Source organism: Glycine max, chromosome 6 (genome assembly GCF_000004515.6).
Source record: "Glycine max cultivar Williams 82 chromosome 6, Glycine_max_v4.0, whole genome shotgun sequence".
NCBI lineage: Eukaryota > Viridiplantae > Streptophyta > Magnoliopsida > Fabales > Fabaceae > Glycine > Glycine max.
Window position 1 is genome coordinate 45,669,338 of NC_038242.2, and position 72,089 is coordinate 45,741,426.

The 72,089-nt window shown below is 31.9% G+C and overlaps 7 protein-coding genes across 7 annotated transcripts in view; 2 read left to right on the forward strand and 5 right to left on the reverse strand.

Annotated features, from left to right (window-relative positions):
* The first annotated feature begins 1,357 nt into the window (after positions 1-1,357).
* On the forward strand, positions 1,358-2,221 carry LOC121175019 (formin-like protein 16). The gene has a single exon (XM_041016179.1). It carries the CDS (start codon positions 1,358-1,360, stop codon positions 2,219-2,221), a length of 864 nt encoding a protein of 287 aa, XP_040872113.1.
* Positions 2,222-3,782: 1,561 nt separating this feature from the next.
* Positions 3,783-5,516, forward strand: LOC106799113 (F-box protein PP2-B10). The gene is made up of 3 exons (XM_026128767.2): positions 3,783-4,046; positions 4,610-4,737; positions 5,186-5,516. Exons 1-3 carry the CDS (start codon positions 3,783-3,785, stop codon positions 5,514-5,516), a joined length of 723 nt encoding a protein of 240 aa, XP_025984552.1.
* Positions 5,517-14,812: 9,296 nt separating this feature from the next.
* Positions 14,813-18,380, reverse strand: LOC102663698 (uncharacterized). The gene is made up of 6 exons (XM_041016180.1): positions 18,292-18,380; positions 18,152-18,212; positions 17,961-18,038; positions 16,431-16,640; positions 15,132-15,536; positions 14,813-15,050 (listed from the first exon to the last, which is right to left on the reverse strand). Exons 1-6 carry the CDS (start codon positions 18,378-18,380, stop codon positions 14,820-14,822), a joined length of 1,074 nt encoding a protein of 357 aa, XP_040872114.1. The 3' UTR covers positions 14,813-14,819.
* A 1,631-nt stretch (positions 18,381-20,011) lies between these two features.
* On the reverse strand, positions 20,012-31,092 carry LOC100796761 (cyclic nucleotide-gated ion channel 4). Its single transcript, XM_003526153.5, has 7 exons — positions 30,264-31,092; positions 25,958-26,173; positions 23,357-23,673; positions 22,353-22,461; positions 21,955-22,191; positions 21,111-21,197; positions 20,012-20,593 (listed from the first exon to the last, which is right to left on the reverse strand). The coding sequence occupies exons 1-7, from the start codon at positions 30,855-30,857 to the stop codon at positions 20,078-20,080; spliced, it is 2,076 nt and encodes a 691-aa protein (XP_003526201.1). The 5' UTR covers positions 30,858-31,092; the 3' UTR covers positions 20,012-20,077.
* Positions 31,093-53,941: 22,849 nt separating this feature from the next.
* On the reverse strand, positions 53,942-57,610 carry LOC100797287 (uncharacterized). The gene is made up of 6 exons (XM_006582194.3): positions 57,333-57,610; positions 56,897-56,961; positions 56,760-56,792; positions 55,467-56,667; positions 54,886-55,161; positions 53,942-54,268 (listed from the first exon to the last, which is right to left on the reverse strand). Exons 1-6 carry the CDS (start codon positions 57,393-57,395, stop codon positions 54,200-54,202), a joined length of 1,707 nt encoding a protein of 568 aa, XP_006582257.1. The 5' UTR covers positions 57,396-57,610; the 3' UTR covers positions 53,942-54,199.
* A 2,620-nt stretch (positions 57,611-60,230) lies between these two features.
* Positions 60,231-65,687, reverse strand: LOC100795543 (probable serine/threonine-protein kinase abkC). Its single transcript, XM_003527277.5, has 5 exons — positions 65,451-65,687; positions 62,939-64,244; positions 62,268-62,528; positions 61,008-61,163; positions 60,231-60,645 (listed from the first exon to the last, which is right to left on the reverse strand). The coding sequence occupies exons 1-5, from the start codon at positions 65,456-65,458 to the stop codon at positions 60,526-60,528; spliced, it is 1,851 nt and encodes a 616-aa protein (XP_003527325.2). The 5' UTR covers positions 65,459-65,687; the 3' UTR covers positions 60,231-60,525.
* Positions 65,688-67,317: 1,630 nt separating this feature from the next.
* The window catches only part of LOC100797835 (sodium transporter HKT1), a 5,824-nt gene continuing 1,052 nt past the window's right edge, over positions 67,318-72,089 (reverse strand). The window contains exons 1-3 of the mRNA XM_006582195.3: positions 71,793-72,089; positions 68,332-68,541; positions 67,318-67,842 (exon numbers count right to left, since the gene is read on the reverse strand). The exon at positions 71,793-72,089 is cut by the window's right edge and continues 1,052 nt beyond it. Of these exons, the coding sequence (XP_006582258.1) occupies positions 67,644-67,842; positions 68,332-68,541; positions 71,793-72,089 (706 nt within the window). The 3' untranslated portion in view covers positions 67,318-67,643. The remainder of the gene's footprint in view (positions 67,843-68,331; positions 68,542-71,792) is intronic.

Below are 72,089 nucleotides of genomic sequence, written 5' to 3' on the forward strand. Positions count from 1 at the left end.
CCTCTTGTTTACTCTCTCCAAATTCAAATGCAAATGATATGTTGTCTTTTGTGGAGGGTGGTTTCCTTATGAATTGTACATTGTCCTGCCACTCTTGATTATGAAAAAATTTCAAAGACCGTGGCTTTCATAAATTAGATTTCATAAAGGACTTACAAAACAAGATTTGTAAAAGTTGGTCCATTAAAACTTTAAAACTTTAAACTTTAAATATTTTTAATGTATGTTTAAACTTTAAAACTTTTTCAAATATTTTTAATGTATGTTTAAACTTTAAAACTTTAAAACAAGATTTCTCAAATATTTTTAATGTATGTTTAAACTTTAAAACTTTTTCAAAGATCATGGCTTTCATAAATTAGATTTCACAAAGGACTTACAAAATAAGATTTGAAAAAGTTCCTCCATTTAATCAATCAGATTTCACAAATAGTTTTAATCAAGACCTTCGGCATCCAAGATGTATTTAAAATGAACACAAGAAAAAACAAGTTAAAGCTATAAAAATTTGTCCATTAAACCTTATTTTATACTAATTTATTTAATATATCCTTGAGTTAAGTCTGGTTCTTCTTCAAAGACTTTGAATAAGTCTGGTAATCAAACTAATTACAAAATAAGTATTCTATCTGTTACTTTTTATACAATACATTTTATACAATTATTCTATTGTCACTTCTAGCACACTGTTGATCTCTCCCCTGAGAGATTGATATAATAAACTTCAAGTACTTTTTAGTCACATAGTCATTCCTTGCTTTTTATACTAACAACTTGAATAAATACCAAAATTCAACTCTCAAAGAGATGATATAAAATGGATAACTTATCACAAGAAAAATTTGCTAGGGAAATAATAGCTCTCTAAACACAAGTGTATTGATCGTCTATGAATTGAGCAGAGTTTCAGAGGAATTTCAGGTAGCTTTGTTGAGTGTAGTGCCTTGATGTTTGATAGGAATAGTAAGATGGGTCTGCAGGAAGTAAGCACCAAAGGCCCAAGAGGAAGGAACATACAGCATGGCTGGCATCATGCATACATGCACCGTACGTAGGAAAAGCGCAAACCCGTGTGATAGCATCGTGTCTTCTAGAAGATGCGTAGGTAGTGGAATAAAGGCATATTTACTGTTAGGATATTTCGGATTGCTTTTATCTTTTCCGTTTTTGCTTGTCGGGACTTGTCCCCTCTATAACAGCTATATATATGTAAAGAAATGGTGCTGGAAGGATATCAGAAAAATAGAAGAAAATGTTCCTCCCTAGTTCTCTCTCTCTCACTCTCTTCTTCTCTCTTAGGAGGCTGCTTGGTCCTCGAACTCCAAGCCCGTAACATTGGTGCTTTCACTGAGAGCCCATGGCTGCCTTCCATGGCTGCCATACCCATCTCCACACACCTTCATTGCCGCACACCCTTCATCCCTTTGTACACCCAGCTCAATCCCTTGGGATTGATTTTGAGAGTACCCGCCAACGGTTGCTGAGCTTGTTCGATCCCGAGAGAACCCCTCCTTCATTTCAGCAACCACCATTCCAAGCTTCCATGGCTGCCGTCCATGGCTACTACTCGCCGTACGGAGCTCCCACGACCGCCTTCAATTGCTGCCACTCACCATACGCCACTTCCATGGCTGCCTACCACTACCCACACTCATCGTCCGCCACTGAGGACCGCCTTGAGGCGGCATTGACCAAACTTGAGGCCGTTACGCGTCGCCTCGACGCCCAACTGGATGCCCTTCTCCTCCGACTGCCTCGACGACTCGGACCTCTGCTGCGAACTTCGCTTCGACCTCTGCCATTGTCGACGCCACCGCCGTTAACTCCACTGACCCCTCCGCCGTTGCCACCGCCACCTCCACCAGCAACAACGCCTCCGCCGTCGCCACCTCCGCTAGCCACGACGCCTCCGCCGCCACCTCCACCAGCCACGACGCCTCCGCCACCACCTTTCGCACCCATACAGCTCCAACCCATAATCCCGCCACGACCCACAATCTTCCTGGCTCCTCACGCCAAGCAGGAAGAACATCGAGCCATCACGTTGTTTGGACTGAGATTTGGACTCTTTGGGTCTATCATGGTCTCACGCAAGTGCAGCCCAGCTGTCTTGGCACTACGGACAGGTGTTGAGCTGAGTGAGTTTTGCCGCCACAGACCCTGGGACCCTGGTATTACCTTGGTAGTCTTGGTTGAGCGTATCACCTTGAGGGCAAGGTGAATTTCCAAGGGCTGTGGAATGATAGGAATAGTATGATGGGTCTGCAGGAAGTAAGCACCAAAGGTCCAAGAGGAAGGAATGTACAACATGGCTAGCATCATGCATCATGCATACATGCACCGTACGTAGGAAAAGCGCAAACCCGTGTGATAGCATCGTGTCTTCTAGAAGATGCGTAGGTAGTAGAATAAAGGCATATTTGCTGTTAGGATATTTCGGATTGCTTTTATCTTTTCCGTTTTTGCTTGTCGGGACTTGTCCCCTCTATAATAGCTATATATATGTAAAGAAATGGTGCTGGAAGGATATCAGAAAAATAACAGAAAACGTTCCTCCCTAGTTCTCTCTCTCCCACTCTTTTCTTCTCTCTTAGGAGACTGCTTGGTCCTCAAACTCCAAGCCCATAACAATGTTCATTTATAGACTTTGAAAAATATCCATTGTGGGATAATAGCCTCCTCGAAAAGTGTTTCTTATCAAATAGTTGTCAACTTGGGAATGAGAGAGAAAGGGGACAATATATATATAGTATCTGTGTAGCGAAATTTCCTATCTTCGTTATCATATTTTTTACCCCCAACTTTATATAAGTAAAATTATACTATCTCAAGTCTTGGTCAATATAGATTCTTCTTTCAATAAAATAAATAAATTCCTATCTTTCTAACTTACCAAGAAGTAAGATAAAAGTCTTTCCAAAATAATTTGTCTTTTTTCCAAAATATCACCAAGGTCTAATCGAAATAAATTTTCTTCTAACAAAAAAATCTACTAATATTCTTTCCAAAAAACTTATTATTATAAAAGTAAATTATTTTCTTTTCTTTCTCAAAAAGAAAATAAATTCATTTACTTTTATTTTATTTAATATGCAAAAAATAATTCTTTTTAGTTATTAAATATTACACAATCAACTTTAAGGTGACTAATTTGAAGGAACACATTATGGGGTTGTGGAATTTAGTTTTCTTCCTCGCCATAAATTGATCACACACATGCTTATCTTATTTTCATAGATCAAATTTGTTCTTCTTATTTTCTTTTTACAAAGATCAATTTTTTGCTAAAATACCTTTTTAAACATTTTCTCAAAATTCTATTTTCAAAATAACTTTTAGACATTTTTCACCAATCCAACACGATCTCGGTCGTGAAAATATATTAAATAAAAAAACTCTATGAAAATTATAAAGTAAAAAAAAGGTAATCAAACAATGATAATTTATTTTATTATTAATTAATTCTTACTTTTTTCAATATTTTAGATATTGTTTCTAACTTCCTTATCATTCTTTGTAATTTTCTTTATTTGTTTATCTTTTTTATCACATTTTTTAATTAGGAAGTTAATTACGTGTGTTTTTTTTCTTCTTTTCTATGGATTCTCTAATAATGTTTCATATTTTGCATAATTCATCTTTAATTAATTGTCTTTCTACCAATTTCCTATTTGAAAATTTGTATATTTTTCAAACCTCTATTTAAAGGGGGCTTAGTGTCCAAAATTTTTAAGGAACAATACTTATAGTGTCAGTCCTGATATAGAGAATAACAAAGAAAAATGGATATCACAAAGGTTCTTCCCGAAGAGTGTATCTCAATGATTGTTTCCTTCACATCTCCTGAGGATGCATGCAGATTATCTCTTGTGTCCCCATTCTTTAAAGAAATTGCAGATTCAGATGCTGTGTGGGAGAACTTTCTTCCATCTGATTACAAAGATATCATAGATCAGTCTTCAACACCATCCCTTAATTTATTCTCCAAAAAACAAATTTACTCACACCTCAGTGTCCATCATGTTCTTTTGGTCAATGGGAATATGGTAAGACTATCACTCAAGTCTATGGTGATTTTAATTTCTCACATGATTGATTTGTATTTTATAGATTATGAAATTACGCCTTAGCCATATCGATTGATGATCATATTACAAGTTTTTTTTTTATATTAATGTTAACTAGCAATATATGGCACACTTATATTACTAAATATTTGTTAGCAACCAAAAAGTTAATCTAATTGATAACTCATTCCAAAAGAACGTGAGTTCAATTCTTATTATTGAGGTAAAATTCCTATTTGTTGGTAAGTATTTTTATAATCGTTTATTAACGACAAAGTATTTTGCGTCGGCTGCAAATTGTTTTTCTAATTTATTATACCAATAAATAGTTTGCTCCCAATGTATCTTTGTTTAGTTGAAAATAATGAGTGGATCATCCTGAATTTTTCTCAGTTTTGTGTCATGATCTTGATATTGCTTATTCTCTTTTTAATCATTGTTTAACAATTTGGGGGGATAATCCTACTAAATCTCACATCATCAAATTCCCTATTTATTTTCATTTAACTTGTAAAATGATAAAATTGATTTGGATTGAACAGAGTTTATATCTAGAGAAAGCTACCGGCAAAAAGTGCTGCATGGTGAGTGCATCGGGAATCGAATTCCGTATCCGGTCGAGTGGTTCTGAATGCTATTTCTCGTCCGAGGAATCTGTACCACAGTCGAGGTTTGCTTTCTTTTCTCTTCCAATGTTTTTGCAATTGTATAATAATAATAATAAAAAAAGATTATTTGCAATCTAATTCAATCATAGATATTAATAACAATATATAATATTACTTAGATTGTGGTCAATTGTCAATTTGTCATCACTATACACTCCTAAGTCCTAACTAAACATTATGTTCATCAATTATTATAGGTTGGTTTTTGAAAAGGAAACTTCTATTGTTTCGGTCTTGAAGTGTAAATGTATAAAGATTGTCTAAAAAATTTAACTGCTAGTAAGAAATTTATCCTTTCAAGTTTACAACTTTTAAACAAATTTAATTATCCTTAAAGAACTAATTTGCATAAAAGCTTTTAGTAAAAAGTTGTCACATTCTGAGCCCCAATATTTATTTATCAATTCTTATATGTTTTCATATATTCAGTGATAAGTGTTACCCGTGCAGATTTTACCAACTAGTACAGATCAAATTCGACTACAAACTGCGTGTTACGGGAAGTAATTTAGACACAAAAGTTTTGTCGCCAAATACAAATTATGGTGTTTACTTCATCTTTCATTTGGTAGACCAAGATTTTCAACCTAGGAACCTACAATGGATGCTGGAGAGAGCTCAGAGGAGAGAAGATGGATGGATGGAGGTTGAGATCACAGACTTTTTTAGCGGAGACGGATATAACTTAGTGGATTTTCATTATAAGTTGAAGAATAATGATTTGAGGTCTTATTGTTGCCTTATTGTTGAAGGAGTTGAGTTCAGGCCCAAAAATTTGTGAATGGAAAGGAAATCTTTCTATGTGTGTTTGAATTAGAGTTTGCAGACTTTATTTTGAAATAATTTAATTTAATAAAATTGATCTTTGATTAAAAGTGAAATTTAGAGTGATAGGATTTATCATTCGATTTTTAATAATTAGACTTTATATAATATTTATATTGTAGTAAAATACTAAATTAAAAGGAATTTTTGTTATTACATGTACAAATGGGATTTTACTCGTTGCAAAAATAACTAAATGGGATGTTTGAGTTCGGGAAGGGGGATTTTGGCATAATGCTTGTAGAGAGAGAAAAATGGGTGAAGCTAGGGATCAAGGATTTAAGGGCTTTTAACCGAGTTTAATTAGGAAAATGGTTGTGGGAAATGATGACTACTAACACAAGTTTATGTTATCAATTTTTTGTAGGTCGTTATGTATTCAGAGATGGAAAGCTAAACTTTAGGGAGAATAAGGACTTAAGGTGATGGAGGGACATCTACTCCTTATAAAAATTGAATGTATGATTTAAGGAGAATTGGTTCTCACATTCCATATTGAAAAAGGTATAATGGGGAGCCACTTTTCCTTTTTTGGCATGATCATTGGATGGAGGAAGATATTAAAAGATAGATTTAACAAGTTATATTCTCAATGTCAACAAACATAATCCTTAGTTTCCCTAGGTGTTTGTGGGGGAGAATTTTGATATTGGATTGGTGTTGTAGGAAATCTCTTTTAATTTTACTTTCTCATTTTATTCCAAATTAATTAAATTTTTCATAGCCAAATTTAAATGTTGATTCATTTTATCCCAAATTATTCCTTGAACACACAAAAAATTATTATTAACTCATTGCCCCATTTTATTTCCAATTTACCCCTTAACACCAAGGCTAGGGCTTTCTTGTCTAATGCTGAAGTATGCTAAAAAAATTCTTATTAATTACTACTCCAAAATTTTAACCCCCATCTCACAAACATGCTCATTTCACTCATTTTAAATCTCTCTAAAAAGTTATAAACTAAAAAAACAACTCTTCATTCTCTCTAGGTTTCCACAGAGGCGCACACAAATACAGTTTCTCACTTTTTTCCCTTCTACCCAAGGCTCACACACACCTCAACTCTCACTCACGTGTTCTTAACAGTTTCAGTATCCATTCTCTTTGTTCTTTTGGTCGTATAGAACAAGGGGAAGGAGAACCTCAAGGAGGCACCTACAACCACTAATCAAATGGTGAGAGATGATGGTTTCTTTCACAAAGTAACTTAAGTATTCGATTGATCCACCAAGCCACGATTTCTCATCGTAACCCTTTTATTTTTATTTTAAAAATTCTCTGTTGATTTGCTTAGAATAGCCCAAGAGTAGTTCAAGCTTTGGCTTGAATTTTCATATTTTTATTTCCTTTTTTATTTTCAAAACACCAAAGGGTTGTATTCCTTAACCCTTTCCCCCAATATTTTTTTTGGCGCATGTCAAATTTATGAATTGATCTTTATTTCTATTTGATGGTTGTGTGATTGGTGTTGGTTCATGACTGAAAATCAGTTTGCATGTTAGGATCCTTGTGTCTTGAGACCATGCATGTCATTTTGGAGGTGATTTATGGACCCAATGAGTCTAAATTTGGCTTGGAGTCAAGTTGATTCTTGGTGCTTGGTAAAAATATGGTTGATATGTGATTTTGAATGCTTGACCTTTTCAGTTTTGAATTTGGCATGCTTGAAGCAATTTGTGAAATTTCTATTCTCTACCTCTCTCTCGGAACCCATGGATTTGACTAAGTGTTAGGCATAGGCAAATTTCCCAGACTAGGGTTCATTTAGAAATTATTTCCCAGACTAGGGCTCTTTTTAAACAAATACCAGAGGGGTGCTATTTTTTACGTAGCAGCATTGGAATTATTCATGCAAATCGCTAGCATGAACAGCGCCACACTCAGGCACGCGACACGTGGCTGTGTCGCCTCTGCCACTGGCGACAGCAGTGATGTCGCCACCTGCAATGGCGCTTTGGCCATGCAGGGTAGAGTCGCTGGTCAAACCAGCGCTTCCCTACGCGTAGCAGGTGCAGCTTTTGCAGGTCTAGTGAAGGTGCAGTGCAGCAGGGAAAACGCCAGGGCCTTTGGCGATTTAGGGTGAAAACGCCAGCTGCCTTGGCGATTTAGGGTCTTCAAATATTTCGTTTTGTGCTTATTCCTGCAACTGCTTCATTTCATTTTTCTTGCAAACTACTTCATTTTCATTTTCTTGCAACTGCCAGAGGTTTCATTTTAAAGCTATTATCCGTGTTTTGTGCTTATTCTTGCAACTGCTTCATTTCATTTTTCTTGCAAACTGCTTCATTTTCCTTTTCTTGCAACTGCCAAGGTTTCAATTTAAAGCTATTAGCCGTGCCTTTGAGATTGTTTCTGTTTTGTTTTGGTGGATTTAGCTGTTCAAAAAACTGTGTGGTATGAAAATTTTTTTAAGTTATTTTGTTAGGTTGTAACTTAATTTTTGTATATAGTATTTATTTATTTTAAAATTAAATTAACGTTTATATTTGATATGCTTGTTTAAATGTGTGTTTAAATGTCAAAAATAAAAGAAAAATTGTGTAACAATATTAATTTGAAGATAATTTTTTGAGTGAAAATAAAAATATTTTGAATATGAAATTTGTAATAATTTTTTAATTAGATTAGGTTGGTGTTGATAATTTGTACAGAAATCGCGTTTAATTGCTTCTATTTTTTCCTTCCGTGAACAATTTTCGTGAAATAAATTTATTTACATCTTTGTTAATAAATTTATTTGGTTATAACTTTTTTTTCCAAAATAATCATAGATGCTGATTAAACGTGTACATGAATTATTTGATCCATAACTAAATTCTTGCATCGTCCCATCGGATATGTCATATAAATGTGTTCTAGATTCAAAATTTGTTAGTATGTTAAAAATTGATGAATGTTTGAACTTTGAATAAAAAAAATTTGTAGATTATATTTATTTAAAGTAAATATTTTGAGTATGAATTTTTTTTAAGATGAAGTTGTAGTATTTTTTTAATTAGATTAAGTTGGTTTTTGGTGTGTTAAAAATTTATAAGCGTTCAACTTGAAAGTGTTAAATATTTTATTATATTTTTAGCAATTTTGTAATTAGCTTTTTCCATGTTAAAGCTATTAATGTTAAGATTAATTATTTATAATACTAACTTCGTTCATGAATTATTTAATTTTGTGTTAAAAATGACTATCTTGAAATTGTTCATTTTTTTAAGTGTGTCTCATGAAAGTAATTTGAAGTTAATTAAAAAATTTTAAAAGAGAAATTGAATGTAAAGTTCCAATAAAGAGATATTTTGGGATTACACTTTAAAAGAGAAATCTAGTGTTTTCGTGTTAAAAATGACTATCTTGTAATTTATTTGACGTGTTAAAATATTTTTTTTGTAGGTACAGGATGAATTCGGTTATAACAGTGTTGTATTTCAATGGAAGGGTATATGAAGATAATGATGGTGTAATATTTGAAGGAAGTAAAAAAGCGATTCAGATTAAACGTGGAATTAGTTTCAATGCCTTGAAGAAAAAAATTGGAGATAAGGTAAAGTTACAAAATAATGAAATTATTTCAGCTATCAGCTGTAGATTTTTAGTGTCAGGAAAATATATTATCTTGCAAATTTGTGATGACGAAGACGTTGAAACGATGTTAGAAAGTTTTAAACAACAAGACCAAATGTCAGTTTTGGAATTGTACATAGAAAAGGATGTTGCTGGTGGTTCAATGTTTCATTCCGCAAATTCGCTTACATCATGTGGAAATTATTTATCTAATGATGAGACACAACCGGCAACAAATATGAGCAATTTACATATTGACGAAGACGATGATGATGATGATGATGATGATGATGATTATCTTGTGTCTAACTCATACGTTGAAGAGTCTGTAGACGAAGATGACAGTGTTGACGGTATATCTGAAACAGACGATGAAGTCACCGACATTCCTCAACCAGTAAGAATTGTTCACCCAGCAGAAGGTATAATTTGCTGTATAAAAAAATTTGACAATACATTTATTATTTGATGACAATTGTATTTAATGGTAAATAAGTATGATTTGATTTTTTATTTTGAACTGTTAGGTGCACAACGAATTGAAAATTCATTTTGGAATGATGCTTTTCATTATAACAATATCAACTGGAGTTATCCTGATGAGGAGGACATTTGCGGTTTGGAGATGTCGTCGACCTTTAATGTTGGCCAAGAATTATATGTTGGCATGGAATTTGATAGTAAAGATGCGGTCAAAAATGCAGTCAAACAATATGTTATGAAGGTGCATCAAAGTTTCAAAGTTGTTGAAAGCAAATCGAACAAGTATGTGGTTTGTTGCTTGAATAAGAATGCAGAGTGTCCTTGCCCTTTCTATATGAGGGCAATTTTATCTAAAAAAACAGATACGTGGAAAGTCACACAATGGGGTGGACCACACACATGTCTGAATATGAGCATGACACAAGATCACGAGAAACTTGATTCAGATTTAATTGCCACTTGTGTAGTAGGTACGTATTTTATGTTCATATTATGTTCATTTATTGTTAATTGTCATTTAAATTTTGTAATGTTATTCACAGGCATGATCAGAGAAGACCCATCAATAAAAATTTCTTTGATTCAAGAGAGGATTAACAGTGAATTTGCGTACAAGGTGTCGTACAAAAAAGCGTGGTTGGCGAAACAGAAAGCCATTGCAATTGAATATGGCGATTGGGATGAGTCATATGCGAAACTTTCGTCGTGGCTAAGACACATGCAAAATCATTCTCCTGGATCATATTTTCAAGTACTACATGATGATTTTATCGTTGGGAATACGGTTAGTCGCGAACACCGTCAGTTTCATAGAGTTTTTTGGACTTTTGGGCAATGTAAAGAAGCTTTCAAGTACTGTAAGCCAATCATACAAGTTGACGGCACACATTTGTACGGCAAATACCGTGGGATCCTCTTAATGGCCACATCACAAGATGGAAATGGTGGTGTCCTTCCTCTAGCATTCGCGGTGGTTGAAGGTGAGACGTTGACAGCGTGGTCATGGTTTTTGGCACACTTGCGTGAACACGTCACAGATCAAAATGGTATTTGTTTGATATCTGATCGACACGCGAGTATAAAGTCCGCTGTCGCTAACGAAGCCCTTGGTTGGCAACCTCCCCACGGTTATCATGTCTACTGCGTGCGACACATAGCAAGCAACTTCAATCGGAAATTCAATAATGCCAAACAAAAAGAAATGTTGAAAAAATTGGGTAAGATTTCCTATTTGATGGTGACGTTTATTTAAGTTTCCTATATACTTAAAATTGTTATTCATAACTATTTTTATGCAGCCTACACTCCTTGCAAGCACATTTTTTATCAGAATTTACAAAAATTTCGTGAACTGAGTCCAGCCATAGCCACATGGGTTGATCGAATTTCAAAGGAAAAATGGACGATGGCTTATGATAGAGAAGGACGTCGATATGGCCACATGACAACCAACCTTTCAGAATGTATCAATAAGGTTTTGAAGGATTGTCGAAACATTCCCATAACAGCATTGGTCAAATCAACGTACAGTAGGTGTCGAAAGTACTTTGTTGAGCGTGGCCGCCAAGCGCAAAGACAGTTAAATGAAGGCCAAGTATATTGTTCAAAGCTTGTTAAAGAACTAAGGAAAAATCAAGAACAAGCTTGTACGCACATCGTTCGCGTGTATGATATCCACTCCACACGATTTGAAGTAGAGGAGAGCTTCAACCCTATAACGCAACGTGGCGGACAAAAGTGGGCAGTAAACTTGAATGGCCGTCATTGTCAATGCGGAAGGTATTCTGCGCTTCACTATCCATGTTCACACATTATTGCAGCTTGTGGTTACGTGAGCATGAACCAATATATAGATGTTGTTTATACAAACGAGCACATCTTAAAAGCTTACTCCGCACAATGGTGGCCTCTTGGGAATGAAGCGGCTATTCCTCCTTCTGATGACGCATGGACACTTATCCCTGACCCAACTACAGTTCGTGCGAAAGGTCGGCCAAAATCAACAAGGATAAGAAATGAGATGGATTGGGTCGAACCATCTGAGCACCGAACAAAATGCAGTAGATGTGGAGCCGAAGGCCATAACAGGCGTCGCTGTCCAATGCAATCTGAGCATGGGAGTTGTTCAAATCATTGATTTATGTATGTTAGTCGAGTGACTTGTATTTGTTTACGTTATGTTCAATGTATTGAATTTCTGGGGTTCAATGAATTCGGTACTTTAAGCCACTAACCCATAACACTAACCCTAACCCATAACACTAACCCTAACTCATAACACTCACCCATAATCAGTAACCCTAACTAATAAACCCTAAATATAACTCATAACCCTAACCCTAACCCATAACCCTAACCCTAACTCATAACATTAACCCATAACCCCTAACCCTAACTAATAAACCCTAAATTTAACTCATAACCCTAACCCTAACTCATAACACTAACCCATAACCCCTAACCCTAACTAATAAACCCTAAAATTAACCCATAACACTAACCCTAACCCTTAACACTAACCCTAACTCATAACACTAACCCATAACCCCTAACCCTAACTAATAAACACTAAATTTAACCCATAACACTAACCCTAACCCATAACACTAACCCTAACTCATAACACTAACCCTTAACCCCTAACCCTAACTAATAAACCCTAAATTTAACCCATAACACTAACCCTAACCCTTAACACTAACCCTAACTCATAACGCTAACCGTAACTCATAACACTAACCCATAACCCCTAACCCTAACTAATAAACCCTAAATTTAACTCATAACCCTAACCCTAACTCATAACACTAACCCATAACCCCTAACCCTAACTAATAAACCCTAAAAATAACCCATAACACTAACCCTAACTCATAACACTAACCCATAACCCCTAACCCTAACTAATAAACCCTAAAAATAACCCATAACACTAACCCTAACTCATAACACTAACCCATAACCCCTAACCCTAACTAATAAACCCTAAAATTAACCCATAACACTAACCCTAACTCATAACACTAACCGTAACTCATAACACTAACCCATAACCCTTAACCCTAACTAATAAACCCTAAATTTAACCCATAACACTAACCCTAACCCATAACACTAACCCTAACCCATAACACTAACCCTAACTCATAACACTAACCCTTAACCCCTAACCCTAACTAATAAACCCTAAATTTAACCCATAACACTAACCCTAACTCATAACACTAACCGTAACTCATAACACTAACCCATAACCCCTAACCCTAACTAATAAACCCTAAATGTAACTCATAACCCTAACCCTAACTCATAACACTAACCCATAACCCCTAACCCTAACTAATAAACCCTAAAAATAACCCACAACACTAACCCTAACCCATAACACTAACCCTAACCCTAACTCATAACACTAACCCATAACCCCTAACCCTAACTAATAAACCCTAAAAATAACCCATAACACTAACCCTAACCCATAACACTAACCCTAACTCATAACACTCACCCTAACTCATAACACTACCCTAACTCATAACACTAACCCATAACCCCTAACCCTAACTAATAAACCCTAAATTTAACTCATAACACTAACCCTAACTCATAACACTAACCCCTAACCCCTAACCCTAACTAATAAACCCTAAATTTAACCCATAACACTAACCCTAACTCATAACACTCACCCTAACTCATAACACTAACCCATAACCCCTACCCCTAACTAATAAACCCTAAAATTAACCCATAACACTAACCCTAACTCATAAGACTAACCCTAACTCATAACCCCTAACCCTAACTAATAAACCCTAAATTTAACCCATAACACTAACCCTAACTCATAACACTAACCCTTAAACCCCTAAGCCCTAACCCAAAACCCTAACCCACCCCAAATCAATAACCCCTACTCCAAAACAGTAACCCTTCAACCCCTAAGGCTTAGCCCCAACCCTAACCCCTAATCCAAACAATAGACCAAAAACCCTAACTCCATCCCTAACCCCTAATCCAATCCTAAGTCTTAACCCTACCCCAAAACCCAAAACACTAACCCTAAACCCTAACAACTAACCCTAACACTAACACTAACCCATAATCAAAAATTGATGTTTCTTATCCCTAAAAAAAATGATTCTAAAATCATTCGAGGTTAAAATGAAAGTGTACTTCAATATTATTTGTTTTGTATCATGTAATCAAAATCTTAACACTCTTGTTAAAAATTAGTTTACCCTCAACCCCAAATCCAAACATTTCATAACACACCCTTTTTAGTTGAGTATATTTAAGAATAAAATGATATACAAAAATAATCTGATTGCATTTACATTTTTTTGTTTTAATTATTTACAAATCTAAGTCAATTCATATATAGTTAAATTTGAGTGCATTCAATTCTACTTTAGTTTAAGGATTGATATTTTTGTCCTAACTGGTTAAAAACCCTTTCACCCTTAACCATAACACCTAATGAAAACCCCTAAGTCCTTACCCTAACCCTACCCCAAAACCCTAATCCAAAACAGTAACCCTTAAACCGTAACCCCTAATCCAATCCCCTAAGCCCTATACATTAGTAAAACTACTTATTTTTTCGTTTGTGTACTTTACTTTTATTTTTATACTTTGTTTATTATTATACTTTTATGCGCCACATAAACTCTATACATTAGTAAGGCATAATAAATGACATGCGATTGATTAATTGTCAAAATCAAATGTCTTACAAACAACAAAAAATTTACACAGAGACATAAAAATCAGTCATTATGGTGTCCGCGATGTCGTGAGGATGTGCCACATGGTCGATCCCATCTTCGTGCTTGACGATCAGGATTTCTTCTGTCGCGTTGTCTCCCCGCTTCTGCTTGCTCAGGCTCAGCAGAAAACTCCTGACGCAAATCAACACCTAATAAGTCGCCCATATCAGGTATTGCTCCGGGTACATTCCATTGCGGAGCAAATGGGGCGTTAGGTGTTGCCATGGGGGCATCGTGCTGTTGCGAAGGAGTCATAGTGGGCCATGAAAAATGAGCTTGTGTTTCCGCAACACCACCGAACGAATGTTCGCTCGCAGAAGTATCAGGTGATGACCTTCAAAGGGATACTGATACATCTGTGAAGGATATTCGGAAAATGTTGTTGGCGTGTAATACATTCCATGACCACGCTCCATCATTTGTTGCGAATATTGCTCCGCTTCAACAGGCTACCTTCGTCTGCCTAACCCCCGAGTTTCAACACTTGACTGAAGAATGTGAAACTCTGGTGCTGGGAATTCACGCTCTGATGCTGGACCATGTGACACTGGCTCAGTGACTCTCTCTTGCTCTTCTGATATAATCGCCAACTTATCCACGTAAGGCACGAGATCATCAACTATCCATGTGTTCCTCCCTTGTGGTGACACCATATACTGTAAAGTCTCCACAACTTCACCCTACAATTATTAGCGTCAACAAATTAATGCTCACGCTTAAGAAAATTATTAGAAGTTAAACATTGAAAAACAAATAAATACCAATGCAGCTGTGTTTGCATTGTTTGGGTCGACAAACATCTTTGTTTTACGCCTATACCACACCATATAGTCCGAGTTAAAACCTAGTAGGCCCTGCTGTCGAGGATAAACGTCGACCCTAAACTGCGCTGCATTGTTCCACTGACTAATGATTGGGGCCAACAGGTGGAACCAATTCTCATCTTGTTTGCCTTTGAGCGTTATGCCATGGAGATTCTGCGGTTGCGAAGGACACCCGGGAATAGGTTGTTGCAATCCATATTGTCGTAAAACCCTATCAGGTTGGTGCCACTCAACAACATGAAAACAAATCAGTGGCACCACCGCGAACCAGGCTACACTTCCAACCACACAAATTTGAGGCAGCGCTGCCATCACAGTTGGTGTGTATGGCTCCCAGACAAACTGCATATAACAACAAACTTGTCAATTTTCAGTCAAACATAACATATTAAAATATAATTTAACCATTACATTACAATCTTCTTACCTCATGTCGTTTCATCAGATCCAATTTGCGACGGAAAACTCTAAGATCATCATTGCCGATATGCTGATTTCCACGTCGCAGCCACCTACAATAAAAATGAAATCATCATTATCAACATGTTCCATCATTAAATATTTTCAATTCAAATGTAATTTTTTTAACGACAAACCTGTGTTCAAGTGGTTTATTTTCTATGACGGGAGGTGTCCTCTTTGGAGCTAAAGTGGTGCATCGTTCCCATGCCCACATTTGGATTAAGATGCACATACCTCCGATTGATTTAACTTTGTAATCGGTGGCGCTGCACATCTCTCTATATAAATACGCAAGCACGGCAGGTCCCCACGCATACGTGCTGCACTGTTCAAAGTCACGTAAAAATTGTAGGTACCTTAAGGAAACTCTGCTACTACTTTTGTTAACAAAGAGGACACCTCCTATGAATCGAAGAATCCACGCACGGGTAAACCTTTGTAATTGTTCAACGTTACCCTCATCAATATTTATGTGAGAAAAATGGTGAGCCAGCCAACTTAATTTGACCACACTGCCTTCAATTTCGCCTTCCTGTGGTCTGACTCCTAATAATTCTTCACACAAATTGGCCCAATCAAGATTTGTCGAACCAATTAATGGTGCCCCTTCAGTACGCAGACCTAATAAAATTGACACATCTTGGAGAGTAATGGTAGCCTCTCCGCATCTCAGGTGAAACGTGTGGGTTTCGGGCCTCCATCTTTCAATGAACGCACTAATTAAGGCCGCATTTATCTTTAGGTATCCCATCTTCATGATCCAATAAAACCCACATTGCCGAAGTAGAGGAACAATTTCCTCTGGTATTTGTTCTTCACCTTGATATGTCGGCACTGCTCGTCTAATGTGTAATTTTCTATCTGGTTCCCCATTCCAAACATGTTCTGAAACATGCTTGGGTTGCATCCACAAGACGTCACCATCAACTGGACCAAACCTAGTTTGTATGCTCGATGAGCATGACGACGAAGATGCCATTGATCCTACAAAATAAAATATAAAACAATTCATTAACGATAAAATTTATACATTAATTATACATACACAAATTAAGTATATTTACAAAAAAACTTAATTAAAATAAGGGAAATTTAAATGTATTATACAATCACGGAAATTTAAATGTATTATACAATCACGAAAATTTAAATGTATTATACAAAATAAATTAAATTACATCCAAAGACAATTTTACATAATTAATAAATTATATTTTTTTAATTTCAATAACAAAATATATTATACAAATAACCTAATTCATATATATTCTATAAATAAATTAAATTACTTACAAATATAAATTTCAATATATAATATAATATTTATATTTTCGACTAAAAATTAAAATAATATATATATACAAAATTAATAATTAAATTTTCGACTATTAACTAACGTAATATAAAAAACTAAAAATTAATAACTAAAACTAACGTAATATAAAAAATTAAATTCTAACCTAATTTAAAATTAATAATTTATACTACATAAAATTATTCTTAATCTATGAATAATTTACCATATACAAAATTAATGACTTTAAATAATTACGAGTAATATAATTTAATATACAAAATCAATAATTTTAAATACGTAAAACTATTATAATTTAAACATAACATATTTTGTCTAATAATTACTAAAACTAACGTAATATAAAATATTTCATTCTAACCTAATTTAAAATTAATAATTTCCCGTACATACAATTTTTATTAATCTATGATATTAAATATTTAAATTAAATGTAATCTACCATATACAACATTTAAACTAAAGCTAATCTATAATTATTTCTAATCTATTTTAAGGAAAATTTCAACTAAACTTAATCTATCATATCAAAATTAAAAATATTCCTAATCTACCATATCAAAATTAAAAATATTCCTAATCTACCATATCAAAATTAAAAATATTCCTAATCTACCATATAAAATTAATAACTTAGAGTATGTAAAAGTATTCCTAATTTATCATATAAACCTAAATCTAATCTACCATATAACATTAACAATTCAAACTATAATCTTATACTACCTAAAACTATTTATTTATCAAAATATAATATAGCATATATAACATTAACAATACAAAGAGCCCTATACAAAATTATTATCTTATACTACCTAAAATTATTCATTTATCAAAATATAAACATGTACATAAATAAAACATATAAAATATATTGACTTATACTACCTAAAATTATTCATTTATCAAAATATAAACATGTACATAAATAAAACATATAAAATATATTGAATATATAACTTACAAGCTTTTATAAAATGGAAGAAGACAAACTGATCAGCACCACTCTCAACACACAAGCAACCACCAGCTACCTCTCTCTCAACAGCAACCACCTTCTTTTTCACCTTCAACACACAAATTTTACAAGCAACCGTGAACTGGAGCCTCCCTTTCAACCACCTTCTTTTAAATCCCACTGAAGCTGAAAACGCCAACATCACTGGCGCCTCCCTCTCACCCAAATCGCCACCTCGAGTGGCGCCTTCCAGCTACGACCGCAGAGCTGCAGGTGCTGCAGCCTACGTTTGCAGAAGTGCAGGTGCTGAAGTCGCTAGTCAAACCAGCGCTTCCATGCACCTCTGGATGCGCCAATAGGACCTGCGATATGCAGTCCTTTGTCGCCAGTCACAGTGGCGACATGCCACGTGGCTCGTCCCTGTCGAAGGCGCCATCTCCACTGGCGCCATGCACTGCTGCTACGTAAAAAACAGCACCCCTCTGGTATTTGTTTAAAAAGAGCCCTAGTCTGGGAAATAATTTCTAAATGAACCCTAGTCTGGGAAATTTGCCCTTGGCATAACATATAAGTTACTCAAAAAATTAAATTAGAAAAATCTTAGCATGTAAAAGGAAATAAAAATCCCAGCTATGCTCATTGATTTAGGTGAGTTAGGCACTGTTCATGATTTATTGTGCTTTTTCTGTATGATATGTTTGTGTTCTAAATAAATTGATATGATTTGGAGATCCTAAGGATGCCACCATAAAAGTTTGGTTGAAAAACTATGCATGTTTTCTATTTTTAAGAATTTGTTGATGTTCTAATGTTTTTATGTGACTTGTTGATTTAGAACCCTCTTGCTTTTTAATATATTGAGAATGTTTTAAGTTGAATTTAGGAAAAATAAAAAGATGTGAATGTGTGCTTATCTCGTGTTTCTAACACAACAAGAAAGAATGAATTTCATGAAGAGGGCGAGAGTTAAAATTATGGAACTAAAAATGATCCGAAAATAGAAAGGTTTGTTCCGTTGATGTCCATATATAAGTTCTTGCATTTTTCTTAAAAGTTTGGCTTTGATCCAAGATTTTTGTTTGTTTCTAGTTTAAAGGTGTTATATATAAAGGGTCTGAAAGGGGATTTTTAGTTAAGTAAATAATGGGTTTTTAGCTGAAAATAACTTAACGAAATGAAATGCTAAACTATTAGTGGGTTGTTTGTGATTTTCATCTAAAATCCCATTGGTTATCTCTCTTACACTTTAACACAATGATTATCCCTATTTTATTTTTAAAAAATTCAGCTGATTTTCATTTATTAAGGACAAAATCTATGATTGTTCAAATTCAAAGTTTACTAGTTCTAAAATAAAAAGGAATTAAACACTAGTGAATATGTATAGGCGTACATGTGTAGCTTAAGAAAAACAAGAGATGAAATGTTTTATTACAAAGCTTATAGTATTTTTGAAAGTTTGGTCTTAAATTATTAAGTTCTCCAATAATCCTTTTATAAATCGAAGTCATTTAATAGAATTAAATCATACTTTCTACAAAATGAAACTACGTGAATTCATTACCTTACTTCAAATAGGCCAGGCATAACATATCCATTTCATATAAATCAAACGAACTATTTTCCTTCATTGAAAGAACCTACGCATGAATCATTACCACTTCCTATAAGAGAACTGTATTAAACTAAAAATGGCCAGGAATGTTATAAAGCCTATTATGAATGAAATTGCTGAAATCATTCACTCATGCATGCATGGTGACTTGTGATTTGGACAATTTAATATAAATGATATTGAATAATCTAAAAGGTTGAATCTTATGAAAGCACAAAATACCGCCACCTATAGTGGTTGAGTTATGAAAAGGCAAATGACCATATTATGACGAAAGCATGCAAGAGATTTTATATGAATGTGCAACTTAATTATTTCATAAATGCAGTGTTTTGTGAACTTCTTTTGTTATATGGTGGTCAATCAATCCATGCACATGTAGAACTGAACATGTGTGTAAGTCACCACAAAGTCTCTACCCACAAAGCCCATTCAGCGAAACCAACACAATCATAAACATGCACACATTTTTCTTTATTTTTCTACCATTAAGATCAATCAAACAATAATATTCTGCATCCATGTATATATTTTCAAAAGTCAAAATCATCCTGATTAGGCTTTGGGGAGGTTAACAAAGCCGTGTAGAGGCGAAGCCTGTCCTCTCCCATGGAAGAGGACCTTGACAAAGGCCTCCTAGGCCTTATAAAGGACAATGAAGTCAAAGTCAACCTATGCTTGTACCTCCTCCATGCCAATTGAATGGCCACAGCAGCCCAAGTTCTCCACCCTGGTGAGTAATACCTTGCACTTCTCTTCACCTTCTCCTTAACAAATGTGTACCTAAAATGTTGTGTCACATACTTCACATCCTCGGCTTCAAGGCCAAAAGCCTCGGTGGTTTCCAACGTGATGAGTGTGGATGAAGATGGTGGAAGGCGTTCTATGAAGGGTCTCCTTAAACACCATGAGAGGAGTTCGTCCCCACTGAAGTTTCCTGGACCTAACATGCAACAACTCTTCACACCATCCCTTAGGACTTGGCTGCTTTGAAGGTGACCCCTTACTACAAATAGCATTCTCTGAACTGGGTCTCCTTCTCTAGCTATCTACATCATATTATTAAGCATATGCATGTTAGGGTTAATAAAGCTCAGTATATATAAAGTTGATTAGATGATTATAAAACAAACCAAAAGTGAAAAAGTCACCTATTTTATTTCCTTTGTGTAAAAAAATTAATAATATTAATAATTAATATTTATCATCGATAATTTTTTTAATAAAGCTTAATCATTTTAATTTCAAAAAAATATATTAATCTCTACTTTTTAAATTGAGAAGTAATAGTTAGCTAGTAATATATATCCTTTTTAACACACTACTGTTACATTTTTTAATTTATTAATGGTCAAAGTTTATTAAAAACTGTAAAATAATGAATAAAACTTATTAAATTAGAAGTGGAATGAGACTCGCCGAATTTTATAATTTCTTATAAATTTTAGTCCATTGTAAAGTCTGTGTTTAAAAGAGTGTACGTTAGTATCATTTCACATTTAAAGTTATTTAACTTTGTCCCAATGCATTATGCAAAATGTGATATTAGTGGAAATTATAACGTACTGTTTCTCCCTTTGTGAATATCAGAGACTTCACACGGTCACAGATGTTCTCTAGAACCAGATCGTCCATGTGTTGAAATAGAGGCACCTAAAATATAAAGCGGTTAGTCTTTAAAGAAGAAAGAACAAAAAAAAACATAATTGGTTTTCTAACAACAAGCTAAACAAAACATATCTCTTCATTATTTTTAGTGCAATTAAGCTAAACGTGTAGGTAATACTTATATTTAAGTTCTTTTAGCGCAGTATGATTTGGTCTAGTAGATTTTTTATCATGGGAGGTTAATTATCACATAGAAACTTGGCAAATGAAAGACGATAAAGGGAAAATAATGTTATCAGAAGGCTTTCTTTATTGGTATCAACTAAATTAACAAGATAAACAACAAAACAATGTAATCCCCAAATTGATTGTGTGTGTGTGTGTGTAAATGAAAAAAATGAGACGATTTTTCCTCCAAATACTGTACTGCTTAATTTCGTTTTATCGGTTAAAAATTCAATAAAAAGGGAGAAAGAAAAAAAAGAAAAAGATTTGAGACAGGATGGACCCAATAATAAAATAACTAAAATTTATACTTTAGACTTACAAAAAAAAATATTTACTATTAATTTTTATAAAATAAAAAAAACTACATTGACAAAAATATTACATATATTAAAAAAAATGTTTAATATATAATTCTTTTTTTTAAGTAAAAAATTTTATCCTTAAATTTGTTTTAGACATCTCTCACCGTTAGAGCAGTCCTGATTTGAGGAAAATCATGGGCAACATTCATTTCCTATTTCATACTTATGGTGAAAAAAACTCTTTTGATATTATTCTTAAGCAATTTCATTACCTGTCTCACCAAGTCTAGACAAAGATGGTATTTAATGTCTCTTCTTAATCCCTCAGGAAGATTTTTAGTCATCTCAAATTCATCAACCCCACGCATGGCAGCCCAACGTTGCCTCTCATAGTTACGCACGCGCTGCCTAAACCCTAGCGGCAAGCGTCGTTTCCTCATCCACCATTCAATATTCCTCATCTTCAATTGCATTGCTTGCTTTTTTGACGTTGTTGCATGCAAAAATACCTGCCGCCATGTATATATATACATACACATATGGTATGTGCCCAAAATGTCAAAACAATTCCATAGCAAATATTTCCAAATTAACTAATGCACTAAAATGAATGTGATTGATGATTATTGCTTTGGATTTGCAATTATTTAGCCTGGCTAATTGTGTTTACCTTGATGTTTCCAATCAACATAGTGACAAGAAGAAGGCCACTGGTCAGCACAATGATGTTGAAAACTACTTCCAGCCATTCGGTTGTACTCTCTAGGTTTCCAAAAGTGCTTATCACATCAACAAAAATAGATTTAGACTTTAGAGTAAGCATGAAGAATGAATATAATATATATATATATATATATATATATATATATATATATATATAAATCATGATATAAGAACCTTATAAATCTTTACATGGTCCAATGTGGACTGTTAGAGATTATAACAGATTGGGATAAAAAGGCCAAGATTTAATTTGGTCGTATTTTAATTTGATGTCTAATTTGAACTCATGAAGGTTGTAGCCTGTAGGTTTTTTGGACTGGCCCAACATTTTTATAATGTTTGTTGATTCTTTACTTCTTCCCAAAAATTCAAAGCTAAAAAACACTATGCTATTATTATATTTAAAAAATTGAAAAATCATACAATGAAAATTATTGCAATTGTTTTAATATGAAACATACTTATACTTTTTGAAGATTTACAATTTTTTTCCTCTTTTGCTTCTATCTTTTGTTTTGGCAGATACATAGGCGTTTCTTCTTCTTAAGTTGTAATTTTCCGTCTTCTACTTTTTATTTCTCAATCATAAAAAAATGGTTATAATAAATATTTAGTTATCAAGTAAGTCCGTGAAAGACATAAAACATTTTTTACTATATTAATTTTCTAAAATTCTTAATATTAAATTCTTTTGTAAAATATATAAAAAAAATTATAATGTTACCAATACAATGAGACTAAATTCAAATTATATATTTTAGTATACTGAATCCAAATTTGGTTACATAATTTTTCCATCAAGCTTAATTATGGAAACAATAACAGTGATCACTATACATAGAAACGGCCCACAAAATGGTTAATTAATAATATGAACACGACAAATGAAAAACACCATCAAAAGAATACAAGACTTAGCATATGTAAAATCAAGAAAACAAAGGTACCTACCTGAGAGTCATTAGGCCCCAGAAGATAGGGAAAAGTATCTTCTCCAATCGATTATCGTTTGTGACAAGCTGAACAGACCATCTATAAGCTCCATAGTTGTAGTTGTCAGGACCATTTAGGCATGTGTGTCTCACTTCCCTGTTCTCTGCCCAAGCCAACCTTGCCCTATCCCTAACTAGAAAACTGTTGCTTCCGTAATATATGGGTGTTTGACAAGACAAGATTTTCATGCCACAACCACTTGTTTTCTCACACTGCACTTTGAGACACTTGGCTGCCCTTTGTATCCCTAGCAAGTACCAACATGCCCCTGCTGCCTGTTTGTGCAAAAACAAGAGGCATGGTTAAGTAGTAGTTTAATTTCTCAAAGAAATTAAAGAAACACTACAACAAAAATTACTCTAGACAACAACGGAAAGCTGTGGCATGATATTTCATTTGACTTAATTGAAAATACACGTACGTTAAGGTTATGGGGGAAAGGAATTAGATTTGATTCTCACGTGGTACATATTTGAGGAAGAACAAGAGCTGAGATGTTTTTAGTTTGACTAGATTCTGAATTAAAATTAATTTCAGAGTAGGTTAAATAAAAAGAAGTTAATTTATAGAGTCTCAAAGTCTTAGAGTAAAAAATTCTAATTATATGACATTTTAAAAAATATATGTAGAAATAACTGACCACAATACGGTTTAGAACTATGAAAATGATACTAACTTCTTTAGTGTTGACCCTAAGCCAAACCCAATGCCTCATTTATTTTCCAAGTTAAATGATTTAGTACTTGTTTGTTTCAATTTATTTATAAATAATAAATATTGTTCACTTGTTTTTATCAATTATTTGGAGAAAAAAAAGAATATTTTGTCAGTTTGCTTTTTTTCAATATATATATATATATATATATATATATATATATATATATATATATATATATATATATATATGCGCGCTTAAATTAAATAAACAACAATTGTTAATTCGCCAAAATCTAACCCTGTTATTAAGCCCGTGGATACTTAGAAATTCATTTGATTAATTGTAATAAACTAAGTTATCAATAAACTTTATGCTAGCAAGTCAACATTTGGAAACACGTACAGTTATACAAATAGCAGAATTGATTTAAAACCTCGAATATATTAATTAACAAGTCTCGCAACTTTAACTTTATTTATTTATTTTTTATCATAAGCATTCGTAATTGTATCTTGTTTGGTTTGTTATAATCGTGTTCATTCGCGAATTACTTTGTTGATACTTTTTTAAAACAACAAAAATAAGTAAAATTGTCTTCGTGGTGATATCTTGAACATGTGTACTTAATAAAAAAGATTTGTGTACATTCAAAAACTTATGTGACACCAAAAGAGAAAGAAGAAGAAAAAACGGAGAGAGAAAAAAATTATATATATGGTTTGTTAATGAAATGTTTGGAAAAATGTAGTATCCAAAAACCATTCCTCTATAGTTAAACATATATGGTTTGTTTCACTATTCATCTCATGGCCGGGAAATCAAACAAGGGGAAAAAAACAAGACTATGTAAATTTTTCCACCACCACAAGCATTACGAATGTACTTCTTTGTCTCTTACCACTTTTTTTGGCTTTTGCTCGTCAGAAACAAGTCTCTTTATCCCTTAGATAAGCTTTACTCTCATAATCTCATTATTAACCGAGACTTCTTTTTGTCATCTTTCATCTATTTAAATTAAAATCAATATGCTGCGTTACACATATAAGACAAATTAACTTTATTAAGTTAAATAATTTATTTCTTAAAATTTGCTTAAACCAAAAAGTAAGACGATCTTTGTGACAATATTTTAACATATACGTTGAAAAGTATTAGCCTCATGATTAGGAAATCAAAAAAGAGAAAAATCTAAGTACTTTCCACAACCGCGTGGAGTACTTTTTTATTTATGTCTTATACGTAAATCTCTTGGGCGCAGTTTGTTGGGGAACTTTCCCCAATAACAACTATATTTTGCAAAGCAACAAAGAATCATTGTAAACCTTTAGAACGTGTATTGTTTTGATAGGTTGTTTTCAACACTCAACATTTTAGCCTAGGTTAAAACGTAATCCAACAATATATCTTACCCATATACCTTTCTTACATCAATAAGCCTCCTTTGATTTAATTATTTATATATGCTTCTTAATGCAGTTTTCACCATAATCATAGAATTTTTTTTATATTAATCCAAATTTTTGGAAATGATATAAAAATAATATAAGGGAAGAAGTTGAGTTGATCATGTATGACTTTAAAGGAACTTTTAAACTGCATTAAATTTTATTTTAATTTGTAATCATATTATATAAATATAAAATATATATTAATTTTATCCGTAACTAATCTATTAAATAACTTAAATAGTCTTATATTTAACAAAATTTTATCTCTCAACTATATTATTTTTATTTGTAAGATTTGAACATGATAGATTAATTTAAGACTATGTAAGAGTACAAAGATTAATTTATTTTAAAATATTATGCATGGTTGGTTTTAAAAGGTTTAGTGATATTAAAATCAGTGTCCTCAAAGCTATATATGAATGGGAGGCAAGAAATTAAGGTGGGACTTACATGGGAAGCAACAAAATACGCGATCATGTTAAGGGCGATTCCCCACCAAACTGTTCCAAAAATGTAGCCAGAGAGGTTTTGCGTGCGTCGCAAATGGCAAACCGAATGAAAAATTTTGGGAAGGTATTGGAAGAGAAAGATAATTAAGAACACTGTCATCACCAATGTCACTGAACCTTTCTCCAACAAGGAGGGGATTGCCACCCATAGTACAATCTGAAACCATATAAATAAATGTTAAAATTTTCAACATCAATATGACCGTAAGTATCACATATTTCTAATTTATTAAAATATATTTTCTATCCTTAAAAATATAGAAATGTTTAAAATTTATTTACATAAAATTTTTTATTTTCACAAAATTAAAATGTGAGATTCTTGATGAGAACATAATTTGAACCTATGATATATATATATAATAATACATGTAAGTTAGGATGTCCAAACTTTGATCTAGACAAAAGAAATAAAACATTTCAATTTTTTATAAATGAAAACATATCAAAAATTTTACAAAAACAAATTTCAAAAGATTTTTATATTTATAAGGACACAAAATATCATTTAATTTAGTTTTCTTGGTTTATTTCTTCTATATATTTAAGTACATACGATCATTTGTAAACAAAAAAAAAGTGCATATGATCATAGCTAGTAACTAATTACAAGCACATGGGACATCACTCATTTTCTTGATAAGAAATTATTACGTGTACTGCGTGTACTTTTTAAAATGTGTTTCACTTCAGAAAATTATAATGCAAATATCATATTTTTAATCAAACCCAAAGCCTTTTATTATAAACCTATAAAATATTATCAATGTACTCCTTTATGGCATTTAAGGCCATATATATATATATATATATATATATATATATATATATATATATATATATATATATATATATATATATATATATATATATATATATATATACTTGGTTGTGTTGGAGCATAATTTAAACTTAATTCCTCTATAAAAAAAAAAAATTTACTTTATGATACACACTCAAATGAACAAATAACTAGTCTATCTAATAAAGAACACCGAATAGCATGTACACACTTCACACATAAGTTCAAAATTGACGGTTTCGTTGGTTGTCTTCAGTCATCATTATGTTTACTAATAGCAAAATTTGATTTTTATAATTTGCTTGTGCTAATTATTGTTGCAAAAGGGCATTCTTATTAATTTATAAAAAGCATTAATGATGAAGTTCAAGATACCGATTTATAAGGGCAATCAACCTATGGTCATACCTCAAAAAAACAATTAGCTCTCTTTGATTTGTTTTATGTTAAGTACCCTCTTATTTTTTTTTCTGTTTTTATAGTGTATATAGCCATTTTAAGTTAGTGTACCTCCCCTTCCTGCATGTGAAGATACTATTTAAAAAAATTAAAATCAAACTTTCAATAATGAACAAATGCCAGACGACATATATACGTACCATATTGTCACTGAGTTGTAATTATTCATGACCACGAATGTATTTTTATGATCAGATGTCCACGAATATGAATTGCACCAAACAAAAACATGTAATAATCATGTATAGATATTTTAGGGGACCACGCTATGCATATACCATAAGAAATTCTAATCAGACAAAGAATCAGTTTGGCTGCATCTAAATTTGTGGCTCCCATTTTGAATTGATGTAACATACTGTAACATATTTTGGTCTTCCTGTTATATATATATATATATTGTTAAACAACAAGCAACGCATGTTATGCAGATCAGCACATCATACAAGTGCCGTACGTGTTTTACCTTCCAAGAATAATGTCAAATAACATTGACATTTTTTGGGGTGGTTTCTGCAGGAAGCACGTGCTTAGGCTCATGTAGTGTTCCTTGTTAGGTAGGTTGATCAAATGTTATTTTATTTTTATTTATTTTTTGTTGAGTTTGTTAGGAATACCATCATATATTTACAATGCGACTAAGAGGACTTGGAATCGATCGAAATTCCCCTTCAATATAAAGAGGAAGAAGGCAAGGGTATAGGGGCTGCATGCAAAAGTTATTAAATTAAGAGACAATGAATCATGAAAATCATAATCAATAAGGACTCCTAACTTTTCAAAATAAAAACAAGCATATATAGATAATGATTATGTTTCAATATGAATAAATAATTTTAAAAATTTGAGTAAAAAATTATAAATAAAAAAATAAATCAGATATAGACAATTTAGCAGGAAAGGGCCGGGTTTTCAAGAGTGCAGTTCAAGTTTTTCTGATTTTGTTATTTTTCTAAAAGATAATGTTTTGGATGTACTCTCAATTAGCCTTTATCTGAAAATGTAATATAGCTCCAAGATATGCATGCTGAATTTAGTTCTCCAAAGAAGAATTTGGAAGAACTTACCTTAAACTTATATGCAAACAATTGCGTAAAAAACACTTTAAGCCATCTTCAGAATATACTTATATAACACATATGCCAAATTATCACAAAGTTTTGATAGACAAATGAGAAACATCACATGCAGAATTTTGTTGGCTATCACCAAAGTCTCCGTGCAAATTTATAGAGTCACAATATCGCATACACCTGTCGCCATCGTCTCCAATTCATCACTACTCACTACCCACTAATATATTAATACCAAACAACGAACCTTCTCTCGAATCAATGTTTTACACAACCAAAAACGCTTTTCGCCAAAATACCACTCATAACATGACAAAACTCATAATTAATGAGATGACATAATCAATTATGATTTTTAACATTTACTACCTTTTACACCTCTATGTACATCTTTTGGGAAAGACTATTGTCCTTTCAATGTTAAACGATAAGAGTCGTACAAAAACAAACATAATTTTTATTAATGTTAGTGAACTTTCATTATAGTCGTGATAGATTTTTATTTTATAAAAGTCATGCTTTTCTCTCTTTGACATAATCACATCTTGTAATTTAACAATAGAAAAACATTCCAAGTCTTTTACCTCTATCTAGGCGAATACTATAAAGATGAATATTTTTGTAATATAATTTTAAAAACTGAAAATAATAACAATTAAAAGAGTTATTTTGTTTATATATCATTCTCTTATTACAGTTTTTTTTCTTTATTTCTAAATACCAAATCATTCATTTCAAAATAAATAACATATACTTAGAAAGTGATCTAATCACAAATTATCATAAATTTAATTTATTAATTATTACAGTTTTTTTTCTTTATTTCTAAATACCAAATCATTCATTTCAAAATAAATAACATATACTTAGAAAGTGATCTAATCACAAATTATCATAAATTTAATTTATTAATTTTTATGATAATTATTTTAAAAGTTATAATATAAAAAAACATTGAGATTACTTATTTATTAAACTCTTCATTTTTTTACATCATTCGCTTTTATTTTTCTATTTTATTTATTATTGTCAAAAAAATTATAATCTTATTACACAAATAGTAATGATTCTCTCACCGTTCAAACAGTAGCTCTCCCAGTTACACATTTTTTTTTTTTTTTGGTTTCTAATCACACTATATTAATAATTTACCTTTTTTTTCTCCTTGTGATCTCTCTCGATCTATCCAAATCTAAGTCTACAATTTTTCTGATTTTGTAGAATCCCGATTGGGTAATCTGAATCATATATCTTGTACTGAAGTGTTCTTGGCTACTTTTATTTAGCCATAGTAAAAGATGTCTTGTAATGAGGTAAAGGTTTGTATTGGTTTTATAACTTAACTTTGCAGTCTTCAGAACTTGGTACATCTTGTACCCATTCTGTCTTGCTTTCTTTCAATAATATATTTACTGACAAAAAAAATCTAAGACTGCACCCAATGCTATTATTAGTTTAAGAAAAATAATATTAAGTACGAAATATTATTCTACGAATCCTATGTTCTATTAACCTATTAGAGGTAGTTTTTATTTTCTCTCCTTGAATGTTTAGGCAATAACTTGACTGATCAGTTTTGAATTGGTGTGAATTTATGTGAGTATTTTTACTTCTAATTAGCATCACCATAAATTAAATTCATCAATCAATAAGTTATTATTAGTTTGAGTGATATTAAATTTGATTATTTTAAACAAATTCTTCTTAGTTTTAAATGAAATATATATAATTTACTAAAAATGATGATTAACTGTTTTTTATAGAAATTAATTATTAACAAATAATTAATTAATAATAATATTTCTAAATATTAACGAAAATTTGGTTATTGAGTGTCATTATGAACAGACAAGAGGGAGGGAGAGAGCAGTAGATATATTATTTACTACAGTAACTGTAAATAAAATTATTACCTGTGGTAGAGGAAGAATAACGAACAGATCAAAAAAGAATCCGGTCCGTGACATGAGATATCCCATCGCGACGGAACGCGGTCGGGTATCTCTGAGTCCGACAGAGGACGAGGATGTTCCTCTGCCGGAAGAAGTGGTGGAGGCGCCGAGTCCGAAGGTGCGTTTCGCCATCTTGCACCTTATAACCATGTTCCACACGTGCAGTGCGTCGGTCATGCACCGCAGCACCGTGACGGTGACGGCGAGCCACCCGTCAACGAAGACGCACATGCACGAGTCGCTGACGGAGAGCGCGTAGAAGAAGAGAGGGTCAACGAACAACCCCGCGGCGCACACTAGCAGGAACACCCTGTTCCATTCCTGGACCCACTTCGCCCTTGGGTCAAGAACTCGCCCTAACGCGCCTCCCCCGCTCCGCCGCGTGCCGCCACCGCACGCCGCCGGAAACCACCGCCCTCCGCCGGAGGATTCGTTTTGCTCGTGTACCAGCTCCTCCTCCTCCTTTTCCGTGTCGTCGTCGGATGTAGTGGTGGCGTAGTCGAGCACGTGCGGGGCACGTGATGAGGCTTCTTGCTCTGTTATGGTAGTAGCCATGGTGGTGGAGAGAAAGAATAACAGACAAATTTTTTAATAATTTCAATTTTGATTTCTGCGTTTTTAGTTTTGGGGAGGGTTTTGTTATGAGTGTGGATTGTGTGAGGAAGTGAAATACGAAGAGAGGGGAATAATTGGATTGGGATGTGTATGAACTATTATTCTGACTCTCTGAGAAGTGTTGTTCTATAGCCATGCTTGGTCCGTAACAAAATTGTATATTCCAAATTCAAAATCAAATTCCAAATCACTTATTAAATTATGATAACAACGTATCAATTAATTAATTCATGTGCTTCGTGGTTAATAGAATTGTTCTAGCTTGTTTATTGGTGTTTCGTTAAAAAAAAAAAATTCTTTGCGTTACAAGTATAAGTTGTTCTAATTATTTTCTATAAAATTATTTTTTTTATATTCTTACTTATTGAAAATGTACATTTTTTAGTTTTAAGAATTATTCGAAATATATGTTTCAATTGACTTTCTTTTAAAAAAACATTAAACTAAATGTTACCTTAATATACATTGTATATTATTTTGAAACCAAAAAAAAATCTATTTAACACATTTCTTTTGATATATTTTCTATTATTGGTTAATACTTAAAAAAACTACAAAATCTTTAGTCAAAATTCATTGAATAAGAATCTAGACTTATAAAAGAAAATATTTTTAATAAATTTCAATTAATAATAATTATATAAAGTATGTTCAAAAGAGTGTGATAAAAAAATGTTAACATTTTTATTATTTTAAAATATGAAGTGTCAGTATATTTTAGTGGATATTTCAAGCCCTTTCCAAGTGTCAGTAAAAAAATGTTCAAAAGAGTTTGATTTTTTTTAAACTATCAAAGTCTTAAATATTTTGATAGGTATCTAAGGATCTTTCTTATAGTCTAACTTAATGGTGATTGCTCAAAAAACTGATTGGAGGGGATGGAATAAGGTTTGTCAACCTAAGAATTGAGAGGAGTTAGGAATTAAAAACTTGCAATTATTTAATTTGAGTCTCTTGACTAATTAAGTACAAATAGTGGTTTTTGGCAGATTCGTCAAAGGTATGTTTGGTCTAAATTTGTTCATAAATACAATCCTTTAGATCAAGTGATGATTTTGTAAAATATGTAATGCCCAAATTCAAATTTTATTTGGTGGAGGAATCTTTGCAAAATATGGAATGCCAAAATATTGGTGGAGTTTTTTGTATTCTTCATGTATGGTTCTGCTCTGCGATAGTTAGAAAGGTTAGGAAAGAGCAACCAGCTAGTAAAGTTTTGTTATGAGTCATGATAATTTGATTGACAATTCTTGGTTTGAATCAAGATATTTTTCAACCGAAAGTCAATGATTGATCTTTTAAAATGATGAGAATTTTTTTTACAAGAGTCAAGAATTAAATTCATAATCACATACATTGATATTTAATTGACAATTCTACTCTTAATAAGAATTATTAATTCTCTTGGATTATATCAAGTTTCTATCATAATTTTTTATCAGATATTAATTATTAATTTTTATTAAAATAAGAGATTTGGATTCACTATTTCTTTTTCCTTTTTTCTCTTCAATCCTTTACACACACATGGTGTTTGTCAATGAAAGGAAAATTATTCTCAGGAATGTAATCCACTGTGTATGTTTATGAAAATATGGTACAGTACATATTTTGGGTGCCGATGTGTGGAAGAGGCTATGATTTGATATTATTTATGCAAGGGGTTGGTTAAGCATTATGTAGCAAGGACTTGTAAGGGTGGAAATGTATAAGCTTTATGTAACAGGTTGGTTAAGTCAAGGGCCCTATATATATCAAACCTAGGTCGTTACATGTATGGTGATGAACAATTTGACATGCACAAGCACAACTTGTGCCCGTAAATAATATTTTTTACTGATTAGAAAAAAACACGTGTGGGTGGGTGTTGGAAATGGAAATGACAACGGTAAGTCTACTGTGTTTATTAAACATTTTTAAAGTCTAGTAAATAGTAATCTATTTTTAGTCTACGAGACCAATTTGTTAACAGTTACATATCGGATGGTTAACGAACATGATAAATACTTATATAATTAGATAGGTCATTTTTTTATAAACTGATTTTTAAAGAGATCTTTTAAATGTTTTTTTTGCACTTAACACAATTTGTGTATGTTACAATTTTAAAAATAAGAATGATAATTTACTCTACAAATAAAAAAAAAATCTTATCAATTAAGAACGGTTAATTTATATAAATTTCATCCATAGAAGGACAAATATTTTGGATGTTCCAGTGTGCACACTTGTCATATTGAAATCAATTAAGCAGCTAATTCGTTAAGTTTTATATATATATATAGAGAGAGAGAGAGAGAGAGAGAGAGAATTGCAAACCAAGTGGCTGATAAGTTTCTTTTTTCCATGCAGTGCGTAATTTTCGTTTGTTTACAGCTTTGCCTTCTTTGCTTTCTGTTCCCTTCAAGGGAGATGCAAATTGTACTGTCTTTCCTCGTGGACATTAATATATAATTTCTGGGTGTGGAGCCAGTTACGTTGCCACCAGCGCACGTCAGATAAAGAAAAATCCTTTTTAACATTTTGAAATTCAAAAGTATTTAGCATTTATGTATTGTAACAAGAGCTGACATTTTTTAAAATATAAATGAAAAGCATGCAAAGACATAGAATGTTGGAAACAAGAGCCATTATTAAAATGATATTTTTGTAAAAAAAGATAAGGTTGTTAAACTAGATGGTTCAACCTAATTAATTTAGGCCTATCATACTAGTCGCAAGATAAATTAATGTGGCACAAAAAAGTAATTGTCATATTTAAGTATAGACAATTGTTATTTAAAACCTTATATAAAAAAATTATAGACAAAATTTGAGAAATATTTTTGTTAAGTGTAAGAAATACTATAATCTCTCTTTAAATACAATAAAACCATTATACTCTTGTACGTAATAGCATATTGTACCTCTATAAAGTAGGAGAAACACTTAGAGAACACTTGTATGTTTTTATCTCAAACGAGAACACTTGCTATTTATAGATAAGTTTGAATTTAATCATTCAATGTCATTACAAAATTTCAATCATGCATCCAACCAATTCATCAATGTAGCAAATGCAAAGATAGAATTTACCATTCGTGCTTTTGACTTGTATGCCTCAAAAGCAACTTTATCTATGGTAATCTCCCAGATAAAGTTACTTTTATGAGATTTCAAAAAACCTTTTTATCTTATTTGTTGTTGGTTACATTTTCTGCAGGACACAATATATCTAAACTTGTTTCTATTTATTGACTTTGTCATAACATCTAGGTTATCTTTGGTGTGAATCTTGTGTGTATATGTACTCTCCTTTCTTCTACTACTTCTCAAACAAATTAACACTTATGTGCTTAATTTGTTCTATAATGAAAGGATTAATTCCTTGTAATGTACAAGATACTTTAACTGCAAAGTACACAAAAATATTTTGCTTCTTGTACACAAGTTCTTCCCTTAATCTTTCAAATAACTTCATTATATGCTTGAGTGTGTAGATTTCATATATTCTGCTTTTGTAGTAGTTATATGGAACTAAAATAGTCTGTAATTTCGATAATCAGCTTATCAATCCTATTGTAAGTACAAACATAAGATCTAGCTAGTAGTTTTTCTTGGGTCAAGATTACCTAAAAAAATTGAATCAACATATATTTGACAATAAATCATTATCGATCCTCCAAAACATAATTCACCACATGAGGTTCCATCAATACATTTAATGATCCTTTTTATGCCTTCCCAATGCTCTCCATCAGGATTTGTCATAAATCAACCAATCACCCTAACGACATAAGTAATATCCCATCTAGTACAAATCATAGCAAACATAATACTTCCCACCACTGATCTATATATATTGTGTACTCAAGACATTTTCATCCTTTTTATTGCGTTGTTAAGACATATACATGAGAAAATTTTGTATTTGACAAGAAGTGTGGTAGAGATTGGCTTGCAGTCTTGCATGTTAAAGCCACACAAGACTTTTTATAGGTCTTGTAAAAGCATAATCTTCCTATCTTTTTTGTTATAATGAATTTCATCCATAAAATCTTCTTTGTTGGTTCAAAGTCTTTCATTTCAAATTTCCTATCCAACTATGCTTCCAGTTCTTGGACTCGGTCTTTGTTAAGGCCTATAACCAACATGTTAGTTATTTGCATACAACAACAAAATGATAAAATTATTATTTTCAAATTTCTTGTAGAACTCAATCTATTGTATTCAAGGCTAATAATGAAGGAATGAAATTAAATATTAACATATTATCACCTATTTAGTTTTAGACCATAAAGAGATTTGGTTAGCTTGAAAACTAAGTTTTTTTTCCTTGTTTTTTGAAAGTCCTTTGGTTGGAGCATATATGCATACTAATAGATTTAGGATTTGAATTTGATTTTATTGTGAAAAAAAACTATTTTTGCAAAATCTGTTATTAATGTCTGATTGTGTCTATTTGTAAAAATTTATCATTTACTTTCAAAGTTTCATCAGACGATAAAACTTTTTTACGAGAAAGGTTTAAAAAAAATTAAATCACAATTCAATTTACCTTATTGTGATATTTTCTTTCAAAAACAAAAGACAAAATGAAGAAGGACATATATGATAAAAAATATAAAAAAAAAATGTCACTTAACAAACTTAGAACAAATAAGCATCCCCCACACAACTTTATTTTAAAACATAAGGTAAAATATAACAACTTTTATGTTTTTCCCCTCTTCCTTCACAACTCTTTTTCCCTTTCCCTTTTAATTTCTTAACCGTTCATTCTCCATCCTTTTTCCACGTCCTTAATTTGTAACGGTCACTAAAACAATTATTCGTGTCGCACGTCGATTAACAGACAGATATAACAAAATGTTGTAAATTACATATAATTTACAAAAATAATTTCTGGTCTCCAAAAAATGCTCGTCAAACATATGGGGCACTCAAGAAATTTTCCAATGGACAACACAAAATCTGGAAAAACCGTTATTTGGTTTCGAAGGTTGATCCTTAATGGTGGTTCATAAAATTCAGAAACCTCTTACAATAATGCAAAGCTAGTAAAGTACAAACATGCATATGGGGTCATAGAGGCACATGAATCACCCATACACGTGGACCCTCCTAGTTCGCTAGCTTTGTTTGGCGTTGTCATTGTGTGGACTCGTTGATGATACATGTCACCAAACAAGAATATTAACTATACATGCAATATGCTTAGCTAATTTGTAATTCTACTACTAGTTCCAACTTCCAAATCTTGAAAGGGACACTGAACTTGCAGAAGATACATTATTACACAACACTAGAAAATTCTGAAAAAGAATAAAATACATTTATCTTTGCTCAGATGCCATTTAATTTGGAATTCCATGTACACATATACGCAAAAATAGACAAGGACATAGCATGTGTGTTTTTTTTTAAGAAAAAATTGATATATATTATATGTTTAACTTGGTAACTAATTAATAATTAGTGTTTAATTTGTTTGGAATATAATTGTTCAATTAGCATGGTGGGTTAGAGAGGTTTAAAAGTGTCAATTGGAGGGAGTTTTAATGGGAGTGGGGCAACTCGTAAGTAGTTTGTGTAATAATTTTCCTAAATTGGTCAAGTGCTCCAAAGGTTGAAGATGATGAATGGTGTTTTTGTTTGTTTAAAAAAAGAAGGAAAAATACATCTTTCTGCGTTGGCTGGGTTTCAAACTTGCTACTATAACTTATTGGGATTCACATGAGTCATTGAACCATTTAAGATTCTTTGAATATATTTTGGGAAAAAATTATTATATATATATATATATATATATATATGAAATCAAATATATAACATTATGTTTCGATTATGAAATTATATATGAGAATTTTGTTTATCATTATATTATATCATGATCTTAAAGTATAATATGATTTATTCTCATATGATTAAGTTTTATGTCTAAGTAATCTTTATAATTTTGATTAATTATGAATTAGTCAAAACATCAATAATTTGATTAAAATTATATATTAAGTTGTTTAAAAATCATATAAGGAATTTAATTCCACACATATTTTTATTACATTTGTATAATTAATTGGGATAAAATGAAATATTATTTTTCATGGTTTATCTACAAGGATCATGAGGTATTTATAATTCATCAGCTTCATCGTAAAGTAAATATTTGTGATAGAAAATTGAATTATTTTCATGTTATAACCGTAAAGCATGAATTTGAATATGTAATTTGGTTATTCTATCATAAAGTTTAATTATTTCTTGTTGAATTAAAAATTTAGCCCACAAGAAATTTTATGTCGCAAGATTCAATTTTTTGGTATGTTTACATTGATAAAACATACAATTAAGATTAATATGCCTCAAATTTTGAAATAAGCCTTTGGATTTTTGCAGCTTCTCAAATTGTTAGTTTTTTTTTATTTTCAATATAATGCTCCCGAACTCAAAGGAGATAATTATAAGATATGGAAGGAGAGAATTCTTCTGCAATTGAGGAGGATGGTCATAGACTATGATATAAGGAAAGACGAACCATCTGCAATCACTGATGAAAGTAGCCGAGCTGCTATTATGCTATATAAGCGGTGGGAGTGACCCAACTAGATCAACGTGATTTTCATTAAGACTAAAATCTCGATTGGGATATGTGGTTTTGTCAACCAACATGAAAAGGTATGACACTTGCTTAAGACTATTGATGACTAGTTTATCACTTCAGATAAGGCTTTAGCAAACACCCTGATCATGAAGTTCTCCTCTCTCTGGCTCACCAGTATGAAAGGTATGTGTGAGTACATAATGCAAATGTGAGATATTTCAGCTCAACTTAAGAAACTGGAGGCTAATATGTTTGAGTCCTTCCTGGTGCACTTCATTTTGAACACCCTTCCATCGAAATATGGGTTGTTTAAGATTTCCTACAACACACATAAGGATAAATGATCTATTAATGAATTAACGACCATGTGTGTTCAGGAATTTGAAATGTTTGTAATGGAGATTGGTGAGAGCGCATTGTTGACAATTGCTTCTGGGAAGAATAAAACAACTAAGTCTCAAGCTAATCAAAAGAGGAATGGTAAAATACCACCTCAAGATTATATTAAGAAGGTGACAAAGTGTTTCTTTTGTAAGAAAAAAGGACACATGAAGAAGAATTTCCCCGAATTCCAAAAATTGCTTGAGAAGAAAGGTAAATCAATCTCATTAGTATGTTATGAATCTAATATGGCTAGTGTTAACATTAACACCTGGTGGATTAATTTTGGATCTACAATCCATATTGAAAATTCTTTATAGGGTATGCAAAAACCTAAGGAAACCAGTGGGAAGTAAGTGAAGCATTTTATTAGGCAATAAGCTAGACTCACCTGTGGAGGCTATTGGAACTTGCATTTTAGCTTTAAGTAGTGGCTTTATTTTGAAATTAGAAATGACCTTTTATGTTCCAAGTTTTCTCGAAACTTGATTTCTGTTTCCAAACACGTACCTTTTGGATATTCCTTTAATTTTAAAGACACGTCATTTGAGTTATTTTATAATTCTAAATGTATTGAGAATGGTATCTTGTCTGATGGTCTTTATCTTCTTGGTTTACAAAATTATGTCACTTATAGTTTAATGCATGTTCAAATTGGTATTAAAAGATGTAATATTAATGAGAAGTCCTCTATGTTATGACACCGGAGATTAGGACATACCTTCATTGAAAAGATTAAATGGTTAGTGAAAGATGGCGTACTCAATACTCTAGATTTTGCTGACTTTAAGACTTGTGTGGACTACATTAAGGGTAAACAAACCAATATGTCTAAGAAAGGTGCTAACAAGAATTCAAGCATATTAGAAATAATTCATACTGATATTTGTTGTCCAGATATGGATGCACGTGGTTAGAAATATTTTATCACCTTTATAGATGATTATTCACGATATATGAATGTTTATTTGTTTCATAACAAAAATGAAGCATTGGATATCTTCAAAGTCTTTAAGGATGAAGTTGAGAACCAATGTGACAAGCAAATAAAAATAGTGAAATAAGATATAAGTGGAGAATATTATGACAGATATACTAAGAATGGACAAGCACTTGGTCCTTTTGCAAAGTTTCTTCAAGAACATGGGATTGTTGCCCAATACACTATGCATGTTTCTCCAAATCAGAATGGTGTGGCAAAAAGAAGGAACCGAACATTATTGGACATAATACGAAGTATGCTTAGCAACTCCAATCTTCCTAAATCTTTGTGGGATGAAGCACTAAAGATGGCAGTGTATATATTAAATCGTGTTCCAACCAAGGTTATCCCAAAGACACCTTTTAAGTTGTTTAAAGGTTGGAAACCGAGTTTGAAACATATGCACATTTGGGATTGTCCGTCTAAGGTGAGAATATATAACTCACAAGAGAAGAAAATTGACCCGTGGACTATTAGTATGTATTTCATTGGATATGCCAAAAGGTCTAAAGGTTATAGGTTTTACTGTCCATATCATATTACTAGGATTGTGGAATCAAGAAATGCCAAGTTTCTTGAAAATAACTTTAAGTAGGAATGATCAATTGAGGGACTTAGGTTCTGAAATTAATCATATAGAGTTTCAACTTCCCACATCAAGTGAAAGATTGGTTGTAATTCATACCCCTCAAGTTCAAAGGAACGATAAACAACAAATGTCTGGCATTCCACAACCTGTTGTTGATAATCTAGTAAATCAAGTTGATCATCAAATTCCTAAAAATGATGAACAACTAGATGAACAACATGATCCCCAAGAAAATGTTGATGCAACATTTAGGAGATCTATTAGAGTAAGAAAATCAGTTATTCCTAATGATTATATTGTATATTTGCAAGAATCTGACTATAATATTAAAGCTGAAAATGATCCTGAAACTTTTGATCAAGCCATGAGTTGTAAAGAGCGAAATTTATGGTATGATGCCATGAAAGATGAGATGAATTCCATGCAGAGTAACTGATTTTGGAACGTTGTAGAGTTGTCTAATAAGGCAAAGGTCATTGGCTGTAAATAGGTCTTTAAGACCAAAAGGGATTCATTAGGTAACATTAAGAGATACAAGGTAAGACTTGTTGTTAAGGGATTTACTCAAAAAGAAGGAATCGATTACACAAATTTTTTTCTCATGTATCTAAGAAAGATTCTCTTCGTATTATTTTGACATTAGTTGTTCATTTTGACCTTGAGTTGCAACAAATGGATGTGAAAACAACCTTTTTTTTAATGGTGATTTAGAGGAGGAGGTTTATATCAAATAATCTAAAGGCTTCTCCTCTAGCAGTGGTGAACATTTGGTTTGCAAGCTTAATAAATCTAAATATGGTTTAAAATAAGTTTTCTGTCAGTGGTACCTTAAGTTTCATGAGATAATTTCTTCACTTGGTTTTGACGAAAACCCCACGGATCAATGCATATACCACAAGGTCAGTGGGAGTAAAATATGTTTTCTTGTTTTATATGTAGATGATATTTTACTTGCAGCGAATGATTGAAATTTTCTACATGAGGTGAAACAATTTTTCTTTAAAAATTTTGACATGAAGGATATAGGTGATGCATCTTATGTCATTGTCATTAAGATTCATAGAGATAGACCTTGAGGTATTTTAGATCTATCACGGGATACCTATATTAACAAAATTTTAGAGAAATTTTGGATGAAAGTTTGTTCACCAAGTGTCACTCTCATTGTGAAAGGTGATAGGTTTAATTTGAACCAATGCTCAAAGAATAATTTTGAGAGGGAACAAATGAAAACATTTCTTATGCTTCAGTTGTTGGAAGCCTCATGTATGCTCAAGTTTGCACAAGGCCTAACATTATTTTTGTAGTTGGAATGTTAGGAAGATATCAGAGTAATCTAGGTATTGATCACGGGAGAGCTACAAAGAAAGTGATGAGGTACCTTCGAGGCTCCAAATGAGGTGGACGAAGCAGGTGGCTCCAGCGATAACAACAATGATTTTCGATGAGCAACAAACACTTTGGTGCCAAACATTAGAATATAATAAGAGGTGAGTAATAAAGTTAAAATTCAAATGTAAGCATCTTATATAATTGAGTTACATTCTCACTCCATGTACTTTTTTTTTCAAATTGCATGTGGCATCTCTTCTTTTTTGTGTCCTACAAAAAATCTCTTAATTGTTTAGCTCAAATTACCTCGATACTCCCTCCCTCCTAAACACCTAAACACCGTTTAATAATTTAATAAAAAGTAGGTACATGTTATTCACATGAATTTTAATAAAATTTATGTTTAAAATACCCTCATCTTCTTCCTCTTAACTCCATAAAAGACATGATATTATTTTCAACCCAAAAATATTTTAACACTCTTCCTTCTTTTTCCTTTTTCTCTAATTGGACGTGAACTCAGTTTTTTGTTAGATGTGAACCCACTTTGTTGATACACATGTGTTAACACCTTTCATTCTTTTTTTTTTAGTTCAATTTTTTTGTGCGTGCTGGGTCATTTGGTTGTTGTGTTTTTGTTACACATGTTCCTAGCAATGCCTATTGATTGAATATGGTCCTTTATTTCAAATTTTAGTGTTTTGCTCCTGCATTTGTGTTTTTAACTCATTTCTTTGAAATGTTTATTTTTTATGGCTAAGTGTTTAATATAATGTCTCAATCAAGAGTTCTATCTTCTTCAAGTGTTAACAATAATGAAGTAAGAGTCAAATATTAGTGGAAAAACTGTTATTGTCATAAGAAAAGTCCATTCACATGGTTAATTGTTAATTTGTTATTGAGTATTTAACAAAGATGTCAAGAAAATTTTGTCTACTCACATATTTCAATTGACGTTAGTTAACGACATTAATAAAATGGGGTAAAAGTAATGTAAAAAAAGGAAGGGGTATCGGATATAATTTGAAAAAAAATATAGGAGATGCAAGTGTAACAAAAATATTAAGACAATTTCATCTACTCGTATAGTTCAATTAACATTAATTAACGACGTTAATAGAAAATGAGATAAAAATAATATAAAAAAATATCAAATGTAATTTATAAAAAATACAGGAATTACGAGTATAATTTAGTATATATAATTATATTGTAATAGAGAAAAAAAAAAGTTAGTTGAGTGGGACATCAGTCATGTGCCAGATCCAAGATACCTGGGGAACAAATATTTTAACCAGACTATAAGTATCTCACATTACCATACTAAAGGAATAAAAAAAATACAAAAGATCAATCAATGATTAATGAATATTAATTACCCTTTCTAGCTTGAAATCAATTTCAAAATATTACTTTTATGTCAAATCTGTTACTCCAATAATGAAGTCGAAAGAAGCACAATCGGGTGACATATTAATCATATAGTTCCTTGTTTGTCAGCAAAAGGTTGGAAATAATGCATGAAGCTAGAAACATATGAAAGGAGGGAAATGTAACACGTCACTTTAGTTATACGTGCGGCCATATGCATTCACACCGTGGTACTATATATAGGGAAACGTTACAAACCGAATGTTACATGCGGATGTAAAAGTTTAAAATAAATAAAGCAAAAGCATTGCCCATGAGAAGAGATGAGATCGGTCGATGAGAGATGACAATTGGCATTGGCAATGACAAGACGGGATAATGTCTGTCTCATTCTCAAATATGTCTGAGCAACCGAGGTTCCTGGCAGCTTCATCTTTATGTTTGTTTCTTCATCAATTGCATTTACTATCACTATCATATGCATATGAATTGTAATATTTGGAGCACTCCCTCTCAGCTTAAATATAAGAAAAAACAAACATACTATAATATTAATTAAAAAAATAATTAATCATATTTAATTAAAAATATTTTTTTTAATTTACTTTTTTATTGAGATTAGTATAAAAACAATAAAGAGTGATTTAAATTAAGATCTTTATTAAATAAAGAATATTTTAAAGATAATAATATTAAATAAAGTAAAGTTAGTTGATACTTTTTATATTTAAGAAAAAAATATATTATTTTTTATATTTGAGCAGAGGGAATATGCTTTGCTTATGTGTGGAAAAATATATGTAGTATGCTAGGTAAGGCAACGTAGGCAACAACGCCTTAACTGAAGTACTGTATGTTATAGTATGTTTGGTAGAAAATAAAAGTGTAACTTAGAATTTCCATAAAAATAATTTTAAGGTTTTTTTTTAAAAAATCAGTATAAGTTTTCAAAATAATTATTTTTGCTTTTGTTTTAGAACCCTCTGATCTTTGAAATCTTTACTCAAACAAGTAAACATGCATGGTTTAAAGGTGCTTTTAGTAAAAATAATAAACATTTTCTGAAAAAAAAAATCTAAGTCCTCTAATTTCATATTAGTATTCTTTAACTTAATTATATTTTAAAGAAAAATTATAAAACACTATTTTCTGGAAAAAAAAATTCAAATTAATATACACTCGGTACAAAAAAAAAAACACTAGGTACTACAATACGGTTGGAATTTAATGTTCTAAGTACACCATATATACCTAATGAATTTATTTAGATGATATATACCTAATAATTGAAACTGAAATAAACGCTGTTTTTTCGAGAAAGAACAAAAACACTTCCAATATGCGCTCAGGTACCCAGGATCCTGAGTCAGTGAGGACCAATTATACAAATTGAAATCGGTGGTACAAATATATAAATATAAAAGAAATAAATAAAAAATATTTCACTTTAAAAAAATTGTAAAAAAACAATTTTACTTGTGATTTTTTATAGTTGAGGAGCTATACTAGTGCAAATGCACCAATACTGGTGGAATTTAATGTTTTAAGTATAACATATATGCCTAATAATTGAAACTGACACTAGAACCCAATAAGTAGTGTGTGTGGTCTACTTTCAAGTATGACTAAAATTATTGGAGTCTTGCGAATATTCGATCTCTCTAGCTACCTCACTCTTATATAGAGATTAAAAAAAAAAAAGGTTATGTACTGTAAAAAAATGTTTTACACGCTCATTCATCAGATCATAATGTGAATGAATTTATTAATTTTTAAAATAATTATCTTAAAATAATTTATTATTAAATAATAATATAAAATTATTTTTATAGTATTAATACATATATATTAAACTCTTAAAAAAATACAAATGATTTTGTAAGGGAACATGTGATTAGTAACTTTTTACTGCTGATCATATATATATATATATATATATATATATATATATATATATATATATATATATATATATATATATATATATAATTCTCATTCGTTACGAAAAGAAATTTTTTACCTAATGCATTGAGTGTGTAGTATAAAATGTTGGTAAATATTTGTGTTTTAATTTAAAATTTATAAATATATATTAATTCTATTTTATAAAATAAAATATTTATTTTAAAAAATTTTAAGATTTTGTTTTAATGAGTCAACTAATTTGTTAAGTTTGTTTTGAAATTTGTAGATTGGTTTTTAACGGTCATATTTTTGTTTGCTGCACAAGGTGATCTGTGTCTATATATATATATATATATCTTTCTTTTTTTCTAAAAAAGAACAACACAAGTTCCTTTCTCCCAACTATCTTCTTTCTCTTTTCATATAAAAACTTATTTTTTAGAGCAAGAGCATTGGTGTTCAGAAGGTTTGGGGATCCTTTCGCTGCACACGATCGGAACCAACGGGTTGTCGTATCTTGGAAGAGGAGCGCAATCAAATTTTCCTACTAGTGTAGTGGAGCGTTTTCTCTCTAAGGATAGTGTTTACACGCTTCAACCCAGGCTATATATTTTTTCCCCTAATTTATTTTTATTGTTCTTATTGTATGATATATATTGCATTGTTGATTTATGTGGTGTCAATCAAATTATTTCGCTACTGTTATTTTGTTATTTAATTCAAGACTGTGCATCTTTTTATTTATTTCTTTCATTTATTTTATTTTTTTCAAACTATCTTAGAGAGAAAAATGATTTCACGGTCTTCTTGCATAGTCTTTTCTATTGTAGCATTCTATCTTATCAAAATGTTTATCATGAATATGATTTTGTCCTTTTCTGATTAGCCTAGAAAAAAAATTACGGGTGAAAACGTAATGCATGCATTATGTTCCATTAAAAATGTTTTTATTATATTATTTTATTTTCTGAAATTTTAAATTAGTATGAGATTGTTGAAAAATATTTTCTTTGTCAATTGTATTTCTATTTAAGATAAAATGCTTTTAGAATTAGTTTATGTGAAAAACTAAAAACAACATCTCACTACTTTCATTCCTGCCTTAGGAAGTTATCTTTTACTTGGTCAAATGATACTGTGAACACTAGTCTTTAAAATGAGGACGTTTGTTGTTTGGTTTTTTAATTTCTATTGTTTAACGTTATTATTATTACTGCCAGTATTTTGTTGCTACATGTTGACTGATTATCTCTTTATATATAACTCATTGATAAAAGATAAGCATGTGAAAATATAACACACAAAAACAATAAAATAAACACTTTGATGAAACTTTATATTCTACATGTCGTATTCTTAATAGAGCACCTTATAAAAAAAATCTTTATGAGCTATGGAGAAAAAGATAACCAAATCTAAAATATCTTAAAGTGTGGGGGTGTCTTGTAAAGGTTAATATCCATATTAATAAGAAAAGGAAAATTGAAAAAAAATGTTAATTGTATTTTGTTGGATATTTTTTACATAATACTACTTATTGATTCTTAGTTGTTAATTCGGAAGTGACTGAAATTTCTAATGTTACTATTATGCAATCTAGAGATGTCACTTTCTTTGAAAATCTTCTTCCTTAAAAAATAAATCGTTAAATCTTTATATGGTTTGAAACAAGCTCCAAAGAAATGACACAAAAGTTTGATTAAGTTATTCTTTTGTATGATTTTCTAATTAATGGTAGTGATAAATGTGTGTATGTGAAACAATTTGATGATAATGAATGTGTCATTTTATGTTTGTATCTGGATGACATATTGATATTTGATAGTAATATGCATTTCATAAATGATGTGAAGTCCTTGTTGTTTAGAAACTTTGACATAAAAGACCTTGGTCAAGTAGATGTGATTTTGGGAATTAAGCTTATAAAGAAAAATGATGACATAACTTTTACCCAATCTTATTATGTTGAAAAACTATTGAAGAAGTTTATTTATCTTGATGCGAAACATGCTTTTACTCCTTATGACTCATCCATCAAGTTAAAGAAAAATTTGAGTAAATGAATTTCTTCACATAAATATTCTCAAAGTATCGGTTCTTTGTTACATTTGACAAACTTCTCTAGGTCTGTTTGATATTACACATGCAGTTGGTAGATTGGAAAGTAATTGAGGGATTTAGTGATACAAAATTGAAGTTCTGATTTTGATGAAATAAAATTGACAAGTGGTTATGTCTTTGCTTTAGCTGGTTGTGCAGTATCATGAAAATCTACTAGACAAATTATTATTTCACATGAAAGCAAAAATTATTGCTTTAAATATTGCTACTAGTGAGGCTTGAATTTCTTAAAAATGTATTATGCGATTTGTCATTGTTGAATAAGCGTATACCTCCAATTCCAATGCATTGTGATAGTCAAATTGCTATATCTAAAGTGACTAGCAAAATTTTAATGAAAAAAAAAGACACTTAAGAGTGAGACATAAGTCTATAAGAAATTTTATTTCTCATGGTGTCATTTCTCTTGACTTTGTCAGGTCAAAAAATAATATTGCAGATCCGCTTATAAAAGGGTTGATGCGTCAACAAGTACTTGAGTCGTCGAGGGGAATGAGACTAAAGCCCATTATTTAGTTACAACAATGGACACCGTCTCCGTTTAATTGATGATCCCATGAATGGAGTTCAACGGGTAACAACGAAATTGTTTGTTGACTAAAGTACACCAAAATAAAATTTGGCGGAGTTGTTCCATTTCTCATTCCTATGACAAGGTGTATTATGAATTGTGGCAATATTAAGGTTGAGGTATTTATATAGGTGTATTTTTTGGTAAAAAAAAATACCTCTTAATGAATTCGATGATAATTATTGTAGGGGTGGGGGTCACAAACCACTCTTTGAGGATTCACCTAGTGAATGTGATGGTGGGGTCGCCACTCTGAGATATAGGTTAATCTCTAAGTGACACTCATGAAATAAGATACAAGCACAGAGTTGTCTAACGTGCTACCGCTGATTAAAACCTAATTGAACGCCAATATTATAGGGGTTGTGTACTAAAATCCGATTAAAGAATGTGTAGTTCAAGACAATTATGTCACTACATTTTTCTCGGGTGAAAGTTCATAAACACTAGGTATAAGGCTTAAACCCGAAAGGTTCCTTATATTGAAATACAATATCACATACTCTTTCTCTTTCTCTTATGTTTTTATACAAATTATCTTTTAGAAAATATATTTTAAAATTTTAAATTATGTGGGGGAATGTTGGTAAATATTTGTGTTTTAATTAAAATTTATAAATATATATTAATTCTATTAATTCTATTTTATAAAATAAAATATTTATTTTAGATTTTCTTAAGATTTTATTTTAATGAGTCAACTAGTTTGTTATGTTTGTTTTGACAATTGTAGGTTGATTTTCAATGGTCATATTTTTGTTTGTTGCACAAGGTGATCTGTGCCTATATATATCTATTTCTTCTTTTCTAAAAAAGAACAACACAAGCAAATAACTTCGTTCCTTTCTCCCAAATATCTTCTCTTCCTTTTCCTAAAAAAGCTTATTTTTTTAGAGTAAAAACATTGATGTTCAGAAGGTTCGGGGATCCTTTCGCTGTACACGATCGAAATCAACGGATTGTCATATCTTGGGAGAGGAACGTAATCAAATTTTCCTACCGGTGCAGTGGGACGTTTTCTCTCTAAGGATAATGTTTACGCGCTTCAACTCAGGTTATATCTTTCTTCCCCTAATTTATTTTCATTGTTCTTATTGTATGATATATATTACATTATTGATTTATGTGATGTCAATCAAATTATTTTACTATTGTTATTTTGTTATTTAATTTAAGACTGTACATCTTCTTTTTGTTTGTTTCTTTCATTTTATTTTAATTTGTTCCCAACATAAAAAACTTCATTGGGTTGAAGTATCTAATATAACTGGAAATTAGACCTAAGATTACTTGAGAACACTTTCATTAATTGGGTTTTTTTTTTTTTACACAACACACTTAATTGGCTACAAACCTAATGATTTATTTGATCTAGGTTTTGATAATGATAGAAGTAATGATATTCTTATTCATTGAAATCAACGTTATTTTTTTTTTATTTATTGAATGTAAACATCAACGTTCTTGGCATTATAGTTACACTCATAATAGCACAGAAGAAAAAAAATGAGAAAAGTTAAACAGAATCCGGTAGTTCACAATAATTCGGTTTCATTATACTTTTTCTTTCTGAAGGTTTCATTATACTTGTGGTCTCTTTATTATAGTTGCTATATAATTATCTTTATTTTTATAATTACATAAGGGTATTTTTTAAGAATATATAAGGGTATATATTTAAAAACTATGTTTTGGAGGGAAAATGATATGAAAACAAACTTTTCGTTCTATTAATTAAATATTAACTGATTAAGTTGATAAATTTAAAAATCAAAGAAATAAAATAAAATAAACTTAAATTGTTATTTTTTTAAAAAAATATTATATAACTCTTAATTTTCTAATAAAAAAAAACTACGCTCCTTTTTCTTGTTTTCTAAAGCTCCATAAACAAACCTATATACCCTATTTAATTCTCTCCATCATTTTCCTTTTACTTGAAACTTTTAAATTTTTTATATTAAAAAATCAATGCATTCACTAATTAAATTGATTAAATCATTTATACTTTTTTTATTCAAAACTTACCAAGCAAAATATTAAATTACACCGAAAATAAAAATAATAAAATTTAATTGGCTCCTCTTCAAACCCTAATTTATTATCTTCCTTTTGTCAACAGCATGGGGAATTATGTGTGCCTAAAACTAAATAAAAACAAAAAACAGATAGAACGCTTTTGGTCCATATATGAGTCAATCACTGAATCAGTTAACCATCTCATCAGATAATTTAATAATTTTGCGTGCATGGGACCAACAGAGGGAATTACATTTGGTCTCTTTTTTAAAAAAATTAAGAAAAAAGTAAAGGCTGAATATGAGAGGCAAGAATTTTTGCCAACTTAATGTATTCAAGGGGGTTATGAAAGCGATTACATTTGATTCTCATTGGATAATGGTTCAAGCATGCACACTTGGGTACGTATATAAACACTTAATTAGGAATTTAAAACATTTTAAAATATAATAAACAAGGAATCATATCTTGCCCGAATCTTTTCAGCTATATACATATACACACACACGAACACCCATAACAGAATAATTGATGATTATTCATTTGTTTGCAGCAGAACTTCCAGCCATTAATTATTATGTATATAGGATTCAGCTATGGAGAGATCTTATCAAGAACAATTTATTTATGTACTCAAATTTAAGAAAATGGGATACGTTGTCTCATTTCAATATTGTGAGAGGACAAGCCACCCCAGCAGAGTGTATATGAAGCAAAATTCAAACCAAAGACTCTTTGTCAAAGCTTTCATGAACAGGTCTTTTAATAAAGATTATGTGTAATTTTTATAAATTTTATTAATTTTAGATTTAAATATGAATTTAATCTCTATAAATTTGCATTTTTTAATTTTGATTTCTATAAATATGTATTTTTTTAATTTTAATTTATGTAAATTTTTTTATGTTCCTTTTAGTTTCTATAAAAAAATAATTTTAATTATTTTAAGATTTTATTTATTTATTTTTAGTAGGTCTTGTTACATTCACACATTAGGGGATTAAAATTGAAGAAATACGAATTTATTAGAACTAAAATGGACAAAAAAAATCTTTAAAATAAATTATTATGACCAAAATTAAAAAATGTAAACTTATAATGATTAAATGCATATTTAAACCGTAGTCAATAGATATATTAAAATCATATGGTCTCTAATTTGCCCACCACGTGTTGACACAACATTTTTTTCAAAATATTTTATGAATTTGTACTTTTTTTCCTCTCTTTTTAAACCACAGGCCCACTTTTTTTTTATTTTTTCTTTTTACTTCATTTGTCATGCCTGTTTTTATAAACTTGACTACTAGTTTTATGTCGGGCTAACCAAGAGAAGATGGGGGCCACTTTCTCGTGGAGTGCATTACTTGCATGTAGGGGCTGTTAGGTTTAGGTAAGTGTAAAGTGAATATATGTAACATATTTTATAAGTAGTTCAAAAAGAGAGAAACTCATATGGTGGATTTGCATTTGAGGTTGTTGTTATCAACCCGTCTCAACCATGCCGAGGAACCCGAAATTCGAGCACTCTCACGGTCGGACACTGGCCAAAAATTAACGTTGTCGAATTTGGTCGAATGAGTCATTTTGGGTCCGAAACCGACTGATGCTAAACCCTACAAGAAGCTAAAATAAACAGATTTGGGACCACTAGTAATGCCGTGTTTGGTTGCATTTCCAAGGGTACTGCATAGTTGCATGCTACTTTGATGAATTTTTTGTCATCAACGGTTCTTCCAAGAAAGACTAGTCACAAATTAGATTTTCTCAATTACTCCGTACATTTTTCGTGTAAATTTTTGTGTCGATATGTTACAGACATTGCATATGGTTCAAGTTATTCGTCCCAAAAAAATGTACATGCTTTTATAGTTCTTTGTTGCCTAGCCTACTTGCCTAGTTCCATTTACCAATAATATATATGAAGGGACATCTCTTATTGGTTAATTCTAAATGTGCGGCTAGAATATTCTATAGTATTTCTAATTAAAGACAATTAAGAGGATACTCCCACAGATTATAGGAGAAATATTTTATATATAATTCATGTCAAATAATTTTGAGTCCAAACTCAATAGGTTTACTACTAAATATGAATTCCCCATTATCTCACGGCAACTTATTTAAATATCGACGTTATACAAATATTAAAATTAAAAAAAAATAATTAAACTTAATTGCAAATTGTAATTCGTCTTTTTCTAGCTTTTTAGCTATACATTTAATTGCAATCTAGAGCATGTTGAATATTATTAGGAAATAACACGATCGACATCCACAAGAAGACAATTTGATAAAGTATTTCGATTTTAATATTTCTTTTATATATATATATATATATATATATATATATATATATATATCCCCGAGTGTCTGCTAACGAAAGAGAGAATTGGTCTAAGTCCGTGTTGTTGCATGTATCTTACGGTATCCAGATCTAGTCCTTTCTGCTTCCTATGATTGAAGTGAAGATCTGCAATGTCTACTTTCCTTGCTCTAACAAGTAAGCAAGTCAACTATATATGCATCCTTATTAATTAATAGGTATAGTGTAAGGTAGGTTTGTTAGAGTATAGCAGGACTTGAACCTGCAACCATTAGGTTAAAATTAAAGCCCAATGCTCTATCAACTGAGATATACCCCCAAAGAAAATATAAGCAGTAGTATAGTAGTAAATAAAGATTGGTGCAGAAAAGAGGGCAGCCCCACTTCTCGTCATATTAAAGGATCATATTAAAGGGGTGTAACTCTGTATGAGGCTCGTACTGCGGAGCAAGCGAAGAATAACGGTGCATGTGCGTTAGCACTCCTGCAAGAAAACGACCTTACTCAACAAGTGCGCCTTTATTAGTAAGTTGTTTTGTTAGAATGGTAGCAAAATCATAAATTTTTAAAGTTAACATTTGTTTTGGTATGACACAATATCTCACTTTGCTTATAGGAGTTGAGAAAAAAGAGTTTATAAATATCCTCTTCCCTTAACCCACTGAGACGTCTTTTAATTGGGACAAAACCGTGACGGATAACCAAGCACTAAAACGAACAATACCTTAGATAAAGTGATCGTAATGATGCATGAGGATTTGAGGTCAAAAAATTGATGCTAGAAAGAGGTCATAGGCCACTCTTGCTCCTTAGTCTTGATTGGAGGCTTGTTTTGGTAAGCTATAAAGTCCTACATCAATTAGGAATTGAGGCTAAAGAGTTTATAAACATCATTTCCTTGTAACCCACTAAGGCACTTAGTAAGAACAAAATTATAACGGTCCTTTGAAGATTTGGGGTCAGAACATTGGTGCTAGAAGGAGGTCCTAGACTACTCTTGTTCCTTAGTCTCAACTAGAGGCTTGTTTTTGATATGTTATAAAGTCCTACATCAATTAGGAGTTGGGGCCAAGGAGAGTTTATAAACATCCTCCTCCCTTAATCCACCATGGTTCTTTTTAGTAAAAACAAAACCATGACAATCCTTTGAGGATTAGAGGTTGGAACATTGGTGCTAAAAGGAGATCCTAACCCACTCTTGCTCCTTTGTCTCAACTAGAGGACTTGTTCCGATATGTCACAAAGTCCCAAATCGCTTATGAGTTAAGGCCAATGAAAGTTTATAAACATTCTCCTCTCTTAACCCACCAAGATGCATTTTAGTAAGGACAAGTTTGTGATGACCCATTGAACACCAAAGTAGACAATATCTCAAATAAGATGATCCTAATGATGTTTAAAGATTTGAGGTCAAAACAACATCATAATTTCTTTTTGTTCGTGAAAAAGAATATATCGACTAAGAAAATAAAGTCATCGATGAGCTTAAGAAAACTCACTTAGTTTTACTATACATGACCTAGTGTTGCATTGAAACTTGAAATTAAAGTATGAAGTCTATTTATGCAATGTGTCTTCTAATGATTTTGTAATTATTCTCACCATTTGCGGAGGGCGGTGGTGTGTATAGTATTGCTCTTACATATGCGAGAGGAATAGTGCTTATTACAACTTCCCATGTGCATCAAAGATCTCAAAGCTATGTCTTGGGTCCATCGACGTCAAGTTTATGGGCATTATTGTTTATTTGTCTAGAACTACTATTTGTCCCTCTCCTCTTTGCTATTGGTCCCTACAAATCCGAGAAAAGATCCCCTAGCTCCTTAGCATAAATCCTCTCCTTTTCCCTTCTTTGTGCCCCCACCCTCCCTGCACCCCCAACCCTCTTTCACCTTCCCTTTCCCTGTTGCCCCCCCTTTCACCTTCCCCTTCCCAGCGATCGACCCTTCACCATCGCCCCCAACGACCTAACATTGGTCGCGCGCAACACTTCCACAGTTTGAACATCACTTGCCGCTATCGACACTAGATTCATGCATGCAACCCCCTCTACAACAGTCCAACCACCATTGTGTCACCACAAAGCCACCTCTACCACTCCCTCCACATGTTCTCTGCAAGTCCCTTGCCCCACCGCTACACTGACACTCACTTCCACCCACCCACTCCGCACACACTATGCCACCAAGCCGCATTCCACCGTCGTTGAAATAACAACGAAAATACAATTTCGTTGAACATTACAACAAAATAGAAATACAATTTTGTAGGAATAAGGCTAGCAAGCGATTGTAGTGTAGGATTACCTACCAAGAAACCCTTCAAAATCATGATATACACTCATTTTAACTAAAGCATATTTAAGCCATATTTCAATAAGATAAAATTTAATGATTATACCATGATGTTCATATAAGTTCTATTCATCTTAATATTTGGCTGGGCTGCTTGCTGAAATCAAAATGGGGTCTCACTGTAAGAGTGAGACGATGTTTTTGTGTGAAAGAAAGGGGTTGAGGCCCAAAAAGGATTGTTTCGATAGAGTGGGATAGAATGGAGAATAAATATTTGAACTAAAGTAGTCTGTGTGCAATCTATCCTGTTTGAGAGATCTGTGATTTAATCCAGGTAATCTATGTCGGGGGGGGGGGGGTACAAGCAGCCCAATTTATTGTATTGATGACAATTATATGTTACGAATGATATCTCTAGTTCCCAAACTCTGATGTGGATTTCACCATTCACAGAAAGTTACTATAGCTCCAAGATTAATAATCCAATAGCTCGCATGAGTTTTGCGATGATTTTGGATTTTTGGTAATGAGTTTCTCTATGCACTGCAACAACATGCAATATTTTCCTTATATTTACGTATGTGAAAATAGGTAAACGTGAATTCACTGAATTACATCAATTAACAAAAGAGACTTAAGGTTGATATTTCTGCCAGAGAAGCAACTAAAATTTATCACCAAAATTGCAGGATGGGATCATAACCATACCAGCACAAACCAATATAAGGCTTCATTGAGGCATGTGACATGGTCTAATTTTTTTTATCACCTGAAAGAAAAACTAAAACGAGCACGCAGCTGTGCTCCTCTAACGTAGGTAAATGCTTTTGGCAAGATTAATTTGGTTCTTTGCCTCATGTTGATCGTTATCTCTTCCCTGCAATGATGGACTTGCATTAGACTTGGAATATTTGCTAAGTAGCACTTCAACAATATCGCAAGAGGAAAGGGGAAGAAAACAAAAGCACTTTACAACAATCGTAGTGCCATTCTATTGCAAGATCAAGAGGCATAAACTGAGACCATAGGGAAGTTATAATTCCAAGGTAAATATAGGATGCTAATATTAGTGCATGTCCATCGCAACAATTATAAAATTTCATCCCTCATAAAAAACACTAAAAATAAATATAGAAACAAAATAATATTTGTTTAGATAGCTTGACACGAATGCTCAAAAAGTTCTATTGGTGAGTCTTGTGAATAAACATTAACATGCATGTTATATCAGCTAAATACAAAAGTCATTCTTGAGAATTGGTCCTTGACAATAGCATTTAAGTATTAACAAAAGGATATTGTACATATCAAGATGAAAAAATGGAAGATATCATGCATCTAACTAAAGTTTCAACATTTCACCACATTCAATAAGGTTTTTTGATAATAATTTATGACATATAGAAGTCTGACTCTGACAGTGGTCTGAAACAAGATATTTTGATAGAAACAATAAAGAATTGTCCACCAAATCAATTGACAATAAAGAATTACCACAATTGTCAAAGCAGTTGATCCTGCTTTGTCACCCTTCTGTGGATGATTGTGTTCTGTAGTTCTATGACTTCTAACAAGGCCCCCTGCAGAAGCACCTCTTGAAATGCATTTCTGATTTACCGCCACATTCCTTGAAACATTCTCTTTTCCCTTGGCTGTCAAACTCTTAACCTTGGTAGTTCTTAGTTTCTCCTTAGCACCACCAATACAAGTGTTTTCTTTATTGACTGTGTGTTGTAACAAAGCCTTTGAACTTGCAGAGGAATATTGGACCTACAAATGCAAATCCACCATCATTGATAAACATATACTCTAAATTGTATAAATTATAACAAATTTGAGGATAGATACAAAAGAGAATATTGTGATAAGTAGCTAGAGAACTGTAACTTGAAGAAAAGGGATGCACTCAAAAAATTAAATCTGGTGCATTGCAATCATTTGGTGAAAACTGAAAACGGTTCTTAATACTGAATTAATTTGAGCTTCATAGAGGGATAGATCCCTACACCATTTACAAGAATTTTTGTCTAACGTAATAGAATTGCATGTGACTGGCGGACAGTGCAGCTTCTCACCAATGACTTTGCTGTTCGATGGTATGCTGGCTTTGCAAAATTGATGCTATTTCTCTTTCTGTTACCAGATTTTGCTTCCTCAACTGAAATGGTAGATGTCTTTGATCTTTCACTGGGCTTGCAACGGTTCTTAACTGCAAGATTCATAGTGACCTCACCTTTATCAATGGTGATTTTCTCTCTCTGCTGCCTTGACACAAACTTAACTTCATAACCAGGGTTTGAACATGAACCAATACTAGACTTCCCAGAAGATGATTTACGACCCCTTGATCGCATGCTATCACCACCACTCTCCACTTTTGAAGCTTCCCCCAAAACATAACTTCTTCTAACACTAATAACTGATGAACTTCTACTTTTCTGATCACATGGTTGACTAGACACCTCTAAACACTTCTTCTGTGGCTGAATGCTTGAGACTTTTCTTGTAACACAACTTTTCCCAAGACTAACCCTCCCAACTGATGAACTTTGCTGAGCACATGGTTTGCTAGATACCTCCCTATACTTCCGAGTGTTCTCAGATGTAATCATGCTCCTTGCAGTGCTATCACCACCAATCTCCACTTTCGAAGCTTTTCCTGAAACATAACTTCTCCTAACACTAATAACCGATGAACTTCTACTTTTCTGATCACACGGTTGACTAGACACCTCCAAACATTCCTTCTGTGGCAGAATGCTTGAGACTTTTCTCGTAACACAACTTTTCCCAAGACTAACCCTCCTAATTGATGAACTTCTTTTCTGATCAAATGGTTTGCTAGATACCTCCCTATACTTCTGAGTGTTTTCAGATGTAATTGTGCTCCTTGCAGTGCTTCCTTCACACTTGTGGTTAGAACTTGAACTACTCGGTGGATTGCTGCAATTGACCATAGAGTCAGTTTTTCCTCTGGACTTCCGTTCAAAAGCCAACCCCAGCTTCCCACCTTTTGGCTTGTTAACATTTGAATTTGGTTTGGGTTTCACTTCCTGGCCAAAGCTGGAACCTTGTTGGAAACCTCTCCTACTTAAACCCTTCTGTTTATCTAACAAACTATTCAGATCAATACCTTCCCACTTCTTGTTGTTGTAGTGTTTGCCTCTAGATCTCGAGACCGAAGAAGGAAGCTCTGGCGAATCAACCCCTGATGTCAATATCTCCTCGCCGTGAGAAAACCTAGATTTTAACTCTCTAGCAGACATCTGGTGGAACCTGAAAATGATTTGTCGCAAAACACCATTTACATTAAAACCCCAAGTCCAATATCAAAACCCCCAAAAAATATATTACAAACAGTTCCTTACGGGTGACTTGTGTTGAACCATTCATCATCACCTCTGCAACAACAAAAAATTTAAAAATCAAAACGACAAATATGATAATTCAATAAAGAAAAGAAAAATCCAAACACTAAATCTAATAAGAAAAGTAGAAAACTCACGTGTCTACACATCCAGATTTAACTTCAAGAGTCAAATCCACCCACATAGGTGCTTCAATATGCTCCTATATGTCATGCAATTGCAACACACCAAAAATACAATCACAAAACAATAGACAACTCAGAATACCTCCACCACAACAAAAAGCAACAGTTACAAACAGAGATATACAAATTGAAAGCACAAAAGTTACTGAATAAACATCATGAATCTAACACAGATGCCTTGGTAGTAATAATAATTATTAATAATAATTGAAAATCTAATAAAATCATCATTGTTCCACAAACCGAAAATACTTTTCATCCGCATTCTGAACTTGTGCGATCAATTATAAATGTGCCAATGTAACCACAGATTTTAAGAAATGGCGTGATCGGAACCCTAAAAATGGTGACGAAAATGAAAAGAACGACAAGTGAAAGGAAAAATTACCAGAAAAGCCCAGGGATCGAAACTCTTCTTCATCGTAATCGCTTTCTTCTTAGAAGTTTCCATTATTCTCAAGAAGCGATGCGAGAAACGCTTCGAGTGTGAGTTTTGCTTGTTGTTGCAAATTTAAGGAACCGCAGAGAGCAGCACTGTCGAGTCGAAATGGGAGAACATGGCGCGTGAAAGTGGAGGAAGGTGAAGAAGGGAATGTAAAACGACAAAGTATTGGTTTGCGTTTGGGACTTGTTTCGGTTTTAAGTTAAGAGCCGTTGGATGATATGAGCTTGCTTTGATGTACGGGTGGGATCGTTCGTTTTTGGATGGTTCGGAATATTTGACCGTTGGCAACCCATTCAAAATGTTGGAGCTTGGGCCTTGGAGGATAACAATTAAACAAATAATACTAAAAAGTTTAACATTTACTTTAAATAATAATAATAATAATAAAAGGCTCAATAATAATTGAAAGTATTTTTGTTTTGTACATTTAATTGAAAGTTTTGTTACACTACGGCCTTCTAATGATAACATGTTATCTCTTTTTTTATAGGATAACATGTTATCTCATTAATTAATAAATTTGACAAGTTTTAAATGTGAAAAATATGATAATTACATTCTTATGCATATTTTAATGTTAAATTAGTCTTAAATAATTATAACTTAATACAAATTGATCCTAAAAAATTAACAGTTTGGTAAAATTATCATACTTTTTAGTTTTAGATATTTAAAATTAAATCAAAATTTACTTTCTTTCGGAAATTAAATTTATTTACAGTTACGTAGGCTAACAATAATATAGTTATAATCGTATTATTAGAGCTTTTGAAAATTATCTTGATCCTGAAACAACATTATTCAATAGGACAGCAGGTCTGACCTCATTTCCTGATTACCTTGTGTTACATACATGGAGGGCAGGATCGGTACCCAAAAAGCTTGGTATGTTTGATCTTGATATGCCTATTTACGTTAAAAAATATTTCATCTGTAATTACTTATAAGAGGCTTTTTAATTGTATTAAATATGTTAATTGTTTATATTATTATTTTAAAAATGTATTTTCTTATTTTTCTATTTACTTAATTTTTTTTAATAATTTTAGAGAAAAAATAATTAAGTAAGGATGTTTAAGAGAAAAAATAATTAATGTATTTAGAAATTTAAAAAAAATATTATAAAAAAACAAATAAATTTTCTAAAAAGATTTTATGATTAAAGGCAAAAAGATTACTATTCTTCTTGAAAGAGTTTTTTGATCTATATACATATTGTTAACATTTTTCTTCCTTCAGATGTGTATATTGACGTTGCTGATATCATAGCAAAGGTCACTAGTCTGGGGAAGAGCTGTTACCTGATGGGGTCATGGGTGTATGTGGGAAGTTTTCTGTTCAAATGATATCAGAGTTTCAAATTGAGAACAAGCAGATAATTTGTTTAATGGAAATCAAACACACAAAATTGTGTCAAAACTAAATTCTAGTGTGCCCACGTGTTACTGTTGTTTTTATTTATATAATATATAAGGTCCTGCTGCTATGTCATTAGTGGGATTTGATGCGAATTTTGAAGAGGTGGCTTACAATGACATAGTATCATTTCCCATTGCTGATGACTCCATGTACGCATCCACTAAATTAGCATTTTAATACTCTGTTTGTAATTTATTTTCTATTGAAGCTATTTATTTCTTAATTCTTATATTAGTATAAAAGAATATAGCTGGGCCGTCACTTTGTTTCCAAGCAATAAATGAAATAATGCATAGTTGTGATGAACTGATTATTTTAAATAAATAACCTTAGTTAACTAGAAAATTTTTCGTCGTATAAATAATTAATAACTATCTTAATTTTTAACTAGAGGTGAATAACCATTAATTCAATGTTAGGTGTTAAGAAGGGTGAATGTTTCAAACCATGAACATGTCATGCCACCTAATTGGCTGAGTTTTCTTTTCTCAGCGGTAATGAATGTTGGGATGTTATATTTCATTCATTCTCTAAACACTACATGTTTAGGAGTTCAAATGGTAATGGAGCAACGACAGAAATTACTTGAATATTTATTCAGCTCCCGATTGTCTTCGCAATTAAATCTTTTATTAGAAGTTTTTCGACAAATCTTTTGCAAACCTTTGTTTAGAATTTGCACAACGACTTGATCAGAATAATTTGTAATATTTTCTAATTTCTAAGTTAATTTGGGAGAAAAATGAAAGAACTAAAGATCATGATATACATCTCGTGGATGTTTACACTTGATCAGAACAATTTTCACACTACTACTCTTGGTTGAAACACCACAAAACATGACGAGACTAATAGGAAATGAAAATTTCATTTCACTTTGGTAAGAAACTCAAATGTTTGGTGGAAAGAAAGAATGAAAGTTGGAAATTTTTTTACATGTTTGGGTTATTTGGAGAATTTGAAGATTGAAGAGGATTTTTAGCATTTTGAGTATTTAATACATTGCACATTTTGCACCAATTAAAGAAAAAAATGAATTATTGGGGCTTATTTGCAAGAAAATACCAGCAATAAAATTTAAGGGAATAAACAGATGAAATAAGAAAAATTGAGAGAATTATTGTAAAAAAAAAATGTTATCTATACACCACAAACTTGTATATTGCATGACATTAAAATTACCTTTATAACCAGCAAAAATATCATAACCGTTCACAAATCATAAGGAATGTATGGAGGTAGCATGAGAAATTTCTAAGGGCATATACAATGTATAGTTGTTTAGAAGGATTGTTTATCATAATTTTGTGAAGCCTTATAATTTCATATAAATTTAAACACTTTACCTGAAATTCACTTAATGCTAAGATTACTTAAGTGAGTAATTAACTTAATTTTGCGGGTCCTATGCGGGTTCTATAATACTTGAAAAACATTCTATTTATGCTATAAATTTATTACAAAGCTGTATTGAATGTTGAATTTTACATCATGAGCTAATATAAAAAACAAGTTATTTCAAAAACATTCCCAATGCCAAGTTCCCACTTCCCAGCGTGTTATTAGAAACACAATTAAGAATAGAAGGGAAAAATAAAAAATAAAAAACAGCATTGAAAACTGGAAGATCATCCTTTGTAGGTAAGCAATTAGCAATTTATCATTAATACTTCTGCACCACCATTTTTCAAAATTTTGGGCAAACATAATGGCCCTTTCATGGAGCCACCAATCCTTCAATGGCATAAGATAGAGACTCTGCCAAGTCAGCTTTAAATAGCAGTGCTTGCAAAGCGTGCAACACATCATATTCTGGATCAAGTCTTCGCTGCCAACCCTAAAAGGTCAGAAAGTAAGCTCCTTCGTCATGTTTAAAGACAATCAACAGACCATCTCCACTAATCAGAACTTCACAAAGATGGATATGCAAAATAATGGTTTACACCTCAGGTGGTGATGAAAAGTTGTGCATTTTTAAACAAGTATTCCACCATACTCTCTACATTTTAAAATAATCAGCTATTTTACATGTGCAAAGTATATACTGATCAGTGATATGTCATAGTCAATAAAAAAAGTTGAGAATTTTCCATACCAATAGCAATGCACAAAAACAACATTTCTCATGTTGCCAACATTCATTTCATTTGTATAGGTGTGAAGAATACTTTATAAAGGTGATTCAGAGGGAGAACTTACCTCCAGGACCAATGTGGTAACTATCACAGCGCAAACATTGCCATCGATATTAACTTTACAGCGCCTAACATGCTCAAGCAATTGTTGCATACGATCAGCAGTGTGGACAGATTCACCTTCTGGGGACCTCCAAAGTTCAAACGATTTATCCACCTCCTATTAAATGGTAAGAGATTGTATTGTGAAAAGAAAAGTATAGACTGCTGTTGAAATAAGTACGTGTGACAAACAGCTCTAAATCATTTGTCAACTGTACAACAGTTATGGAGATGCAAGAGAATAGACTATACTGTCTATACATAAAAAAAAAAAAAGAAGAAACAAACACAATCTTTCACCATATTGTCTTGAAGATGATGCATAATATGATGTGTGCACAAATGTTTAGGCACACTTGCGGGCTCAGACTAGGAGACTAGGAGTGCAAAATTAACATGCATTTTTCTTAAGTGGTATGCAATCCCCATAAAATAGGAAACGGGTTTGACCATTAAACAAGGATTCCTAGGTTTTCTGGTGATGTTGAAAACACTTGAGCCCAATTACTTATTGGAAATTTGTGAACCACTAATGTCCAAAACTTCAAAGTATCTATCAACTACAGACCTTCAATCTGCAACTGGTGATCAGAAGTCATATGAATGGCTGTGTTTCAGACATAGGATGGCAAGTAAAGTATAAAATTTGTCACAAATGTAAATATAAAAAAAGGCAAAATTACATTTTTGGTCCCCCTAGTTGTTTTCAATTTCAATTTTGGTCCCCCTTTAAAATTATTGACGAATTTTGTCCTCTTATTTTATCCAATCTTGATCCCCCATTCCAAAATTGGATGTTGACTGTTACAAAGGAATGTTGACTGTCACATGTCACATTCTTATTGGATGATGACTGTCACGTGTCATGTTCTGATTGGATGTCAACTCCATGGAAGATGAAATGCATTGTTGTTGTCATTGGTCGATCAGAACATGACATGTGACAATCATCATTCAATAAGAACGTGACACGTGACAGTCAACATTCCTTTGTAACAGTGTCCAATTCTGGACTAGGGAACTAAGATTGCGTGATTGGATAAAATAGGGGGACAAAATTCGTCAATAATTTTAAAGGAGGACCAAAATCGAAATTGGAGACAAATTGGGAGACCAAATTTACAATTTTGTTAATATAAAACAATATTCAAAAGGTAGTGTTAATAAGATATCAGGATGTTAATACAACTTGTATGCAGAAAAAACATGACAATATTTTTACCTCAATGAAAGATTTCGGATCTGGGCAATTTTGACGTTTTGATAATCTAAGTGTGCACTCTGCAGCAGTGCGGCCATCTTGAAGTGCTATAGCCTTGAAGAATTCGACTAAATATTCTCGTTCTCTCTTAGAAAGTTCAGTAGTCATGCCCACATCAAGGAAAATGACATGAGGCCTTGACTTCAAGAGAGTTGATTTGCTTTTTCCTACTCGGACAAGAATATTTCCAGGATGCATGTCTGCATGGATAAAATTATCCACCTGAAAGAAGAGATATATCTAAGAGAAGGCAATTGATAATTTCACTCAAATGTCTGCTTATATTCATAATATTAAAAATTAGCCATATAACTTGTAACTGCAAGGAAAAGGAAGGATCGTTCTGGATCTCTATGATGCTAAAAAGCATTTAAGAAAGAAAAAAATTGAACAAAACATCCATTCAAAATTCAAATGAAGATCAAGAATCTTCTTTAGTAAAATCCTCAAAGGATCCATCATTTATTCTTTTACAACTTCATCCTCCAGTCCTAAACCCCCCAAGAATATTTCAATAAGGAATTTCAGAATGTTAATGTTGCTTTTTGTTTTCTTAATATCAGATGTTCCAATATGAAGTTATGAAGTAAAGCAAACAAAATAAATTGTATGGAGAATTCAGAATATTTTACCAAAAGCATCTTTAAAAGAGCATGTGTTCCAATATGAGCAAGGGTGCTTTTGAAATGCTCATGTCCTTCAGGCTGGTCAACATAGTGCAAAACACTTTCACCTTGTTCAAAGGTTTCTACCAAAACAGAAGGGTGCACAAGGGGATACAGAGGCATTGGAAATGAAACATCTTTCCATCTCCGGAAATTATAGATAAACCGACTAAGATGCACTGCTTCCCTTGAAAGATCAACTTGAGACATCATAAAAACAGAAAATTGCTGTATGCTTTCATCTAGTCTCAACCACTTCAAATTGGGGAAGAAAGACGAAATCTTGGCAACAAGATTGATAAGGATAAAATCCCTTTTAATTGCTTCAGAAACCCCAGGATGTCGGACTTTCACTGCTACAACAACAGGCTTGGTTTGCTGACCAGGGAATTTGTATTTTAGTGTAGCTCGATGAACTTGAGCAATGCTACCTGAAGCTACTGGTTCCTCCTCAAAATTTTCAAATATTTCAGATAATTTGTGACCAAATGCATTCTCTATACATTTTCTGCTATAGCTAAATTTATGTGATGGCGCTTTGGTTTGAAATTCTGCAAGTTCATCACAGAGATCCCTTGGAAAGAGGTCAGGTCTGGTTGCAGCCCATTGACCCCACTTAATGAACGCTGGACCAGCTTTTTCTAGTGTAACTCGAACAACATGAATCCATGTTTTTCTAAATTGAGTGCCAAAAAAACCAACTAAAGGAGCCATAGCTATGCAAGGACAGAACAAAATCACCAAATAGGCAGCCCTGAGAAACAAGATAAAAATCTCAATGGCTGCCAAGAGAGCTGCAGTTAAATACACATGCCCGTCTTGTGCATGCACATAAAGTGAATCCCTTGTTGGGAAGGATTCTGCTTCAGCCCATTTTCCTTGTGTCCAAGCAAGCTCTCCTATTATGAAGACAATCACACCATGAACAACAAAATTTGATTTGACCATAGCCAAACTTACCGCACGGGCAATTTGACCTATTGGCGGTAGAGCTGGCCCTTTATGGAAACACATCATGTTCCAAACAACTTGACCATGATGATATTTTACATTATTTGCAGGGAGGGTATACAAGTTCCTAGCCCCGCAACTCGTCAAAAAGTTAACCTTCGATTTAAATAACATGAATAGAAATTGTCCTTTGTGTACATGTCTATAGTGTGAGAAAAATTTGTATCTTGAGTAAGGGGGCCCCATGGGATAAAATACTTCCAAGCTGCCTGTCTTGTGAACAGAACGTGTAAACCTTCTAACGTTTCCACAAGCAAGAAGCCTGCACATTACATAAATATTCTTCACATGCTAAAACTCAAACAAAGCTAATACATAGAGTTGAGTGCATAGGAGGAGTGAATTTTAACTGTATAAAAAATAGATGGTTTTTGGTTCTGGGTTGGAGATCACGGGTGTTCCCCAACCCATTGAATCAGAGACTAATATCACTTGCGGTGCATGACTGCCGCTGTCCTAAGGGAATGTTGCACGTGGAGGGAATTAAACACAGGTTCTCCTGCATGTGAATGCAGTGGGACCTTACACCACTGCGCCAACCCTATGAGTTCAAATAGATGGTTAACATATGGTTAAACAATTTATTTGGTTTCTACAGTTGTCTTTATTTTAAGTTTTAGTCCTTATACAACAAAACTATAAGTTTTAATCTCTGCACAGTTTTTTTGTGACAGTTTATTACTGCCAGAAAATTTTTGTAGCAATCTTATATTGTCAGGAAGTTTTATCTGATATTAGTCATACGGATTAAAGGTTCAAAAACTTAATTTTATGCATGTGTAGGGACTTAAACTTACAATTTTCTCGTGTAAGGACTGAAACTAAAAAATGAGGACAACTATAGGGACAAAGTGAATACTTGAACCTTAAAATTAAAAAGAACTAAAACAATTTTGACCATCCATATGTGTTTATATAGCCAAGATTAACACTTCTTACATTCTCAATAGATATGCCCCCAACCTCTGTATAAAGTCAAATTCAGGGGTATAAAGCAACTCACATAAGCAAAACACCAAAGCCTTAAGGTTTGAAATTCCCAAAATAAGGGAGATTTTTTAGCTTTGAAAGTAAATTATCAAAATGGGAAATTTCAGTAGCAGAGTATATCTGTTCCTCTAGAGCCTTTTAATTGAGGTCCATGCAAACAAGCATCTATTAGAGAGGTTCCTCATAACACTATTGAAAGAAAAAACAATCCACTTTGAGGTTACGTTAAGGTATTACGACTAGGACTGAAGAAAGAACCATAAATATGAAAGATAAAATAAACTGAAACAGCAAATGTCAAGCAACAAGAACAAGCCTATTAGCATTAGAATTCGAAATACATTCATGAATGATCCAAATAAGATGAAGGCGTGGCATTACTGAGTATATTATGATTTTAACACAATAAAATGAAAGCATATATATACTAATAAGAATTGAAAGACAGTGTCTTATTGAAAGGTAAAAGATGATGAACCTTGACATGGTGACGAGGGTTTCAGGACAGTGAGGTGCAACGGTGCACACAACATCCTCCTCGTCCTCGAACGGTGCGGCTTACGCGGCGTATGGTGGCGTTGACATGTGTTTGTGACGGAAATACCAAAAATTTTGGTCAAGTTGTTTGTGGGGATCCCCGAAGTGGCCAGTGGCCACTGTTCCCTTCATTTGGTTTGGGCTATGGGCCTGTCATGTGTTTCAGACCACATTTTTTTTAAGAAAATTATTTTTATATTGATCAATTGTTGAGTTTAAAAATGGGTAAAAGACCATTTTGGTCTCAGAGTGTATAAGTGTGTGCTTGAAAAAATTGATTTTAAATAAAATTAATTTTGAAATTATGTGATTTATGTTTGAATATTTTTATTATAAAATCAAGTTAGAAGTAAAATTCAATACAAAAATGTGGATCTAACGCATAAATTATTTAAAATTATTTCAATTTAAAATTAATTTTGAACCCATAATCAATTATGAACTTTTCTTTAATGTGAAAACCAACAAAATGCATCCAAAATCAATTATGGATTCAATCAATAATTTTACATGAAACCTAAAATGCATTAAATCAACGATAATTTAGTCTCTGAAAGAATGAAAATTTTAATCTAGAATTTGAATGAATTAAAATTTGATAATTATATCATGTATACAACTTAATGACAATTTGATCTCAAAACTTTACAATTTAATGTCAAATTGATTCTAAAAAATATAAGTTATTGATAATTTTACAATTTTTACACAATACTGAAACTAAATCAAATTTTTATTCTTTCAGAAACTAAATGATCACCAATTTATACGTTTAGGAACCAAAATGATCATTTAGTTTTAAAAAATTAAGTTGATTTAATTTAAAATTATTAATATTAATTAGTTAGTGTGATTTTGGATTGTTAGTTTTTAAGACGATAGTTCAATATCAGTGTAACTGTCATGTTTGATTGAGTTAATTCAAGGGTGGGCACGGTGGATTCTGATAGCAATGGAGGCATATTTTGATTTGAAACGATGAATTTTAATTGAATTAACTCAAAGTGTAACTGTCATGTTTAGTGGAATTTTAATGGATAGTTGGTTCAATTTCAATATCAGTGTAACTGTCATGTTTGATTGAGTGAAGAAATATGGAAGGTACATACCAGAAGGAATAAGATGAGACATTGTATGTTTTAGTTCATTAGTGGAGGTGGTAGTTCATTAACATTAGGGGAAATGGTTCAAGCTGAGCATGACATAATTTAGGAGGTCAGGCTTGGAAAAAATGATGATTTTCTTGCTTATGTAATAAAACATATTTTTATTGCAATGGCAAGGAGAACAAATTGAAGTTAGGTGTTTTAGCCGGCTACTTTTACCTATATTGAGAATTGACAAAAGTACTTTTACTGGTCATTCAAATTGCCACTATTACCACTTACTGTCCCGGGCAGTAATTGTCGCTAAAAGGAAAAATAAATTGTCTATTTTTCTTTATAATATCACCAAAATTAAAAGGATGGATATGAGCAATTGCCTCCACTAACTTTACAATTTTCTTAATAAAATTCATGTGTATAATAATAAATTGTCCCATTTGAAATAAAATATAAAAGATTAATCTATTACATTGAGTCTTGTTCTCACAAATTTATGTATATAAGTATTGTTCCCATAAAATAATATTTTTGGATCCATCAGTGCTTATCTACATCTTAGAACTATTTTCGTGTTGCATATCCTTTGTATGAAATCAATCACAAATAGTTTCCTTTAGATCAAACTAATGAAATATACAAAATGTTTTTCACTAATTAACTTAGTATATATAAATATAAGTATGACAAGAGGACACAAGTGGAGAAAAGAAAAGGATATAAGACTCCATATCCAGATCGAGATGCTTCTACATTTGACTAATTTGTACATTGGTGTTATTTCTGAAAGTAGAATCTCGATCACTATCTTTTAGCAAAAATTATTTTATGGTCTCGGACCACTACATATCCATAATTACAACCTATTATTATATAATAACATAGTTGGAATATTAAGACTGGTTGAACTATAGTGACACAGACTATATAATAATTTCCCATCTGAATCTATCTTAATACACTCATACACATGCAGTGCAGGAAGAACAAAGTTAGCAAGCTAGAGAGTAGTGTTCATATATATCACCGTGCTAGGAGAGGTTCCAGGCTTTGCCACCTTTCATGTTAAATTTCTTGAGTCTCCCAAAGAACATGACCAAGATAAGGATGAACTTGCCTTTGCTACTCCACCTTCCGGAGAATCCAACCCATGAATCTTTGCACGTCGCATCAGGTTTCAATTGCCTAGCACAGCTGTATCCCATTGACAACCCTACGTTCCCATAAGCACTGCACATTTTTTTCCCCACAATATAGTTTTCATTTAAGTAATACTAGCTACTATCAAGGAATTGAAGCAACATGCATATTAAAATATATTATGCGTTATTTTTCTCAGGGGCCTTTTATAGTGTAAAAGTCATACTGTTTCAAATCTAATGAGAGAAAATCCAATTCCTTATCCTGCACAGGAAACGTGGTACCTAACAAATTTTCAATTATTTTAAGAAAATCTTTTACATCACATGTATGATGTATGGGGCATACTATATATGCATGTTCTTCCTTTTATTTTATTCATAAATATTAATTATTAATTTTATTAAAATATTAGTAGGAGTTGTGAAAGATTCGAATCCATAACATATTTTTTCTTCAATTATAAAGTTAATCTTATAACTTCACATGTTATGTGTGTATCAAGCAAAGAATGTAAAATTATAAGAAAATGATAAATTAAAAATATTCGAGAAAGAGAGAAAAGAGAGGGTTACTTGCCTGATGACTTCTAGGGTGATGTTCAACACATTAAAGTTGAGGGGATCCTCTTTTAAGCTGTTGCTCTCAGTGATGCAAATCAAAATAATGAAAATGACCAAGTAAGAGAGTTGAGAGAATACAAGACACTCCACTACGCTTTTTTCGTTTCTCTTCACATCATTTTCGTGCTCTCTTACTGGTAAAAATGTTGTGTATGGTGGGAGGTACCTGTTACACAAATAAAATGACATTAAATCCACCGAATTATTTGGTTGAATGTACTACTATTTTTCAACAGCAATCATGTTCATCTCTAGATTTTTTTTTCAACCACCACACTTAGAATCTTTAACTTCTTGATGAGATCCAAAGTATCCTACAAATTTTAATCATTTGAACCGATTATAACACTAATAATTAATTCAAGATTTAGTTACCGTAATTCAGTGCTTATTGAATTACACTCATTCGATTTCATCTTTAGATAATATAATCAATTTGATTCCTAATAATAACATAAGTAAATTATTATCAAGCAAATGTTGGATCTCTTAAAATTGCGCATTTTCATGAATAGCAATTTCTATTCTTCATAAAATTAAGAAATTCAAGATAATTTATGAAATTCCTATTACTTCACACACAATTATAATCCTTTTTTTATATTCGTGTGGTCAATCACATCTCATAATTCCTTTTCTGAGTAATCAAAATCACTAGATATATATTCCAGTTCATATGCCACATGTCCGTGGGAGGACAGAATATATGCCAACACTCACTTTTTGCGATTTACGATTCATAGCAAGAAAAAAAAAAGAAAATATATACAAAGAGAATAAATATATAAACTATGCATAGATATCAATTCCTAAATATTCCGGATAAAGAAAATATGATCAATATTCGCTAATTATATAACAAGATTTGAACGCTACAATTAACGTAAATTAGTTTATATATAAAATTATACGGTGCAGTAAAGAAAGTGATATTGAAGCTCGTTGAGTACAGTTAAAATTAGTGAGTTGAAATTCCGTCAAAGAAGCATTTGAATGTTCGTTTGACAAAAGGAAACAGAGATAATATGTGATATACTTTTTTTTTAGAACAATGATATGTGTTATATATATATATATATATATTAATATCAATTAATCATTACATGGTTTAAGATTAAAAAAATCGTTATTTTCTATCTAATATATTATTCGATCATATCCCGACTTAAGGTAAGAACTATAAATAAGTATCATATTTAACAATAATAACATGCCAAAGGCACATATAAGAATGAGTAACGTGACAAGGACTCAAGGAGGGAGTACCCAAAGTAGTCAAATCTTCAAGTTAAAAGATGTATAAACTATCATAACAGACAAGTGAAACAACTGAAAAAAAGAAAAAGAAAGAAACACGCAGTTGTGTTATAAAAACACACACACGTACACACAAATTAATTATTACTTAAAATTTGCATAATATTTTCCGATGATATTTTCTTTATTGCTATCACATCCATTCCTTGTTTTATTTTATCTTTTTATTAAAAAAAAGTGTTATAAAAAATTAATGAAAATAATAGGAGTTTAATTTTATTAGTGTAAAATATTTTACATTAATATTGACTAATTATAAATTAACTTAAATGTTATTTTTTTAAAAAAATATTACAAAAATTAACTATTTTTAATTATATAATATTAGTCATACATAATTAAAAAATATAAAAAAGATTTACGCTTCCAATTAATTTCTAATCATAGAATATAAGAGATTCTTTACTTGTCTTTCTATTGTACGTAGGACCCTGGTCGCAATAGCATACCTTGGTGGTGGAATGTTACAGCTAATGATTACAAAATTTTGTTGCATGTCCTATCATGCAATGTGATTAATGTCAACTTGAAAATGCTAACATGATTAGAAAAATTAGAAGTGGGCCATGCAATGCATGGTGAGGACAAAATTACTAAATTAAATAATTAATTATTACACAACAAGAAAAAATATTAAGAAAATGTAGCAAAAAATATATTAGAAAGAGCAAATAAAGATAGCACGAGTGGAAGAAAATTTTATTTAGAGTTGACATTTTCCCTGGTTTGGACAGTTATAATATACCGGTAGATAGATTTAAAGATAATATATAAAAAATAATTATATACAATATCTCGTATACAACTTTAGTAATAAAATAATGAAACTCTTCCAATTCCGTGGCATTAGATTTTATTTTGCATGTGGCATGGGATGGTGCTCTTGCAAACACTAATTGTAACTAACAAGTAACACCAATAAACTTTTTTTTCGTATAGTTAAAACCAACCACCAATAATCTATGCCACTAAAATGCAATATATTATTCAAAATTTATTTTAGTTGTTAGTGCAAATACCATTTCCTTGGATCAGCATAGCATAGTGGTAGAAGTTTGAGTAATTTATATAAAGTATTAAACTTTTTTATATCTTTATTTTACAAAAAGGTAGCATTGCCTTGAAAACAAACTGAATGTACGTATATATACTACTATATCTTGTGCTGTTAGTTATTTCTGAAATAGGGGATACAAGTCGTTTTTTTCTTCTTTTTTTCTTTATTGAAAAGCGTTATCTAAAAAAAACTCTTTTAAATGGTATTTTTTAATGATTTTTAAAATACTATTTTTTTAGATGGGGAGACAATAAAAATTACAGAGGGTGATTTAATTTTTTTTAAATTGAGATGTATACTTCAGAACATAATTCAGGTACAACAGATATGCGTAACTTAATTCACCAAGAAAAGATATGCGTAAATTCTGAACTATTATTATTAATCGAATTTGACATTTTTACAGCCCATTTTACACCAATTTTACATTTTTATTTTCTTTACATATGATTTTAATTGATATTTTTTTATATTCTTAATTTTTGCATTATTTTAACCCTCTTCCGTTATGTTAAGAAAGACAGAAGAAAAAGATGAGAAAGATTAAATGTGAAAGTAAATTAAAAATTTAAACTTGTGAAAATTAAATGCGAATATAATAATTTGTATTAAAAATAATGCCAATTCAATAACTTTTTTCATACATGAGAATGTGAGAGTAGATATTAGTTAAGTATTTGTGATATTTTATTTTCATCTTAACCATTAAGTTCACGAGGGAAAAAAATCTTGATTAATTTAAAATTTGACTAAAAAATAAATAAAATTTCATCAAAAATTGATTTTCTAAATAATTGAATTTGAATTGTATGCAAATAAGTATTTGTGATATTGAACTATAAGTGCTCACATATAATTATATATACTTTAGTAATTAGGCATCGTTACCTTAGATAATCCGAACAAGAAATTATTAGGTAACTTAAAATTATCATGTCATTTGCAGTCTTGGTTAATGATTATCTGATAAGTTAATCGTTGATCGGTCATCATAGATGATCTAATAATTTCTCGGAGACAAAGATAGAGTAGTAGTGACTTACATCATGACAACGAAGAGTACCAATATGGCTGAAGATATGGAGGAGAGATCAAAGACAGATTCACCAGAGTGTCTCGCGTTTGTGACTTGAAACAACGACGCCACCACTTTCTCATACACATTCAAACCCTCCATGATTTTGGTGTTCCACTCCACAGAGCAAAACATCACAAACTGAACAAGATTGAAACCCAACACAGTTGCAACCAGGAGGCAACAATGAAGAGCAGAAAGCATGTGATCATACCCCACGTCTTTGAAATTCTTCAGCAAGTGCGAGTATTCCTCTCTTCTGGTG

Bases quoted from the DNA above. Each gene is read 5' to 3' on its own strand.
- LOC121175019 (XM_041016179.1), top strand. From the start codon at position 1,358: ATGGCTGCCTTCCATGGCTGCCATACCCATCTCCACACACCTTCATTG.
- LOC106799113 (XM_026128767.2), top strand. From the start codon at position 3,783: ATGGATATCACAAAGGTTCTTCCCGAAGAGTGTATCTCAATGATTGTT. The intron at 4,047-4,609 runs GTAAGACTATCA...TGGATTGAACAG, and splicing joins TTTTGGTCAATGGGAATATG to AGTTTATATCTAGAGAAAGC. The intron at 4,738-5,185 runs GTTTGCTTTCTT...TTACCCGTGCAG, and splicing joins GAATCTGTACCACAGTCGAG to ATTTTACCAACTAGTACAGA.
- LOC102663698 (XM_041016180.1), bottom strand. From the start codon at position 18,380: ATGGCGCCAGTGGAGATGGCGCCTTCGACAGGGACGAGCCACGTGGCA. The intron at 18,039-18,151 runs GTGAGAGGGAGG...TGTGTGTTGAAG, and splicing joins CACTCGAGGTGGCGATTTGG to GTGAAAAAGAAGGTGGTTGC. The intron at 16,641-17,960 runs GTCTTCTTCCAT...TTTATTTTGTAG, and splicing joins AGAGTGGTGCTGATCAGTTT to GATCAATGGCATCTTCGTCG.
- LOC100796761 (XM_003526153.5), bottom strand. From the start codon at position 30,857: ATGGCTACTACCATAACAGAGCAAGAAGCCTCATCACGTGCCCCGCAC. The intron at 26,174-30,263 runs GTAATAATTTTA...ATATGGTTTCAG, and splicing joins TTATTCTTCCTCTACCACAG to ATTGTACTATGGGTGGCAAT. The intron at 21,198-21,954 runs GTAATGAAATTG...TTTATATTTTAG, and splicing joins GTCTAGACTTGGTGAGACAG to GTGCCTCTATTTCAACACAT.
- LOC100797287 (XM_006582194.3), bottom strand. From the start codon at position 57,395: ATGGAAACTTCTAAGAAGAAAGCGATTACGATGAAGAAGAGTTTCGAT. The intron at 56,962-57,332 runs GTAATTTTTCCT...CATGACATATAG, and splicing joins TCGATCCCTGGGCTTTTCTG to GAGCATATTGAAGCACCTAT. The intron at 54,269-54,885 runs GTAATTCTTTAT...CCATCATTGCAG, and splicing joins CAACTGCTTTGACAATTGTG to GGAAGAGATAACGATCAACA.
- LOC100795543 (XM_003527277.5), bottom strand. The intron at 62,529-62,938 runs GTAAAATATTCT...CTCTTCTTTCAG, and splicing joins CTCTTTTAAAGATGCTTTTG to GTGGATAATTTTATCCATGC. The intron at 60,646-61,007 runs GTAAGTTCTCCC...CTGACCTTTTAG, and splicing joins TTACCACATTGGTCCTGGAG to GGTTGGCAGCGAAGACTTGA.